The sequence below is a fragment of the Xyrauchen texanus genome, chromosome 22 (genome assembly GCF_025860055.1).
Source record: "Xyrauchen texanus isolate HMW12.3.18 chromosome 22, RBS_HiC_50CHRs, whole genome shotgun sequence".
In the NCBI taxonomy this organism is placed as follows: Eukaryota; Metazoa; Chordata; class Actinopteri; order Cypriniformes; family Catostomidae; genus Xyrauchen; species Xyrauchen texanus.
In genome coordinates this window covers 30,842,436-30,895,591 of record NC_068297.1, presented here as the reverse complement: position 1 = coordinate 30,895,591, position 53,156 = coordinate 30,842,436, and the positions used below count along the sequence as shown (strand labels likewise).

General features: G+C 43.2%; 2 protein-coding genes across 2 annotated transcripts in view; both read right to left on the bottom strand.

Moving 5' to 3' along the window:
- The window catches only part of LOC127662836 (transmembrane protein 179-like), an 8,469-nt gene extending 5,725 nt beyond the window's left edge, over window positions 1-2,744 (bottom strand). Inside the window, exons 1-2 of the mRNA XM_052154202.1 lie at window positions 2,410-2,744; window positions 586-723 (exon numbers count right to left, since the gene is read on the bottom strand). Coding sequence (XP_052010162.1) covers window positions 586-723; window positions 2,410-2,711 — 440 coding nt within the window. The 5' untranslated portion in view covers window positions 2,712-2,744. The remainder of the gene's footprint in view (window positions 1-585; window positions 724-2,409) is intronic.
- A 13,643-nt stretch (window positions 2,745-16,387) lies between these two features.
- On the bottom strand, window positions 16,388-38,670 carry si:ch211-202f3.4 (calpain-1 catalytic subunit). Its single transcript, XM_052153987.1, has 13 exons — window positions 38,621-38,670; window positions 38,070-38,314; window positions 37,840-37,912; window positions 31,263-31,381; window positions 24,774-24,907; window positions 24,515-24,689; window positions 23,954-24,025; window positions 23,624-23,709; window positions 23,368-23,442; window positions 23,006-23,148; window positions 18,175-18,326; window positions 17,631-17,833; window positions 16,388-17,467 (listed from the first exon to the last, which is right to left on the bottom strand). The coding sequence occupies exons 2-13, from the start codon at window positions 38,295-38,297 to the stop codon at window positions 17,446-17,448; spliced, it is 1,482 nt and encodes a 493-aa protein (XP_052009947.1). The 5' UTR covers window positions 38,298-38,314; window positions 38,621-38,670; the 3' UTR covers window positions 16,388-17,445.
- Between the last annotated feature and the right edge of the window lie 14,486 nt (window positions 38,671-53,156).

Sequence of the window (53,156 nt, the reverse complement as noted above, 5' to 3'; positions counted from 1 at the left end):
CACACATTAGGCCCCTTAGTGCCAATTGGGCATCGTTTAAATGCCACGGCCTACCTGAGCATTGTTTCTGACCATGTCCATCCCTTTATGGCCACCATGTACCCATCCTCTGATGGCTACTTCCAGCAGGATAATGCACCATGTCACAAAGCTCGAATCATTTCAAATTGGTTTCTTGAACATGACAATGAGTTCACTGTACTAAAATGGCCCCCACAGTCACCAGATCTCAACCCAATAGAGCATCTTTGGGATGTGGTGGAACAGGAGCTTCGTGCCCTGGATGTGCATCCCACAAATCTCCATCAACTGCAAGATGCTATCCTATCAATATGGGCCAACATTTCTAAAGAATGCTTTCAGCACCTTGTTGAATCAATGCCATGTAGAATTAAGGCAGTTCTGAAGGCGAAAGGGGGTCAAACACAGTATTAGTATGGTGTTCCTAATAATCCTTTTAGGTGAGTGTATAACCTACCCATAAAGCCAAAATGGAAATTCTATAAATATACAATGTTATAGCACCAAACATCCAAGCTAATCGTGAAGCATTCAGGGGATACAGTACGTGAAAGCCATGCTCACCTGCTGGGCATACTGCCTCCTTCTGTGATGGCATCACACCATAGATTGAAACCCACACTGACTATTGTGCTGGACAGGAACACCGCAAACACTACAAATGTGCTGATGAGTAGGTTCAGGAAGGCATTGAAGATAGAGCTACATAAATAAAGGAGATATTACATTTACACTGTTCAAAACACTTAAAAGAACTGTTCACCCAAAAAATATATATCTTCTGTGACTGTCATCATTTATCAGCCTAATGTCATTCCAAACCCAAGTTTATAAGTGAGTAGGAGGAATCCTGTACAGAATATTTGTTGGTTTTGGTTTAGATCTGTATTTATTTAGTCACAATTGTGTGTTTGTTTGCTTTTCCGGAATGTCTCAACAGAGAGAACGTGAGATTATGTCCGTAACACGGCAACGCAAATATGTCACAAGAGAGACTGTTTGATCTCCACACTCTAACCGGATGCGTTGGAATACAGTTCAAAACATATTTTGTCTAGATATTTTTATTTTTTTGCAATTTAGAAGACATTAACAGCTGGAGTCATATGGATGACGTTTATGCTGACTATCTGTGATTTTTGGAGCTTCAAAAGTCGGATCACCATCCACATTTTAAGGACCAACTGAGCTGAGATATTATTTCTATTTTTCTTCAAATGTGTTCTAGTTAAGAAATAAAGTCATACACACCTGAGACATTATGATAGTGAGTAAATAATAAGAGAATTTTCATTTTTGACCTAAACCTAACTGATAGTGTCATAAAAAGCATATGTGAGATGCAAAAAAAGAACTTGATGAAGCAACCACAACATTTTGTAGTGCTTCTATGACATTTTCGGCTGATGTGTGACTTGTGTGTTCTTTGGATTGGCAGTGCAACACTTACCAGTTGAGCCACAACTTGAGCACACTCAAACAAGCTTGTAATTGTTGTTCATTATCATTATGTAATTCAAACTTAAAATGTCTTGCACTAGAGTAAAAATGTGTAGATGCCATAAGACTGCATTGTGTGGGGAACAGGTCAAAATGAACTGATAATCTGCCATTTTACTCATGATTTTTGTAAAAGGGAATACATTACATCGTTGTTGCAGCACCTCCAGCATTAATTTTAATAGGAAACTTCTGCAAAATGTTGAACAAGTATTGTAACGTCATTCTATGAAAATAGGTTGAATTTAACGAATTTGGAAAGTATTTAAATGATGACAGAATTTTCATTCATAACTATTCCTTTAAAATCATGGTTTCTAAAATCCCATTACTATTACATTATTGTGTTTTTAATATTAATGAGAAAGCACAAAATAATATAGTTGCTCAAACTGTCTAATGGTTTAACCTGAGAATCAAGTGTAACTTTTTATTTCTATTCAAAGAATGGGTTGCCTAACAATCATTATTGAAAGGAAACATCTATGGCCTATGATGGGAGACTGGGTAGAAACAGAAAGCACGTGAGCTATAATCAATACAGTCAATTTCATCCAAGCAGTTGGCAAAATCTGTAACTCAGACTCTGCTAAACCATTAACATGTATGGCCATTACCATCTAAAAGACATTCTGATTTTAGGCAATAAACTAACTAATAACAAATTATATAATATGTTCTTATGTTATTTAATATAATTTCTATATACAAACAAGTCTTAAATGAACTGCTTAACAATATGCTACTATATGGAGCTGTATAACATAACTGCATCCATGCATCCTTTCCCCTGATGCTTTAGGCATCCCAATCACATCACTGGCACGGATTTAATACATGTGAGACATCAAAATCAAATGTAATGAAATTAAATAAACCTTCACCCACTCATCGTGGCCTTTGCAGACGAAGAACAGCAGTCTCCAGGCTTGTACGGCGGACAGGATGAGAGAAGCGATACCGACGGCCGTGATGAAGCTGCAGGATGACTGTGGTCCCCATTCCTCAATGATGAAGCGCTGCTTTGACACCGTGATGTTCTCATTCTGCCACATACCCCGCGTAAAAAGCAGACATTTCCCCCGAAAATCATCCGTGTTTTCCGAAAGCGGTACAACTGCTATAAAGCCAAACACGAAGGCTAAAAAATAAAGGATGCATTGCGCAAATATAAAATTATCCATTGCCATTTTGGTCTCAGCTGTGGTGTCAGTCCGCCTCGAGCTCTGGCGCTGCAGCTGCGCAGTTGGACTCTGCAGCAGAGGCGCACAGTAAAATACATCAAGGTTCTGATGGCCTTCGCATTTATTGTAGTGTTATGTAGTGTTATGACAGGCCAATTCATTAGGGCTGATACCACTGCTTTAATTTCTATCATTAGCAAGCAAGTCATTACATTTATAAGAGAGCAATGCAAAGATTGTTCCTTCTCAAGAAATTAAACAGTTTTAGTGTGAGTAAAAATATTCTTCAAATGGTGTATACATTTCTTGTGGAGAGAATTCTGTTACAACATTACATGCTGGTATGGAAATTTAGGGACTAGCAATAGGAGTAAATGAACAGAATAGTATGGCAAGTCAAATCGTTGGAAGACCTCAAGAGACAGATACACGAAATCTATACAACACACACACTAGAAGGAAAACAATATTGACTGTAAATGACCCATCACACCCTCCTTTTAATGAATTTGAAAGAAAAAAGAAAAACATATGCATAAGGCCCGTGTGCTATATTCCAAGTCTGAAGCCATATAATAGCTTTGTTTGATGAACAGACAAAAATTTAAGTTAATGTAATTGATATTCACTGAATTTGGCTCATCATGTTAAGTTACGAGATTGGCAAGAACTAACGGTGCTTTTTGTCATTAACATAAAACTTTTTGCACACCTGTTTTTTCTTTTTGTGCTGAAGAGTATTTTTGGGAATTCCCTAGATGTTCCCTTCCCTACAAAAACAATCAATTGCTTTGGTACATTGTTATATAACTCTTTTCAGGCAGTCTGTGGTTTCTCTATCCAAGTGATCTCACACAGTGTTGGTAATGTTGTGGTTAGGTCTCGGAGGTGGCCAGTCTGATATTGCAAATGTTTTACCTGTAGACTTACAGCCCAAGTAGCATCGTCTGCGCATCCACAGAGGTGCGGAGGTTGTATAGTCTACAGATATGGTATTTTTTGCGCTATTTGAAGCCTAGTCATTTAGTTGTATGGAAATGTATCCTTTAGTATTGCATGATGAAAGAAATCATGGGTTTGGAATGACATGAGGATGGGCGAAAGAGAGAATTTTCATTTTTGGTAAGAGTTTTTACCAATGGTAGCATTTGTTTTAGGTGGCCGAATATCTTTGTGCAGTAGTCTGTATACATACTGCGCCTTGCAAATGTATTCTCTCAAGTTATTGAACTGCAGACCCAATGACATTTTATTCTCAGTAATATTCTTAATTAAAAGTACAGAAATTCTAAATGATATTACAAAATATGGGAGTGAACTCCATGTTCATGAAAAAAACTTCACAAGAATTTCCTACAGTTTTTCCGTCTGTGTAAACTTGAGAGCTTCTGCAATACAGGAACATATGCAAATGTCTATGTTCATGTAATTTGTTTGCCCATCTTTCCTCGTCTGCCTCGATGAGGAGATGATCCGTGCACCATCCGATTAATCTCCGACCTGATAATTCATTTTTCACAGCCTGCAGTCACAAAGGAAAACACAAAAACGGATCAAACTTCCTTGAACATCATCAACGATTCAAACTTGATATTAAGGGGCCTAATGCTGCATTCACGCCATGTCGTAATTACCATAATTACAAAATTACAACTTGTAAAAACCATTGACATCCTCGTAGAACTCGTAATTTACAACTTGTAAATTCTGAATTTTCTGAGAGCTCTGACTTGTTCCAACTGACAGCTACAATGTCAACATCATGAAAAACTCACAATGGTGGCAGCTTCAGCAGTAGCAGTTAAGTAGTTATCTCGTAACATTTCTGTATAATAATTTTATAATTGACTATTATTAATGTCTTAATATGCTAAATCAATCTGAAAATAAACGAAAGATTTACAATACAGTTTATTGTAGCTAGCATAGATTTGGATAACCATCTAATGTCCTGCTAAATAAACTATTTATTTATTATGCTGCCTTCACGTGCTATCGGAATTATCGTAAATTCGAGTTTCCCACTCGGAAGTTGCACATGAATTACACCTCAAGTTGTAATTATGAGTGGGAAACTCTGTGATCATTTTGATACCCAAGTTTCCGAGATGGGAGGAGTCCTAAACTTTCAACATGGTGGAGGAGAGTACAGTGTAGTGAATGACAGGTTTTGTTCATTTTTCGAAATACAGATAATTGTAAGTGTTTGCCTTTTTGGTCAAATTCATTTATGTATATCAGCAACCATTCTATGCATGTTGTACATTTTTACACTGTGAAAATAGCTTGTGTTTGACCAGAATTGCATTATTGTCAGCAAGTTAAGTGAGTGGTAAGTATTATGGTTTCAAAATAAATGTTTCTCAAGAAATATGTATAACTGAACCTGGCGTTGTCCATGTTTCCATTCTTTCCAACAACAAAGAACATGGAAACAACATATTGGTAATTACCACTTCAGAAGTGGGAAGTAGGATATTTCCGATAGCACATGAAGGCAGCATTAATAAGGCATTTGCATAACGAGTATTACTTGTTGTAATACCAAAGAAACTCATAATTCCCTGTTTCCAGTGCGTGATCAGCTCTGAAAAGAAATTCAGAGTTGACAACTCATAATTACGAAAGGGCGTGAACACAGCTTAATATCTTAGATGTGTTGCTGTCACTTGATTGACTGAGCAGATGTACAGGCTTTAATAAAGTTGCCACTAAGTGTACAGTATATATGATGCAAATTATTATTATATACATTATTGTCGCTGTTGTTGTTTTGTTTTGTTTTCTCTGCAATCCTCCTTGCATGTGCAGGAATATTCTGAACAGGTTTACAAGTATTTAAACCTATATGGAGCATTCAGAACTGTTTGGGAATAAAGGCTAAACCATGCAATTACCTTAATTTTTTTATGTGGATATAAATGTGGTCAGCTTTAAGAGACAGACAGATGAGCTCCACTGTAAAATCTTCACTTCTCTGGTCAGGAATTCAACATTGTGCTCAGGTTGGTTTATGGATACTTACGAGTGAATTAACGTGCAGTCAAATCCGCGGCCATCCGATGAACTTGAAATCACACTGTGCGAATTGTCATTCATAAGGTTTACTCTGTAATAATATTCGCTTCACACACTTATCATTGCGTTGTAATTTTGGGTATTTTTTAAAATTATATTAAAAATATCGCTTAATACCTGTGGTCATTGGATGATCAGTCTTCTGAATATTTTTGGTATTATTCAGATGCATTCATGATTAATTTTTAAGTCATTATTCGTGCCTTTCCGAATAAGGTATTCGGCTTCAGGCACATCCCTAAAATATGCTGTAAAAAATGCATAATTTGTCTTGTTTACATTCTGATTTCATGGCATTAATGCTCTAACATGCTTTAAGCAGCCATAATTTGCACTGATTAAACTCTGATACTACTGCAAATATTGGTGTTAAAAGAGGGTTAGTGGGTAGAATAGCCTACAGACAAAAGAATGATGATAGGCATATCTTACTTTGGGCAGATGTGTAAAATGGCTTTTGGCTGCAGATGATACATAAGTGAATGTGCACTTAAGAATATTTGTGTAGGTTTCATTCCTTTTGTAGACTAATTAAGCCAAAAACTTGTCATGATCGTTGACTGATGGAAGAACGTAAAATTAATTAGCTGTCAGCCTCAAAGCAGGTGGAGCTCCAGGTCTGACCAATGGCAGTAAGAAGGCAAGCTGATACAAATCACCAAACGAATGCAGAAATATCTTGTTTTGGCCAGATTGTTTTCTAAACAACATCACATATGTTCATTCTTTGATTTCATAGGAGGTGTGCAGCTTTTAGCCACAATTACTGAAGGAATCATTGTAGACACTGGAATACAAATAAGTCATTTATTGCATAAGCCCATGTGGAGCAAAACTGCATAAAATAGAGCCACAAAACATAAAATATATATAAAAATCTATTTTTAAATGTTCTACATATTCCAAAGGGCAAATTGCATAAACACATAGAGTTAAAGCATTGAATATTAAGAATTATTACTGCTCTAGCAGTAATATTTGTGAGATCCATGGAAAGGCTTATTTGCAATTTAGATAATTTAGTAATAAAGGGTTTGTGTTGAAAATAAATTATCATGCAATGCACACTAGCCCTGCCAGATTCACTTTACTGATCCAATACTGCCACTTTCTGTCACTTGTGGCCAGAAGGCATTCTGGTATTCTTTACAGTCTCTTCAGTTAACTTGTTTCTCTCAAAATGTGATACTGATGCTATTTCTACGAATCAGAGATACATGAGCAAGGCATACATGTTTGACCTCTTGTTTTTCCACTCTTGAACATGTTGGAAGATCTAAAAATCTTATGAGCCCATGATGTTGGGGGCTTCTTGGGCCAGGAGATGTCTGTTTTTCTGTAGGTTATTAAGTCAGAGGTTAGAAATAGAAATGTATAAATATCACTGTATTAGATCACAAAATAACAAACCAAGTAGCATCTGCAAATCCAAACAAACATTTGCTCAGAGATAACTTTTCTTTACTATTTAGTAATTAACTTTAATTAACTGGTTTCACTCTCAAGAAAATATTTTGTGGATGTCTGAAGTCACTTACCCTCAAGTTCGCACAGGTGCGCTGTCAGAGTAACCACAGGTGTAGTTCACATTAACTATGAACATTCTCACCCGAGACGTGACATTTCAACGCTACACGCTCCACTTCAGGTTCTGGCGCTGGGGTTCTGAAACTGGGGTTCTGAAACTGGTGGTGCTGCGGGTCTGCAGCTGGATACTATTGTCCGGTTCAGAGATACATAGAAGTCTATCGGACTACCCTGCGCGTCGAAAAATGACGCCAAAGGTGGCCGGCGCGTCAATATGTGACGAAACTGCCCGAAGCGTCCGTATGTGACGAGTCGGGGTGAGAATGTGTTGGTTGTGACAAGTTTGACAAACAGAAAGTTCCCAAATACTTTTTGTCTTGATTTATGAATTAAAATTAAACTTCTTTTTGTGAACCTTCTTTCACTTGAAAAGTTTGCTTTTGCTTTCTTTAAATACACTACTTGGTTTGATATTTAGTTATATAAGCATGGCTTACACCTTGTGTAACAGGAGAGACCTGCTCTAATGCAGGGAGCAGCCCTGTAGAAGCCCGTCGAGTCTCCAGTGCCTGTTTCCACCTGCTGCCCAGTTTATTGCTTCGGAAACACACTGCTTCCTTTGTTGCCGTGACCCTCGACTCACTGGAGGACCTGTGCCTGGACTGCTGAGAGAGGTTTAGAGGCTGTGTGAGACCAGAGGAGGATAGGGAGGACCCAATAGGAGTCTGGAGTTTACGGAGAATGGTTGAGGAAAAGGGCTGGCAGGTTTCCCCTATATCTGATAACTGGTCAGCCTGGTGGAGATGTCCCAGGAGATCATGGTGTCAGTGAGGGCACAGGAAGTGAGAATTTCTGGCTGGTCTATGGCATCCTCAGAGTCATGACAGGGGCCTTCCAGAGATTCCTCCATCCGAGAAAGAGATAACGCTTGCTTGGCACAACAAAATACAAACTTAAAATAGAAATCAAAAATGAGATTTTTTGGCATATGTGCCTCACATTAATTCAGATTTTGTAGTCTGAAAAGCAAAATGGCACACAATCTGACTTTTGTATGTGTTTTGAAATTGATTTAAAATCAGATGTTTATAAATGTATTTTAGTCTAATAGCTCAACATTTAAGTAATTCTTACTATTAATTCTTCTCCCATGTAAAATGGCTTTTGGAGTTTGCGATGCCCACTGTGTTACACACATGTGTGCTGGTTAGAACATGATAGCATATGTTGTTCATGCATTGTGCAGGAGAGCTCCCAATTTTGTTAATCGTTTGATAATTCTATGGGTAAATATCACATGTTTACATCAAATTCTCATAGATTGCATTAAATTATGTGTTCAGGAGAACTGTATTGTAAAATTGAGTGTTTGTTTTAAGTTATTTTTGAAGGATGCATATGGAATGTATGTGTGAAGTTTGACCATGTTCTGTGCACACATGTGATGACTGGGTATGTAAATTTAGTATTAATCATATCTCATTTAATGATTTATAGCCCAGAGTGTTTTCCAGTTTAATGATTAACTGTAGTAGGTGTTATATGTGTTATAATGACATCTCGATGTTGGGCAGCCAAAGACTCTGAGTGAGGTAACTCTAATAAATCTACTAAAGGACGAATAAGTGGTACGCTTTTCCCCCAAAAGCAAATCGCAAATGAGAAAACGCCTGTTTTGTTTCTGCAAATTTGAATATGGAAATAAGCATTCTTCAAAATTATTGTCACAAACCTGTCCCCATGCTGTACTTGTGACATTATTTGTTTCTGTGTCAGAAATCTGAATTGACATTTCATTAGGGTGAAATTCAAATGTCTCAAATCCAGAATGGTACGCAAGCTGCCTTCTTATTTGGGGACAAGAACATATTGGTTCTAAAAGCCGCATTCTCTCTGAGAAGGGGGAATCTCCTCTATTGCCTCCTTTTCTAAGATAGAGTGAATTTCCAGAATAAAAACGGGGCTTCCCAAACAGAGACATCTGTCGGAACAACCCCACTGAATACTAGCGGATCCCGCCTGAATTGAATGATATAACCATGCTCTATCATTCAAAGTACCCAGTTCGAAATGCCCTGCAACTGCTGCCAAGTTGCTGGATGGGCAGACAGAGGATTTAATGCATGGCTCTCACCTGTAGTGTGATATTTAACCACTAGATGGTGCACTTTTCTTACTTTTGGCAACTGCCCCACAACCAGTGGCACAGTGGAGGGGGGGCCGTTGCGCCTACTACTGTGGCTGGTTGAATGGGATTTAATCATGTTTTTGCCTTTATAGTATTCAGGCATAAATGATGAGCACCTTGAAGTGCATTTGCAGCAGGGACGCTAACAGAATAGACCTTTTTCCTGGTATTTTGAATGGGGAAGAATGTGTGACCATTGTGGGGTAATGTTTATTTGAGAAAACTGGTTTGCCACAATGGCCCCAGCATTCTTTATGGGGGGACAATGTGTGGTGCTTATGTTCACTGTGTGTTTTGTGTACACTTGTGCTTGATGAACAGGGCCGGCCTGACCCAATAAACAAACAAAACATTTGTTTAGTGCCCCGCGATTCGTTCGGGGCCCCCCCAACACCCCCAATTATTTTATTTTATGCCCATCAATGACTCTAATCAACAAAACACACAACTGTATCAATGAAACGTAGTATGTTTAGTTTTGTATATTTTTCTAAATTTCTTAAACCTAATTTTGGAACTAGGATGGAGTCCAAGTGTGGGTGCCGAGAGGATGATGCGCGCAGCACTCTGCTATTTCTGTTTGTCAGCTGCCATGAGCAGTAGCTAGGTAACAGACATCCAGCCATCATGAAGTGAACGTTCCCACTTGGATCAGAGAAATGCTGTTTTCCCAAATCAGACAATAGTGCATGCCAGAAGCATGGCCTCTTTTAATATTGTTTGCTACTTTTTGTGTGCTGGATTTATTCATCATTACAGTGCAAACAACTTAAAATACTCCGTCATTTTTGGGCATACAGAACTGTAAGACATCATTAGAGACTCACAATAACAACAAAACCGTGTGCTTTTGTAAAATAAAGAAAATACAGCCGTCTCTGTCTCTGCAAGCAGATTTCTGAAACACGTCACAAAAATGAACTGAAACTCCGCAAATACTTATCACACAAACATGAAACATATGTCTAAAGAAAGCTTAAAATATCTACTTTTAAATAAAACAATTCAAATTTAAAACTATTTAAAATATGAAAATGTAAAATATTATCCTGCAATGTAATCTGTATGAAACAAAGCTATGTTAGTTGACATGCTATTTTATATAAACATGTACATATTTTACTAGTGGTATTGTTTCCAGAATTGCCAGCCAAGATTCAGAGTATTGAAATTTGAAATATGTCCTAATAAGCAAGTTTTAGTTACATTTAAAATGTTGTTTCGGCTCAAGCAGGTATTTAAATTGTATGCTGTGTGATATAAATATAATATGTAATATGATATAAAAAAATATGAATTTTTTGATTATATTTAGTCTTATAAAAGTTAAAGGACTATATTTTTTTGTATGAATGAGTGATCAGGATGGTTTTCACATCATTTTGTTGCAAAAACTCTAGAAGATCCAGTCCTCAAAAGTCTTGTGGACAAATGGTGAGTATGTGTTATATGGCCTTATTTTAATGACTTACGTTTTTTCAAAAACCAAGCATAAACTTTATTTTCTCAAAAATACAAACATGTACATACATTTTTTAATTTTTTTATTTAACCCTTATTTAACCAGGGAAATCCTTTGAGAACAAGTCTCTTTTACGAAGGAGCCCTGGCCAAGAAGGCCGCAATAAAAGTTTCACATAAAATACAAAATATACAATAAACATGCAAAACATAATACATTAACAATACAAAACAGCCATGCTTAAAAAAATTTGGGAAGCAGGGACAGGTGCCCATTGTGCCTGCTTCCCGATACTTTACTAGCCTCTTAAAGTGACCAAAGGAGACCAAGTTATCAAGTTTTAAGTCATTCTGTAATAGGTTCCACGCTGATGGAGCAGAAATTCTAAATGCTTGCTTCCCTAACTCTGTTCGAGCCCTAGGCACAATCATGTGGAGATTATCATTAGACCGCAGAGAGCGAATGCTTGGCTTGAAGGACATAAGCCTACATAAATAAGGGGGCAATGTCCCAATAATGGATTTATATATAAACAATCGCCACCGGGTTAGCCTGCGCTGAGCAAGGGAGGGCCACTGGACCAGATCATACAGAGTGCAACAATGTGTAAAGGATTTGCACCCTGTAATGAATCTCAGTGCACCATGATAAACTGAATCCAGTTGGTGCAAACATTTATTCGGGGCGTGCATATATAAAAAATCACCATAATCCATAAGAGACAGAAAAGTAGCCTCGACCAATTTCTTCCTTGTTAAAAGATAAAAGCAGGCCCTATTCCTAAAATAGAACCCAAGCTTTAACCTTAGTTCCCGGGCTAAATTTTGGATATGAGCCTTAAAAGTCAAATGTTCATCAAGTAAAAGCCCTAAGTACTTATACTCTGCCACACGCTCTATTAGATTTCCCTGCAGGGTTACAATGTTTGGAGGGATAGCTGTGGAGTTCCTATTATTTGAGAACAAGACCGTCTTTGTTTTATTTGCATTCAACACAAGCTTCGAGTCAAAAAGCCAAAATTGTACAACATCAAAGGCATCCTGCAGGTACTGAAAAGTCTGGTGAAGGGTTTCTCCACAACTGTAAATAATTGTGTCGTCAGCATAAAAATGAAACAGAGCATTATGGACATTTGAACCAAGATCATTTACATAAATGGTAAATAAAAATGGGCCCAGCACCGAACCCTGAGGTACCCCTGATACAACTTGTAAGAAACCTGAAGAAATACCGTCAAAAGTGACGCACTGAGTCCTATCTGAGAGATAATTTTCAAACCAGCCAACTGCCTTCTCAGAAAGACCAATGTTGAGCAGTCTCTGTTTTAAAATACAATGGTTCACCGTATCAAAAGCTTTAGAAAGATCGATGAAAAGAGCTGCACACATCTTTTTGCTGTCCAGTGCCTCAATGATGTCATTCACCACCTTCAATGAAGCAGAGATGGTACTATGTTCCTTTCGGAAACCCGACTGAAACTCTGATAGGATATTATTAACACTCAGGAATTCTTTCAGTTGTTCACTTACTAGTCGTTCTAAGACCTTTGACAGCACAGACAAGTTGGAGATAGGCCTATAGTTGTTTAGCAATGTAGGATCTCCCCCCTTTAACAAGGGGAGGACATAAGCAGATTTCCAAATTGATGGCATTACATTCTGAACCAAGGACAAATTAAAAATATATGTGAGCGGTTCAGCAATAAAATCTGCAGCAATTTTAAAAAAATATGGCTCTAAACAATCTGAGCCGGCAGGCTTTTTGATGTCCAATGACATTAGGGCTTTATGCACATCATCAATTGAAAACATGGCAAAGGTAAAAGAAAAAGGCTGGCCAAAACGACATCTTCCCGCAGCATTACCATCAGAAGTGGAGGTTTTTGTAGATAGAGATTGGTCAAACAAATCCATCATGAAAGTATTTCCAGGCTATTTCAACATCATCAATAAGCCTAATGCGGCCCCAATTAAAATAAAATAAATCATGTAAAAAACCTTGTAAGGAGAAATGTTTCATATCACGTTTCTCAATGCATCGAGGCCTGGATTTTGGAATTTTTGCATTTCTAACTGCAGCAATCGTACAATGATCACTAATGTCATTAACAAACACGCCAATTTCAGAAAATTTATGAGGTGCATTTGTCAATAACAAATCAATTAGAGTACATTTCTCTGGGTGTTTTGAATTTGGGCGAGTAGGAGACGCAATTAATTGTGTGAGATTTAATTCACTGCAATGTTTACATGTTTGTAGCACTCTTCTCCATGGAGGGAAGGAAGACACAGGGAAACAGACTTCAACCTCACCGGTAAGCTTTTAATTAGTGCTCTTTCAGCAGTTTACAGTTTCACAATTAGTTTTGCACAATAAATTACTCAGACAGGATTTGTCCGACTCTCTCTCTGTCTCTGGAGGTTCTGTGTCAGCTTTTTATGCCGCTCTCCCCATGCTCACTGAAATTAGAGACAGGTGTTAGACATAATTTAGCTCAGGTGCAAGCACCCTTACCGCTTCCTCTCCCGGACGGGCGCTTGACCACGCCCCCGCTGCCACAATGTTGCTCACATATTATTGTAGTCCTACAGTGTTATCAGACATTAGCCATTAATATGTTTTTGAACAACTGAAAAAAGCACAAATGTCATGGCATCTCAAAACTTCTCCAGGGCCCAAAACACCCTCAGACCCCATTCATTGTAATGCTCCTTCCATCCATTATTTGTATGTATAATTTCCTTCTTCTCCTCAGAAGCACTATTAAAGTATTTCGGGACAGGACCACAAACCACCTCCACCGATGACACTGCTAGTGAATGGCCCTTACTAACAGTTCTGGTAACTTATTGGTAAAATTCTCTCTCTGAAATAAGAGCTTTTTTATTTAGAAAATATCTAATTTCTCTTATTTTTGGCTGGTTCAGAAACCTGTAGGGCCCCATACACTATTTTTGTTTAGGGCCCCCAAAACCCTAGGGCCGGCTCTGCCACCGGGGGATGGAGTGGTCTGAATACCAGCTCCGTAGCAAACGTCTCGTTCCCTGGGTCATCCGTCTCAGGAATGCTTGAGAGACTTCCGGGTCCTCGAGGATGTCCGAGAGACGGGAGTGTGCGCTTCCTGCGGGGCACTCGACGCTCTGGGTGAGAGCTGGGCCCAGGTTGAGGTGGAGCTGCCTGATGTTTGGAGGCTGCAGGGGGACAGCCTTGGCAAGCAGACGGAGCATGTGGACCACGAGGGTGGCCATCACCTACCCAAGTGCCCGTGCTGTGACCTTCGTGGCCCGGAGGGCAAGGTCGGTTGAAGAGCGCAGTTCCTGCAGCAGGTCGGTTTCAGGACTACCCAAGTGCAGATCTTTAAGTGCCTTGGTCTGGTGGACTTGCAGGAGGGCCATGGTATGCAAGGCGGAAGTGGCCTGTCCAGTGGCGCTGTAGGCTTTGGTGGTGAGTGACGACATCATCCTACAGGCCTTGGAGGGGAGTGCTGGGCGATCCCACCAGGTGGCGAAGTTTTCCGGACACAGGTGGATCGCAACGGCTCTGTCCACCTGGGGTACCTCTGAGTACCCGTGGGCCGCCCCGCCGTCGAGGGTATTGAGAGCAGACGAGCGAGGAGGTCGGTTACGGGCAGAGAATGGTGCCCTCCACGACCTCGTCAGCATCGTGCACCTCCGGAAAGAAAGGAACCATCATCCAACTCGGTGGGTCAGAGGGAGTAGTCAGAATGGCCGTTAGTCGAGCCGCTCTCACCTCGAGCCCGGACGGAAGTCAACGAGCATGCTGGGGGGGTGGGTGGTTCGTGGGGATTTAGCTCAGCGAAACTGAGCCCACTGCATTCCCAAATTGCCTCCATCACCAGCTGGGTAGTCCTCAATCCTGTGGGAAGAAGGATCGACGTGGGGGGCGGCTGGAGTGGCGTTCCTTTTTAGGAAGGAAAGTCACGACCACAACGTTGTCATGGTTAAGTTCTCGCAATGAGAACCAAGAACCATTCACAAACGCCTTTTATACACATTATATTATTACATTATTGCATGTCCCTCCGACATATGCAAATTCTGTCTGCCAATTTCTCATTGGCCTTTTCTGAAGTTCAGAGGTAAACGAGGCCTTCAAGAAAGACCCCTAGTGTTGCTTCATTTGACACAACATTGAGTGAGCGACAGACGGGGAACCATGTTTCTGTCAGTGCAAGGATGCTGATGGTGGACTGTGTGGCAAAGCCTGGAATGAAGTCAACTTTGTTCACAGCTGACAGGCAGAAACAGAGTCCCACTGAGAAAGAGAGCTGAGCGGGCGCTGAAGTGCAAAGTGGTTTGCATTGTGTCTGTATTGTGTAAACTGTCTGTAACAGATAACAGGGTTTTAGGTTACAAACTGGTAAAGGGTATTATGCTATAAATGTGGTTTATGAGGACATTTCTAGTGTCCCCCTAATTGAAATCGCTTAAAAACATACTAAACTATGTTTTTTTTTTAAATAAAAAAATGCAGAAACTTTTTTGTGAGGGTTAGGGGATAGAACCTATAGTTCGTACATTATAAAAATCACTGTCTAAGGAGAGTCCTCATAAGGATAGCTGCAACAATGTGTGTGTGTGTGTGTGTGTGTGTGTGTGTGTGTGTGTGTGTGTGTGTGTGTGGGCTTGTTTATGTGGTTTATGAGAACATTTTTTTAGGTTACAAATTAGTAATTACAAGGGTATTATGCTATAAATGTGGTTTAGGAGGACATTTCTATTGTCCCCATAATTCAAATCGCTTAAAAATCATACTAAACAATGTTTTATTGAAAATGTAAAAATGCAGAAAGTTTTTTGTGAGGGTTAGGTTTAGGGGTAGGGTTAGGGTTAGGGTATAGAATCTATAGTTTGTACAGAATAAAAATCATTATGTCTATGGAGAGTCCTCATAAGGATAGCTGCACCAACATGTGTGTGTGTGGGCTTGTTTATGTGGTTTATGAGAACATTTTTTTAGGTTACAAATTAGTAATTACAAGGGTATTATGCTATAAATGTGGTTTATGAGGACATTTCTATTGTCCCCATAATTCAAATCGCTTAAAAATCATACTAAACAATGTTTTATTGAAAATGTAAAAATGCAGAAAGTTTTTTGTGAGGGTTAGGTTTAGGGGTTATGTTAGGTTTACGGGATAGAATCTATAGTTTGTACAGAATAAAAATCATTATGTCTATGGAGAGTCCTCATAAGGATAGCTGCACCAACATGAGTGTGTGTGTGTGTGTGTGTGTGTGTGTGTGTGTGTGTGTGTGTGTGTGTGTGTGTGTGTGTGTGTGTGTGTGTCATCAATCCATGCACTATTTCAGCCAATGCTGTGACTTTGTTGTGCCTTCATTGTCAAGTGTCAAAATTATTGCTATATTATTTATGACAAAGTTAATAAATGGCTTTTATTGACATTATTTTATTTTTTATTTTTCTTTCATCTAAGTACTTTAATCAGAATAGATCAGATACAATTCATAGAGGGGGAAGCTGTTTACAGTATGTTACAATGTGCCCCTCACCTGTTACAACATGCCCCTCCTATGGGACACATAGTAACATTTCACTTTCCTTCTATCCAGATAGATAGGAGAAGAGTACAGTGTTTTCATGAAACAAGACAACATATTTGTACCGAACATGTGAAGAATTATTGTGAAAAAAGAAAAATAATTTGAACCCCAAATTCATTTACACAAAAGAGTGATAGTTTGTACCACGCTCTCCCCTACACATCTATTCCAAAACTTTACATAAAAAGATTGGAAAACAGTGCTTCTTGTTTTATGTCACTCTTAAGTAAAACATTCATGATACTGGATTGATGTTTTAGCTTTTAAATTTAGAATTACCTTGCCCTTAACCCATCTTTAGAATTAAGTAAAATCTATTAATTAATGAAAGATTGTGAATTTGTTTAATTAAAGAACAACTTGAAAGGATTCATGAAAGAAATGTACAGAGTGAGGCAATGGTTACATTGCCTTAAAAGCAATATTACATTATCTTTATTAACATGAATAGTGAGTGATAGTGGAAAAAAACTAATATAATTGTATTTATTTTCACATATCATATTATTTATATTTCTACACCACTTTTATAAAAAGAAAAGTCTTTTTTCCTTTCTTGTATGACTTCTAAAAAGTTTATGCTGTATCTTGCAAAATTAACTCTAAAAACAATCCCAAATATAAAACAATTTCAAAAGTAATTACAATAGTACATCCCACCTAACAGGGGATACATTTACTTTAGAGAAAGGACTGCCAATGGTTGCAAATAAACAAAGAATAAACCGATTTCTTGAGAAAAAGGAGCCATTTCCCAAGAAAAACCTTCTAGATGTTGCATTAGCAAAGCATGAACGGGTGAAGAAAAAAGGTGATAACGTGCAGAAGATATTGACTCCCATTTGTGTGTTGGTCAGGTAGAAAAGGATCATCTCCATCTCTTCAAGGAATGTCTCTATTCTACTCAATGTCTTCAATGTATCTGTTGGAAAGATGCGTAGATCCTGTGAACTTTGTATTACAGAAGGTAATAGACAAACCCCAGAAAATGAATGTCTATAGATTCACAAAATTTTCTTTAAATAGACAATATTTTTTACTACAGGCACATACTGTACAATGCTAAGGACTCCATCTCAACTTACTCAAAATGGGGCTCATGCATAGAGAAAATAGAAAGGACGAATGACGCAGTTTCATTTGGTGTTAATATGCATGGTACAATCAGGTATTTCCCTGGCTCCAGCCTGAACAATTTCATCACCTCTCTCATTGCATCAAATGTCTCATGCAAAGGCTCTCTGTTACTGAAGAACTCTGCTGAGAACTTCCCACTTTGAGCGTCCATCTAAAAGAGAATACATTATTGTGGCTTTACTGTATTATAGTGTCGTTACTGTATTAATTTACTTTAGTGAAGAAAAAATTATAATAATTTAAACAGAACCTAAGGACCATAGTTTAAAAATCGAATATTTATGAGTTAATTTTCACTTGCCTCTGATGGTATCTGTTAAAATACACACACACACACACACACACACAAAAGATCAGTAAAACAGCATGAAAGGTATATTAAACAAAACTAATTAAATTACTTTTGTCACTATTTCTTGAGTTGCTAAAAAATTATAAAAAAGTGTAGAATCACACACTCAAACAAGCAAAGGTTTATATGTCAATACTGACCCCAAAAACAAAGAAGCCTATAGTATAGTCTTTTTTGGCATGTCTGTGTCTCATCTCATGGTTCTGCATGAGGGACACCAGGATGTTGTCAGCACCCTCCTCGTTACACTCATCAATTCTCACCCGAAATTGAGGGTTTTTCCAGAATCTCTCTGCAACACAGAGAAAAAATTGGACACTTTTCTCCTCAGTGAGTATTATATGTAACTTATTTAAAATAATATGTTTGCTACAGCCTTGGTTCTGGAATCAGGGCTCAACGACATGGATAGTCCACAGACCCAGGGCCAGTGATTGGGGCCAGTTGACGAAACTTACTGGGCCAGTGCTGCGTTGTCACTACAGTATATCTTGCATTCATTATTCAGGTATGTTCACATTCACATATGTGTTTATAGCTTCAAAACAAATATTTAGTTCCCTTTTGTAGTCACTCCACACTGCATAATGATGCATTGGGAACACCCTTACACAATCACGCCAATCCATTGGCTGATGGAGCTTAAATAGCTACATCATGGGCTCCTTATAAAGCTCGCCTTCAGCATCATTAGTCCAATTTTCTGTACTTCATTGCAAGAATTTTGTCTCAGCCAGGGTTGTTTCAAGCGCCGCACACCAAAGTGAAGATTATTTTCTCTCTTATAAGTGACAACATGTTAGGATGTCGTTGGAAATGAGCAGTTCCAACGATGTGCATGTGCAGTTTCCCACATTGTGACAGGGTGATAACGCTTCACCTAAAAAGATGGATTCAGGGTGGACACCGCACTTTTCCTTATGTTTATCTCCCTCGTTCCAGGTGGAAGCACCGTGGGGTGAGCTCCCACGTGGAATGGTGCTCCGGCCCGTGAGCGAGGATGCCCAAAAAGTGCATTTATGTCATAATACGCCTTTAAAAAGACTTAGCAATGTCTCCCCAGGTGGCTCACGCTAGGAGACAAGCATTAAGTGTTCAAAACGTAAGTCTTGCTAGTGTCCCCATGGCCAAGTGCCTTGGGGTATGATGCAATATGCAATTTAACATTGTCACAAGCACCATGTGTTGTCCCCATTAAACCTATATTTAACTCTGTCTCCCACCGTACTCTCGCTGGGGTGAGATTTAATTATCCACTACTTTCTTGCCTCTGCCCCCACAACTTAGTGTCTTGGGGCATGCGTACTCTATACAGTGTACAAATTCACATTGTAATAAGCAATGCACGATGTGCCCAATTTCACAAGCAGGGATGGATGTGCCCAATTATACATACAGGGTCCATTATATGGTTTACTCCGTTTCTCCCCGTGACTCACGCAAAGGCAGCAGAAAAGTTTCTAGGTGGGGAGCTGGACTCGATAGTGATGCTCATTGCGAGGACATGACCATGGCAACGTTGCGGTTGCTGCTCGCTTTCGTCAGAAAGCACGCCACCCCAGCGGCTCCCTGCCTCGGTTCCTTCTACCTACGGGTATGAGGCCAGTGCAGCGAACACTGGGGGTGATTCGGGGACCACTCCACTGGGTAAATCCCCATGGATCGCCCATTCCCCGGTATGCTCATTTGCTGCCGGCTCGTCCCAGGGCGAGTTTGACCTCTTGTTCGGTGCTCTCAAGCGCAGCTTCAGAGAGCGGGCTCATCCAGTCAGATGCGGAAACCTCCGCTGGGCTTCCCCCTTCGGGCGTGGTCGCCCAGTCACAGGCTGATGCTGAAATGACGGACATGCTTTCCTAGGCTGCCGCAAGAGTCGGGCTAGAGTGGAACCCTCCGCTCTCCCCTGAACCCTCACAGCTTGACGATTGGTATCTGGGATCCAATGCCTTTCTTTCCGGAGGTGCATGAGGAGCTAACAAGGTCGTGGGAGGCACCTTTCACTGCCCAGTCACGATATTTTGGCTCCCCCGCTTTCACTACCCTCGATGGAGTGGCGGCCAAGGGTTATTCGGCGATGCCCCCAGTGGATAAGTCGCCAGAAGCTCCCGTCCAGGGCCTGTAGGCTTACGGCGTCCCTCGATTCTATCTCGACACAGACCCTTCCTGTGGTTTGCATTTGAGGATTGGACGTACCAGTACAAAGTCCTCCCTTTCGGCCTGTCCTGGTCCACTCGCGTCTTCATGAAGGTTGCAGAGGCTGCCCTTGGCCCCGATAAGGAAAGTGGGTTTTTGCATTCTCAACTACCTCGATGACTGGCTAATCATAGCTCACTCTCGAGACATGTTGTGTGCGCACAGGGACCTGGTGCTCTTACACCTCAGCCAGCTAGGGCTTCGGATCAACTGGGAAAAGAGCAAGCTCCTCCCGGTTCAGAGCATTTCTTTTCTCGATGAAGGCACGCCTCAGGAACGAGCGTGCCCAGTCGGTGCTGGCCTGTTTTAAGGCATTCAGACAGAAGATGGCAGTTCCACTGAAACTATTTCAGAGGCTCATGGGGCATATGGCATCCTCGGCAGTGGCCACACCACTCGGGTTGATGCATCTGAGACCACTTCAGCACTGGCTCCCGCTTTTCAGCCCTTGGAATGACCTTGCATTTCTACGGGCAGATGTTCCCATAGAACAGGTCTCCAGGTGCGTTGTGGTTGAGACGATGCCTCCAAGATGGCTGGGGCACTCTATGCAACAGGCATGCAGCCACCGGCTCCTGGACGGGCCTATGGCTATGTTGGCACATCAACTGCCTTGAGTTGTTGGCAATACTGCTCTCCCTGTGGAGGTTCCGGCCGTTGATCCAGGGCAAGCATGTGCTGGCTCAAATAGACAACACGGCAATGGTAGCATATATCGTTAGGTTTATGCTCCCCTTGCATGTCACAACTTGCCCACTGTCTCCTCCTCTGGAGTCAGCAGCACCTCAAGTCGCTTCAAACCACTCACATCCCGGGCGACCTCAACAACACAGCAGATGCGCTGTCACGGCAGGTCACCCACAAGGAAGAGTGGGGACTCCACCCTCAGATGGTCCAGTGGATCTGGAGTTGATATGGGCAGGCACAGGTAGACCTGTTCGCCTCTCCAGAATCCTCCCACTGCCCACTTTGGTACGCCCTGACCGAGGCGTCCCTCGGTATAGATGCGTTGGCACACAGCTGCCGCCTGGACTACCTGAGTATGCATTTCCCTCAGTGAGCCTGCTTACACAGACCCTGTGCAAGGTCAGGTATGATGAGGAGCTGGCCCACACTCCTGGCATCAGCCCCCCACCCCAAGGCAAATTCCCCTGAGGAAGGACCTTTCTCAGGGATGGGGCACCATCTGGCACCCACGACCAGACCAGTGGAATCTCCATGTCTGGCCCCTGGATGGGACGCAGAAGACCTCAGTGCCCTACCACCTGCCATGTTAGATGCCATCACTCAGGCTAGGGCCCCCTCTATGAGGAGCCTGTATGCCTTGAAGTGACTTCTGTTCATTATGTGGTGTTCTTTCCAGCGCGAAGACCCCCAGAGATGCGCAGTCAGCTCAGTGCTTTCCTTTCTGCAGGAGAGGTTGGAGGGACAGCTGTCCCCCTCCATGTTGAAGGTGTATTTAGATGCTATAGCTGCACACCACGACGCAGTGGACGGTACGTATTTAGGAAAGCACAACCTAATCATCAGGTTCCTGAGAGGCGCCAGGAGGTTGAATCCCTACAGACCGCACCTCGTTCCCTCGTGGGACCTCACTGTAGTCCTGCAAGGCCTACGAGGGGCTCCCTTTGAGCCCTTAGAGTCAGCAGAGTTTAAGGCACTCTCTCTGAAGACTGCCCTCCTGATGGCACTCACCACCATCAAGAGGGTAGGGAACCTGAAGGCATTCTCTGTCAGCGAAACGTGCCTGGAGTTCGGTCCGTGCTACTCTCACGTGATCCTGAGACCCTGACTGGGCTATGTGCACAAGGTTCCCACAACCTCATTCAGGGATCAAGTGGTGAACCTGCAAGCACTGCCCCAGGAGGAGGCAGACCCAGCCTTAGTGTTGCTGTGTCCGGTGCATGCTTTACGCATCTATTTGTATCGCACGCAGAGTTTTAGGGTCTCTGAGCAGCTCTTTGTCTGCTTTGGTGGACAGCGGAAAGCAAGCGCTGTCTCCAAGCAGAGGACCGCCCACTGGATCATTGATGCCATAACTATCGTTTACCAAGCTCAGCACGTGCCGTTCCACCAGGAGTGTGGCGGCCTCCTGGGCTCTGACCAGTGGCGCCTCTCTAATATATATTTGCAGATCAGCGGGCTGGGCTACACCCAAAACCTTTGCGAGATTCTACAATCTCCGGGTTGAGCCAGTTTCGTCCCGTGTCTATATATATATATCGCTTGCACATAGCACCTTTCACCTCCCTTGAGCTGAAGATGTGCATTGTTGATTCCCAGTAGCGTTCACAAATGTGTTCCCTGGTTGACATCCTCCTAGCCCTGTGCCAGGTGAGTTTGCGGAGAAACTCACTGCTGGCTCAGTACATATGCTCCCGTAATAGGATGGGTGCTCCTCATGCGCTGGTTCCCTGTAGGTAACCCCTTGCAACGTATATCTCCACTGAAAACGTTTCCCTGTTGGTAAACTGCGTCTTCCTTGGGCAGAAGCCCCTCTGCCCCAGTCTCCATGTTCATAGAGCATCCTCCCCCATTGGGTAGGACCTACCATAGGACTTCTTCACATGACATACTTCTGACTAGACTCGGCAAGACCATATAATGTACCTCCACTCGAAATAACACTCCCCTTTTGCTAGGCGGGGTCTCCATGGTGTCTTCCCCTTACTTATATTTATATTTTATATACTTATATTTGTATTTTATAATTAACTGTGATTTAAATGTATAGGCTTGCGCTGTGAGCACTGTGAATACACATGCTGTTCATGTCACCACCTCCAACTGAAGTCCCAGCAACCCATCTGCCAAAATGATGTTGTGAGGTCCACTGAGACCCAGATGAAATGTCTAAGAAATCAGGAGAGAGACAGCAGATATCCAGATCTTCATAGATTTTGGTGAAATCTTCCATTGCCATCCTGCAGTGAAAAATGTTTTCTGAGTAATTAAGAGCCGAAATGTGATTTATACTTTGTACGTGTAACAGATGGCTAGACAACACATATGGTATACTTTACAATAAAATTCCCTGAAACATAGATACAGTGAACCCTAGTAGTCACAAAAAGAAACAGAATTCATAACACTATACTGAATTTCTACAAATTACATTGTAAATTAATCTAGTACACACTCACCAGAACTCTCCATTATCAAACACTTGAAGGCACTTTTTGCGGTCCTCCACACTGACTGTTTTCCACAAAGGTGATCTGAAATGATAACACTGTTTATACACAATATATGGTGTTTGAAGAGCCAAACAATTATAAAAGAGGCCCTGGACTATTGTGCAGCAAATGCAAACAAAAAACATTTAGTGCCTTTGGTATATGAAGTGATTAAGATGTGCACAAGGACAAAATGCAGCCAACGCACAAAAACAACTCTTACTTGTCACTCCAGTCTCCATTCCACTCTCCATGTCCCCACGGGTTTAACAATCTCACCAGATGAACTTTATTTTCTTTACTCTTTACCTGTTGAATACAACCAGGAATCACATTATTACAATCAAAAGCCACTAATAGAGTATGAGGAACTTATTTAGAGGTAGTTTTATAATGAATTATTGGCAGGCAGGATAGATAAACAGATAGATAGATAGATAGATAGATAGATAGATAGATAGATAGATAGATAGATAGATAGATAGATAGATAGACAGACAGACAGACAGACAGACAGACAGACAGACAGACAGACAGACATGCACTGTCTTACTTGATAAACCCCTGTCACACTGTAAACATGACCTCCAACTATACCATTGGATAACACAACTTCAGGTATTTTCTGAAAGTATATAAAGTACAAAAAAGTCAGTAATATTTCTAATGTTAACATTATATAGCAGTACACACCAGGTGTTTAAGGAGTGAAACATATAATTTAACTGATTATATAACTCTCAGTCCTTAGAAATACTTTTGTAAAGCTGCATTTTTAGACTTTTTCCAGATTTCTTTTTTAAGACATTAAACTACACCCGGCCCCCAATCAGGCTAATCAGCCGAGGAGAGGGATAAATGCAGTGGGACATGGCAGTTTGGGAGAGAGAGAGCCACATGCAGCAGCAGGGTGTGCATTTGTGTTTAAGTTTTCTCTTTATTTTAATTTCTCATTACATTTTATTTTGATGCTTCGTCCAGTTCCCGCCTCCTCCATTCCATTTTAACCTTGTTACACACATCTTTAAAGCCTAAGTAAATATACAGTATTTTTGACAGAACTTTATGTCAAAATTAATTCAATAAAGAAATATTCAATTCAGTGAATTCTTACCATAGCATAAGTGCCACAGACCATAAGGGTTTTTGAGTTGGATGCATTACTCATAATGTTCCATAAATAATGAGGAGCTTTTCTCAGTTCATAATACAAGTGCGCCCCACCAGTGAAGTCCATCACAGCCTCAGATATGGCTCCACCATTTAGGTCGCCATAAGAGCCACAGACCCTGTAAAAGCACTTTATTCTCAGGCACATTTTGCAGCAGTGTAAATGGTATAATTTTGTATAAAGGTGGATAAATTTAACCTACTTTGCATAAGCTTTCTCCAGTAAGGCAGGCCAAAACTCATTAGAAGTTTTTGAACACACAAAAATGAGTTGGCCATCAATTGTTGGAAGTTGGTCATCAATGACAACATCAATCCATTTCCCAAACCTCCAAAACTGTAAAATAGATCACACACACACACACACACACACACACACACAGAGAGATAAAGGTAATGGTTCAAGGCCTTAACAGGGAAATATGTCTTCCTAATCTTCAAGAAATTATATATTGTGAAATAGATACATTGAAATATTCAATAGATGTAGTAATGGATTTCCCTATGCAAAATGCTGCTTGGTGGGGATGGGGAGTGAGGACAGTGGGAAATGTGTCATAGGTTGAAATGAGTGACTTCACTAATGACTAATTATGCACAAAATAGTAAACTTGTGCTATTTTAGGTCCAGTTCAAATGCTCCCCCTGACCGGGCTGAGCGTGCATAGCGGTCTTTGACAGTAGCATGGGGGCTGGACCCTGTTTTGCGAACCCGCCAGCAGTGGTAGGGCATGGGGAGATTGGTGGCCCCACAGTTGAGTATTCTGAAGCAATGTTACCATTACCAGCATGCCATGTATATGCCTCGCCTTAACACATATTTCCCTTGTGTCACAAATGACTATTTTAAGTCCCTCCCCTGTTTGCCTGGTAGCATTGTGTCCAAAGATTCACAGTCCAGCCAACATTTTGTTTTACAAGGCACAACCGATATTAGATGCATGCCCTGTAACCCTCTGGAATGAGTGACTCAAGTCTCTGGCCAGAACAAAGTCATTCTTGCCCCTTTGTCATGATCAGAATGCCATTAAAATTCTGACCAGTGTGCACTGCACCTCAGCTGTCACCTATTTGAATCGCCAGGAGGAGTGAGCTCTCAGATGATGTTGAATCTGGCACGACACATTTTCCTTTGGTTGCATTGTTACCTGCCCTCTATTAAAGCAGTGCACATTCCAGGCTGTCTGAATTGTGGAGCCGACTTGCTCTTACATCAAGGGGTCATGCCCAGAGTATGGCGACAACATCTCTGAAGCCGCAGTTATAGGAGAGCTTGCTCTCAGCCAATGGACCTTATTTGCAGCAGCACCATCTTTAGATTTTTGGCACAAATTTGGGACAAAAATAAAAAAATAAAACTATATATATATATATATATATATATATATATATATATATATATATATATATTATTATTTTTTTTTTTGTGCAATTAGTAAGTCCAAAGTGTCTGTGTATAGTGAGATTTTTTAATATGAGTGTGATGACAGGTAACAGACCAGAAATGCACCAGATTTTAACGAGTTTAAGTTTTGGCTCTCAAGTTCAAGAGACAGTCTGGCATCCACAGCTAAAGAGGTAGAGGCTCCATGTTTTTACCCCTGAACAGCACCTGTTAGAGGGCCAGGGTCTAACACCTTCTATTATTGATACCATTATGCATTTTCAAGCTCCCTCTACGAGTTGGCTTCTATTTGCCTCATGCTGTGCTTCTCACAATGAGGACCAATTAGCTGCTAGGTGCAAAGTATTTAGTACTTTCTGAAGGAGCGTCTGGATGCTTTTGCTGTTAGTGCTCGCTCCAGTGAAGCATATTGGAGACTTACAGGCCCTGTCTGTGAACAAAACTCTGTTTTGGGCACAGGCCGTTTTTGTGCCTCTCTTCAGTCTCAGGTGATTGCCTTGCAGCATAGCCCTTCAACTTTTCGGCCATCTTCATTGCCATCTTCATTGAGTCTTTAGAATTTATTTTTATTGTACGCATCATGTGCATAAGTCTGTTCAACTGTTTGTCTCTTTTGGTCAATGTACAAAAGGTCTAGCCATTTCTAAACAGAGAGTGACCCATAAGACCACTGAGACAATCAAGCAGGCCTATGTGGCATGGGTGTAATCATTGGATGCACCAGCAGCAGGGCTATAAATAGACGCGTCACTGGCGCGTCGTCAGGTATTTTGTATGAAGAGCAGTCCTGGGGCAACCCAGTGCGGCAATAAAGCGCAGCATCTCGTTCAGCTTTTTTCAGGGAACAAGGGTTACACTTAAGTAACCCGAGACGTTCCCTTTTCAAAAAGCTACACTTCTGATGCTGCGCTGAGAGTGCTCTGGGAACGAGAATACCCACGCCGGCTGTCCGGACCCCCTACGGTTGTGTAGTGCCCTCACAAGAGCGTGAGATCCCAGACTTGAGCTTGAGATGTCGACTCAAGGACATCAGAGCCCGGAGTCACAGGAACATCTAAATTATAAGACTGATGAATGTGTGCGGAGAGGACCAACCAGCCGCATCACAAACATGCTGCAGAGGGAGACCTCTAGCCAAGGCTTTAGAGGAGGCGAGCCCTCTGGTAGAGTGAGCCCTGATACCTACTGGCGAAGCTTGACCGCACGCCTCGTAGGCCAGGGCAATAGCGTCCCTTACCCAATGTGACATATTCTGCTTGGTGGCGGCCGCCCCTGTTGCGGCCCCCATGGCAAAGAATTGTTGCCCTGACTTACTCCACTGGCTAGTGCGGTGGACATAAGTCTGAAGGGCACGGACTGGACAAAGTCTGTGAAGACTTTCCTGCTCCGGCATTGTAAACGGCGGGGAGTAGCAGGCTTCGAGATTGACCGGGTTTAAGGTCGAGAAAGGCCGGTTTAAGGCCGGTCACTCTCGAAGCCTGCTGCCCCCCAGGATGAGGGTGCAAAATTGCTTTGGTCATTCCTGGGGCAAACTCTAAACAGGCTGGCAAAACAGACAGAGCCTGTAGGTCCCCAATTCTCTTTAGAGAGGTAATCGCCATAAGAAACCATCTTGAGAGTCAGAAGTCTGCCAGACGCTGACTCTAGATGTTCGAAGGTGGTCTCAACCAGACCCTCAAGGACTATTGCTAAGTCCCATGAAGAGGTCCTGTTCCTAGCAGGAGGCACAGTCGCATGGCTCCACGAATGAAGCGAGCGAGTAGAGGATGCCTCCCAAAGGTCACCCCATCCATCAAGGCGTGGCAAGCCGCAATGGCAGCCACATAGACCCTGAGAGTTGCGGGGCATATGCCTGCTGACAGTCTTTCAGGCAGAAAGTCCAGAACTGAAGCAATCTGGCAGTTAACTGGATCTGCATTACGTGCACTGCACCATCTTTCAGAGACACCCCATTTATTGCCGTAACTTCTAGTAGAGGGAAACGCATACAGGTGCATTCTGGGCCATGCATGTGCCAGGGTGGTGGGGCTTGGTGACTCAGAGAGAAGTAGGGGAGACATTGCGCTGTTTGTTGAGGCAAAGAAGTCCACTTCTGCCCTGTAAAATCTCACTGAGATTTGTTCCAAGTAGAGGGAGCCTCAGCACTTAAAATGGTCTCGATAACCTCAGGAGAAAACCCTGTGTCCCTCAGTTGGTACCCCTCAGGGGCCAAACATGAAGGTTCCACAATTCGGGCCGGGGATCCAATATTGTCCCATGTGCCTGAGCCGGGCATTGGCAGCGATGTCCGCAGGTGGTGTGCGGCATGCCGGGAATGTCAGCTGGTGAATCCGCCGGCCACACCAAAAGCGCCATTGCGCCCTCTTCCGCTATTCGAGGTCCCCTTCGAGAGAATTGGCATGGACCTTGTCGGGCCATTAGAGCGGTCAGTATGCGGTTATCGCTTTGTGTTAGTCCTAGTGGATTATGCAACGCGATACCCAGAAGCAGTGCCTCTGAGCAACATCTCAGCACGTAGTGTTGCAGACGCACTCTTCAAAATAATCTCCCGGGTGGGGATTCCGAAGGAAATCCTCACCGATCAAGGCACAACTTTTATGTCACGAACACTACACAAGCTTTACGGACTATTGGGTATTAAATCGATTCGCACCAGCGTTTACCATCCGCAGACAGATGGCCTGGTGGAGCGATTTAACAAAACTCTTAAGAATATGATTCGTAAGTTCATGCACGAAGACGCTATGAATTGGGATAAGTGGCTCGACCCCCTGTTATTCGCAGTACGAGAGGTCCCGCAAGCCTCCACGGGGTTTTCCCCGTTTGAGCTGCTGTATGGGCGGTGCCCATGTGGGGTGCTTGACGTCATCCTTGAAGCTTGGGAGGAGGGAATTTCTAATAGTAAAAATGAAATTCAGTACGGTCTTGATCTTCAAGCAAAACTCCACACACTGGGGCAATTAACACAGGAGAATTTGCTCCAAGCCCAAGAACGCCAATGCCGGCTGTATGACAGGGGTGCGCTGCTAAGGGAATTTACACCGGGAGATAAGGTACTCGTATTGCTCCCAACATCGAGTTCTAAATTACTCGCCAAGTGGCAAGGACCCTTTGAGGTCACACGACGAGTGGGGGATCTCGATTATGAGGTGAAACGAACCGATAGAAGGGGCGCACGTCAGATATATCATCTCAACCTCCTGAAATTGTGGAGGGAGGTGGTCCCTGTGACGTTGGCTACGGTAGTTCCGGAGAGGGCGGAGCTTGGACCGGAGGTAAACAAAAAACACAATCTTAACACCCCGGTCACTTGCGGAGATCACCTCTCACCGTACCAGCTCACAGAGGTTACCGAGTTGCAAAAGGAGTTTGCGGATGTGTTTTCCCCTCTACCGGGTCGTACAAACCTCATCCAGCACCACATCGAGACCGCGCCAGGAGTGGTGGTACGTAGCCGCCCCTATCGCCTGCCTGAACACAAAAAGAAAATAGTTCGGGAAGAATTGGATGCGATGCTTGATATGGGCGTAATAGAGGAATCCCACAGTGATTGGGCCAGCCCGGTTGTTCTTGTTCCCAAGAGTGATGGGGCTGTACGGTTCTGTGTGGATTATAGAAAAGTTAACGCGGTGTCTAAATTTGAGGCGTACCCAATGCCCCGTGTTGATGAGTTGCTCGATCGGTTAGGTACTGCTCGATTTTATTCGACATTGGATTTGACAAAGGGTTATTGGCAGATCCCCTTGACACCAATTTCCTGTGAGAAAACAGCCTTCTCCACGCCGTTTGGATTACACCAATTCATGACTCTTCCGTTCGGTTTGTTTGGGGCTCCAGCCACGTTTCAACGCCTCATGGATTGGATCCTCAGACCTCACGCCGCTTACGGCATATTTTTAGTAATGACTGGCAGCGGCACATGCAACATCTGAGGGCCGTTCTGAGATCGCTGCGGCGGGCAGGGCTCATGGCAAACCCTAAGAAGTGCGCGATTGGGCGTGTGGCGGTACGGTATCTGGGGTTCCACTTGGGTCATGGCCGGGTGCGTCCCCAAATTGACAAGACCGCGGCAATTGTGACTTGCCCAAGACCTAAGACCAAAAAGGGGTTGAGGCAGTTCCTGGGGCTGGCTGGCTATTATAGGAGGTTTGTACCTAATTATTCGGACGTCACCAGCCCGCTGACTGACCTCACTAAAAAGGGGGCTCCAGACCCAGTCCAATGGTCAGGGCAGTGCCAACAGGCGTTCACGCGGGTTAAAGCCGCACTTTTACATGCACCTGACTTCTCTCTCCCTTTTGTATTGCAGACGGACGCTTCAGACAGAGGGCTGGGGGCCGTACTCTCGCAGGTGGTGGAGGGGGAGGAGCGCCCAGTGCTGTACATCAGCCGGAAGCTCTCCTTGAGGGAGACCAAGTACAGCACGGTAGAGAAGGAGTGTCTAGCCATCAAATGGTCGGTCCTCATGCTCCGATATTACCTGCTGGGGCGGGCCTTCACTCTCTGCTCGGATCACGCCCCACTCCAATGGCTCCACCGCATGAAGGATACTAATGCGCGGATCACCCGTTGGTATCTGGCGCTCCAGCCCTTTAAATTCAAGGTGATCCACAGACCGGGGTGCAGATGGCTGCCGCTGACTTCCTTTGTCTTTGGATGGCGCCCCAGCCTGAGTTGGGCGGTGGGGGTATGTGGCAGCGGGGGCGTGGTCAAGCGCCCGTCCGGGAGAGAAAGCGGTAAGGGCGCTTGCACCTGAGCTAAATTATGTCTAACACCTGTCTCTAATTTCAGTGAGCATGGGGAGAGCGGCATAAAGTTGGCCACAGAACCTCCAGTTAGGGAGAAGAGAAACATGCGCCAGTCTAGTGTTGGCATGATATGAGAGAGTCTGTTCATATAAAACTATTATGTTATTGTGAAGCTGTAAAGTACTGGAGATCATTAATTAAAGGCTGTACCTGTGAAACGAAGGAGCCAGTTTCCTGTGTTCTCCTTACCCTCCTGGCCTTAAGTTTGTTACAGTGTAAATTGACATTACCCGATTTAAGGGTTCTCCTCTGAAATCTCAATTTAACCCGTGTATGTACGATTACTGAAGCCCTTATAAAGTCATGCCAGTTCATTGGCAGATGGCACTTAAGCTTCACCTTTTTAGGTGAGCAGTCTGATATCAGACCAAACAGGGTTACCAAAGGTGGTGGCAGCTTTTCACATTTAAAATCTTATTTATTGAAATAAAAGTTATGTTGATCTTAAAACCAAAAGAAAGGTACAGTATATTACTCACCCTGAAGTGAAATATTCCTGCATAATCTTTGCTGAATGACTGTCCAGCTGGAATGACATTGAACAGGATGTCTTGTTCAAAGGTTAGAGCCCCAATTGAAGCCAAAAACCAGCAGTTTCCTGGGCACAAACAAGAGCTTGCTTATTTTCATGGAGTATTTATTTATCTGTACATTGTGTATATATTATTATATGAATATAATATAGTATTATATACAGACAGGGCAGGGGCTATTGTCAGGATAAACAGAGGACCCAGATGCAGGTAACAGTTCAAATAATTATTAATGAATAATTGAGCTGTAAACACAGCAGGCGAAAAACAGCAAGAGCAATGGTGTAGATGATGATGATGATGATGAAGCTTGGCAGGCAATGACTGCAGTGAGTTGGGATGGTGAAGGCAGAGAAGACCAAATGCAGAGAGTGTTGAGAGAGATATTAGACTGGAGCACAGGAAAACAGGTAAAGGTAAATCCAACTAAAAACAATAAATAAACGTGAGCATGAGAGAGAACAAAATAGCGCAGCATACGAGAACGATCCGACAAACACAACGCACAGAAAGCGTTGCTCGGAGGATAGAATCCAGAGGTAAGACTGACAGTATCCCCCAGTAATCTACAAAACTCCTTCCAAAATCTGGAAACAAATTGGGGCCCCCTGACGGAGACCACGTCTGTCGGGAGGCCATGAATTCGAAAGACGTGGTCAATGACAGCAGTCGCTCTAGCAGAAGGTAATTTGGGTAGAGGAATTAAATGTACTGTCTTCGAGAACCAGTCAAACAACTAGATCAAAAGACCTTGAAAACCAAAGGTGATCGGGCGTTTGTGGTTGCTGCCCCCAGGTGTGGAATGCACTCCCATTTGTCGTTAGGTCTTCTTCCTCATTGCCTATATTTAAATCTAGATTGAAGACGTATTTTTTCTCTTTAGCCTATAATGTTGGTTGAGAATAATAACAGTTTTTTGTGTAGGTTTTATAATGTTTTATTTATTTGTTCTTTTTAACATTTTAATAGTTCTATTTAATTCTGTTATTAATGTTTGTAAAAAATTGTACAGCACTTTGGTTAAAACACTTGTTGTTTTTAAGTGTGCTTTATAAATAAACTTGAACGTGAACCTTTTAAAGTAGAATAATTCTATGATGTTAAATGTTAAATATACTTATTAAAAATGAATTGTTGAGAAAAGTTTAAAAATCAATTAAAGATTTAAATCTACAACTGTTTTAATACTTTCAGTAACTTTGAATTTGTTTGTTGAACAAATGCAAAATCCTCCATTCAGCCAATAAATCCTTGTCAAGGCAACTACTGATTTCTTGTTTATGAAATAAGCAATTAGCAATATAATAATTTGTCATCATTTAATTCTTATACATATATTTTTATTAAATTAAGTAAACTGTTATGTATACCTTGTCTTGTTTCACTGTTGCCCTTTTGTTTGCCATTTTTGTCACTTTTGCATTCCTTAGTTTTCACTTTTGTCCCTTGTGTAACTCCATAGTCTCTTTGTTAGCTTTCGTGTTCACCGTTCATTGTTTGCACCTGCCCTCGTTAATTTGCCATTTTGCTTCTGTTAATCACCTTGTTATCTTGTTTGAGTTCTGTTTGTTCATTGGCCCCTTTGTCCCATGTTTATGTATTTATACCCTGGTTCTTTGTTCAGTCCTTGTCTATCGTTGTTTGGTGTTAGCCTGGTATGTGTTCCCTGCCTGAGTTCTCTGTTTGTTTTCATCGTGTTTAGTTTTCAGTTTTATGTTTTATTTACCCATTGAGGGTTGTTCCTTTGTGCTTACTTGTTTGTTTATTTAATAAAGTCTAAACTGCATTTGGATCCGCATCTCCTCGTCTGCCTCGTTGCTCAAGCGTTACAGAACGATAGACCACCATGGATCCAGCGGTTTTACGTGCCAGATACCACCTGCTCTGCCTGAGGCAAGAGGACCATCCGATTGAGGCCCACGTCCGCGACTTCCTTGGTCTTGCGGCTGTTGCGGACTTCCCGGACACCTCCCTTGTGGTCTTCTTCAGGGACAACCTGAGTGGCTGGCTGAAGGAGCGGCTGCCGCCGGCATCACGCGGCTGGACTCTCCGCGACTTCCTGGAGATGACCTTACTGTTGTGCGGCTCCCCGTTCACTGTGGGCCATGCTGGGAAGGACCCTACCTCCCCACCTACTGTGGAGACTCTTCAGCCGTCCCAGGCTCTCCCTGTCACGCCTGCCCCAGAGCCCACGCCTGCCCCGGTCTGCGAGCCAGCGCCCACGCCTGCCCCGGTCTGCGAGCCAGCGCCCACGCCTGCCCCGGTCTGCGAGCCAGCGCCCACGCCTGCCCCGGTGAGCGAGCCCATGCCTGTCACGGTGAGCGAGCCAGCGCCCACGCATGTCACTGTGAGCGAGCCTGCACCTGCGGCCTCTACCGTCAGTGAGCCGGAGCCCTTGCCAGCCACGGCCAGCGAGCCTGAAGCCACGCTGACCAGGAACAGCGTCCCAGCTTCGCCAGTCGAATCAGCCCGGAGGAAGAGGAGAAGGGGAAAGGTCTCTGCTCTCCAGCCTCCGCCTGCCGCAGCCCCGTGCCCTAAACCCCTCTTGGCTCTGCCCTCTGCTCAGCTGAACCCAAGCCGGGCGATACCACGGTAACCCAGCCAGAGCCTGTCAGCCTCAGAGGTCAGTGAGCCAGTGCCTGTCAGCCTCAGAGGTCAGTGAGCCAGTGCCTGTCGCCTCAGAGGTCAGTGAGCCAGCCTGTCGCCTCGACCGTCCCTGAGCCAGCGCCTGTAGCCTCGACCGTCCCTGAGCCAGCCTGTAGCCTCGACCGTCCCTGAGCCAGCGCCTGTAGCCTCGACCGTCCCTGAGCCAGCGCCTGTAGCCTCGACCGTCCCTGAGCCAGCGCCTGTAGCCTCGACCGTCCCTGAGCCAGCGCCAGTAGCCTCGACCGTCCCTGAGCCAGCGCCAGTAGCCTCGACCGTCCCTGAGCCAGCGCCAGTAGCCGTGACCGTCCAAAGGCCAGCGCCTATGGTCGCGCCCGTCCAAGAGTCAGCTCCTCTCGAGCATCCCAGTGCTCCGCCTTCCGAGCTTTCCAGAGCTCCGCCTTCCGAACTTCCCAGTGCCCCGCCTTCCGAGCTTCCTAGTACTCTGCCTTCCGAGCCTTCCGAGCTTCCTAGAGCTCCACCTCCCGAGCTTCCTAGAGCTCTGTCCTCCGAGCTTCCCGAGTTTTCCAGAGCTCCGCCTCCCGAGCCTCCTAGGGCTCTGCCTCTCAAGTCTCTCGAGTCTTCCAGGGCTCCTCCTCCCGAGCCTCCCAGGGCTCCGTCTCAAGTCTCTCGAGTCTTCCAGGGCTCCTCCTCCCAAGCCTCCCAGGGCTCCGCCTCTCAAGTCTCTCGAGCCTTCCAGTGCTCCGCCTCTCAAGTCTCTTGAGCCTCTCGAGCCTTCCAGGGCTCCGCCTCTCAAGCCTCTCGAGCCTTCCTGGGCTCCTCCTCCCGAGCCTCCTAGGGCTCCGTCTCTCAAGTCTCTCGAGTCTTCCAGGGCTCCTCCTCCCGAGCCTCCTAGGGCTCCGCCTCTCAAGTCTCTTGAGTCTTCCAGGGCTCCGTCTCTCGCCTCTCGAGCCTTCCAGTGCTCCGCCTCTCGAGCCTTCCAGGGCTCCGCCTCCTATGGCTCCGCCTACTATGGCTCAGCCTCCTACGGCTCCGCCTCCTGCGGCTCCGCCTCCCGAGCCTCCTACGGCTCAGCCTCCTACGGCTCCGCCTCCCGAGCCTCCTGCGGCTCCGCCACCCGAGCCTCCTACGGCTCCGCCTCCCACGGCTCTGCCTCTCGAGCCTCCTGCGGCTCAACCTTCCTTGGCTCCACCTCCGAAGCCTTCCAGCTCACTGCCTGAAGAACCTCCTACGGCGCCACCTCCCTCGGCCCCGCCGCAAGAGCCACCCTCGGCTCCACCTCCTGGGCCACCCTCGGCTCCGCCTCCTAAGCCCCCCACGGTCATGCCTACGCCTCCTTCGACATCGCCTCCCAAGTCTTCTACGGCTCCGCCTCCGAAGTCCTCCTTGGCTCCGCCTCACGCGGCTCCGCCGGTCCCTATCCGGCGGCCACCACCCAGGTCCCCCAAACCTACCCACATCCCGTGGTCAACTCCCAGGCCTCCTGAGCCCGTCCTTGCCCTGTGGCCAGCTCCCAGGCCTCCTGAGCCCGTCCTTGCCCTGAGGTCAGCTCCCAGACCTCCTGCACCTGTCCTTGCCCTGCGGCCAGGTCCCAAGCCTCCTGAACCTGTCCTTGCCCAGTGGCCAGCTCCCAGACCTCCTGAACCGGTCCTTGCCCCATGGCCATCTCCTAGGCCACCAAAACCGGCCTCTGTCCTGTGGCCACGTCCCAGGTCCCCTGAACCGGCCTCTGTCCTGAGGCCTCCTCCTAGGCCCCCTGAGCCGGCCCTTGCCTTATGGCCAGCCCCCGGGCCATCCAAACCTGTCCCTGCCCGGTCGATACCTCCCTGGCCCCCTAAACCTGTCCCTTTGTGCCCCCAGGGACTGCCTAATTGGCACCGTGGACTGTCTCATTACCCTTTGTGCCCTTGGACTGCCTGTCTGCCCCTCGTTGCCCCCTTGGACTTCCTGCCTGCCCTCTGTGCCCCTTGGACTGCCTTCTTGTTCTTGTACCCCCTTGGTCTGCCTGTCTGCTCCTGGTGCCCTCATTTTGTTTTTTGTGAGTTTTTTTTTGTCCTTGGTTTTTTGTTCTGTAGGATCGTCTGGAATCCGATCCTTTGAGGGGGGGCTCTGTTATGTATACCTTGTCTTGTTTCACTGTTGCCCTTTTGTTTGCCATTTTTGTCACTTTTGCATTCCTTAGTTTTCACTTTTGTCCCTTGTGTAACTCCATAGTCTCTTTGTTAGCTTTCGTGTTCACCGTTCATTGTTTGCACCTGCCCTCGTTAATTTGCCATTTTGCTTCTGTTAATCACCTTGTTATCTTGTTTGAGTTCTGTTTGTTCATTGGCCCCTTTGTCCCATGTTTATGTATTTATACCCTGGTTCTTTGTTCAGTCCTTGTCTATCGTTGTTTGGTGTTAGCCTGGTATGTGTTCCCTGCCCGAGTTCTCTGTTTGTTTTCATCGTGTTTAGTTTTCAGTTTTGTTTTATTTCCCGATTGAGGGTTGTTCCTTTGTGTTTACTTGTTTGTTTATTTAATAAAGTCTAAACTGCATTTGGATCCGCATCTCCTCGTCTGCCTCGTTGCTCAAGCGTTACAACAACCTTTTCTTTTGAAGAACAGAACTTCTTGCAAACCAAAGGTATTAATTACGTGCAACAGATTTAAAAGTATTTTAAAGTATTATTACTGGTATATAAATCACTCAATGGGCTAGGACCTCAATATATTGCAGATATGCTCACTGAATAGAAACCCAACAGATCACTCAGATCATTAGGATCACATCAGCTAGAAATACCAACGGTTCATTCTAAGCAAGGAGAGTCTGCTTTTAGCTATTATGCCAGCCTCAGCTGGAACCAGCTTCCAGAAGAGATCAGATGTGCTCCTACACTAGTCACATTCAAATCCAGACTCAAAACACATCTGTTTAGCTGTGCATTTACTGAATGAGCACTGTGTGTCCGACTGTTTGTACTGTATTTTATTTTATTCTAAACTGTTTCAATTCTTCTTATTTTTTTTTTATTCTTATTTTAATCTCTTCTATGTAAAGCACTTTGAATTACCATTGTGGATGAAATGTGCTATATCAATAAACTTGCCTTGCCTTGCCTTGCCTTGTCTTGCCTTAAAAAGACACAAATTGACCACAACCCTTACCACGCAAACCACATCTTAACATCCCAGCAAACAGAACATTTACTTTAGTGTATGATTGTGAAAGTGTAAAGCTCTGATTGTGGGTTTGGGTCCCTTGATGTCTTGCAAACCTCAGCATGTTAAAAGATTACGGAGGCTGGTCAGGCCAATGCAAGATCATGAAAATATAAAAACATTTTCAGGATAAATTAAACCATGAAGAGGGTTAGATCCGGCTTGCAGGATTTATAGTGCATTACAAAAAATGTTTATATGTTTTTTGTTTATATTGCTGTTGAGCCTGTGTTCATGTAGTAAACAGTGTGAAAAACCTTCCTTGATTATTTTTAATTGGATTTTTATTGTTTACTTCTTTCATTAAACAATTTTAATCCACATTACAACAATGATTGTTTGATCAAAATGATACTTCCTCTGACAAAATAAATAAATAAATAAATCATAATATATACTATATATTAGTGACAGTTTTATATATACGTACATATATTGAATGGCTAAAAAGCACTGAGATCCATTCTGGTATGTAAAACCTACTTCTCACAAAACAATCCTGTTTCTCTAAGAAATATGACAGATTTTAGAAGTAAAATGGTTTGCGAGTGGTATATAACTTTGACTTTAGCATCAAACATGCTGTTATTTTTATTGATTTGTGACTCTGCAGTTGATTTGTTGACTCTTAAAGACAACTGGTCTCATATTTTATTGTTAACTTAGTGTCTACTGAGCAATATTTTATCTCCAGTCTCCAAATTAATGCAAACTTACCTAACTTGGACCCTTGTTTATAGTCAAACCTGGATATTCCCTCTACAATGAAACAGGGATTTGACACCAAGTCCTAATAAGACAGAATGAATAATAAATGAATACATAGAATTCACTTTTAACCAAGCAGTATGCAGTGGACATGTGGTTGAAACTGAACTGGACAGTTGTAATGATAGAAAGGATATAAATACAAAAGAGAGGAGAGAAATAGAGTACAGTTTACATACTGATGGCCTCTTCCACTGAACTTGATTGTTGGCCATTTCAATATCTTTGTCTAGAGTGCCAATAGAGCTTCTGTTTGGTGGGAACAGTTCATCAATATACAGATTGTTTTTAGTGAGACATTGTTTATGCAGCTCCTGGTAGTCCTGATTCAGGAAGTTCAAAGGATTGTTAGCAGAACCCATTTCATCTTCATTTGCTTGATAATGGTGAACACCAGGTGGAGGCATTTTTTACTCTGAATATGCTTTTTCAGGTACACAAACACACAGGTATCAAATTTGAGTCAACCAAGTGCTTAAGACATATGACTAAAATGATAAAATTTTTCAACAAAGAGTGAACAGTTGTTACACAAAATTGATTGTATCAAAATATTAAATAATTTAGCATCTACGTGAATTTTGATTTTCCACTTTCTTTTGTAAGATTAAAGCCAATCCTTTCCATTCCCTCCCTTATGTAACACAATTACAGTTTAAAGCATTGTAACTTCTATGCCAGTAAAATGAAACTAAAAATCATCATGTTAAAGATTCAAGAAGTACTTTACCTGCAAGGATCTGATAAATGAACTGCTCAGTTAGTGTGTCTGGTTTTAAACGTTCTTGTCCTTGACTTAGGATATTTATGCAATTCCCTTTGTTGTTCAGTACACCCCACCCTCTAATTTGCTTATTTAGAGAGATCATTTTTTCTATCCATAATATGCAAATGATGGATTGAAAATGTCACTTTTGTTTTGCTTTCACTCAGTGCACAATGGGCATAACAAACTGTGAGCTGTTACATAAATAACACCTAACATGACTGTCACACCACGTCAGAGTTCTTGTGTGGAAATGAGGAGACGAGGAGCTGTCACATGCTTCAGGTAGGCTTGTAGTTCCTTTGTCTCTGTGCACAGTGTGCACTCTTTCTGTGCTTTTACTCAGTCCAATAACACACTCAAAATAAACAACTTCTTCACAACACTCAGTAGAATAAACACTCAATATCGCCAAAGCTGTACACTCGACTTGTTCTCTCTCTCCCCTTCTCTCCTCTTCTCAGATGTTTTAAGGAGTCTCTCCGCTATCACTGTAATGAGAAACATCTGTTAGATATCATGTCAAACAGCTTGACAAGCCACACCACTCCCTCTCTCCCGCAGACAGACACACAACCATGCCCCCATAACCACAATGTCAAAATGTATTAACATAAAGCACCCAGCTGTAATTGCTCAGCTTTTACTGGTTACTGGTCTTAAAGTCGCCATGAAATGAAAATGGACAATTCTTATTTTCTAATTGGATGTTGCCATTTTTATTATAAACAATTTATCAGTGCAGGTTATATAAAAATATTTTTGCCCTCTTTTTTAGGGGTCCAAGCACTGAAGGTGCAGGAACCCTATTGTATTTGTTCAGATTTTTGAATAACTTGATATGAAGGTAAGTGGGGAATGACCATGCGCAAAGCAAAGTGCTGCACTATTGTGGTACTCAAAATATTTTCCTAAGGTTGGCAGGTCTGTAATTGTAAGGATTTTTATTTTTATTATAAAGCTTTTCGTGCAGACCAAACTGTAAGTTGTAGAGAGCTGAAACTTTGAGGGAAGTTAGCCCCCCAGAGTACTACAGCATATCAAAGTTTCGGCCCGATTGGCCTCTAGATGGCGCTATTGTGATCATGTTTACGTTTGTCACACACTCAAGAATAATTGGATTATTTGGCTCTAGACGAAAAAAATGTATATTTAATTGACATCTGGCCCTCACCCACCTAGATAAAAAGGACTCACACAATAATTCCTCAGCACCTGATAGGAAAGCTGAACCTGCTGGGCCTGGACACCTCCCTCTGCAACTGGATCCTGGACTTCCTGAATGGAAGACCTCAGTCAGTCCGGATCGGGAACAGCATCTCCACCACCACTACACTGAGCACTGGGGCCCCCAAGGGCTGTGTGCTCAGTCCACTGCTCTACACTCTGCTGACTCACGACTGTGTAGCATTGCACAGCTCGAACCACATCATCAAGTTCGCCGATGACACAACCATGGTGGGTCTCATCAGCAAGAACTATGAGTCAGCATACAGAGAGGAGGTGCAGCAGCTAACGGACTGAATGTGGACAAAAAAAAAGAGATGGTTGTTGACATTAGGAGAGGATTCTCCACTGAACATCGAAGGCTCCTCTGTGGAGATCGTCAAGAGCACCAAATTCCTTGGTGTTCACCTGGTGGAGAACCTCAACTGGTCCCTCAACACCAGCTTATGAAATCTGTAATATAATTTTTTGTTCACTAGAGGGAGCCACCAGATAAGAAATCCTTTTAAGTCTAAGGCTTAATTGAGTATATGAATTCAAATACATTTATTTGAAGAAATGTTTTATTTTGTCAATGTCTTCTGAATTTAAAAAAATTAGCTTGGAAATGTTATTCCAGGTGGCTCATTTTAATCCGATGGTGGGACACTTGGGGCAGAATAAAATACTGAACCATACAATGGCCCATTTCTATTGGCCAAGCCAGGGCCAGCCCAAGCCTTTATGGGGAATTTGCAGAATTTGATTTGGGGGCCCCTCGGTGCCGCCAATATGATTGAATATTGTCAATGCTTGATTACTCGCACACTATAAATCTAACATACCCCTTATCAATTGTATTAGTTGTAGCTGTGTTGCTTACAACATACCAATGTCTGCCTGGCATGATGTTACCCTACCCTGATGTAGAATTGCATGTTTAAAACTACTTGGAACAACTCCACTTGCTAATGAACTGTAATTTATAGCTGTCACACTGAAACTAATAGTCATGAAAACTTCTGTAATAGTTACGTTACTTTCCATGTCACTTTACGTGGATAAAAACCAACAAAATTGGGATTCTTTATTGTCTTGTGTGATGATGGCCTACCATAGTAGTGTTCATGCTTCAACCGGTTTTACCCCTTATAGAGTGTTGTTTGGGAGGGAAATGGTACTGCCTGTGGATGTTATTTTGAATGTGAACTTGGAACAGACATTTCACTCTCCAAGTGAATACGTGGAGCGTACAGCTGAGACCTTATCTACTGTGGTAGATGCGGTAAGGCAACATCAGTCACATGCATCCAAGCAACAGAAGAAGTGTTTTGATTTTCGAGCTCAGGTACAGTACTATTCATTGGGTGAACTGGTGTGGCTTAGAAACAAGGCTCGGAAAAAGGAGTTTGTTTTAAGCTGCAGAGAAATTACAAGGGGCCTTATAAGATTTTAGAACGATTATCTGATGTGTTGTATCAACTGGGACCAGTAAGGGGTGGGACTACGGTGGTGGTTCATTGTAATCGTTTAAAACCATATGTCTCTCGATTTTTTTCAGAGAGACTTGATGGAAATAAAGAGCATGGACAACCACCATTACTGGAACAGTCGGATCTTCCATCTCAGCCAATTGTCCAGACTGAACTAGATTAATCCTGCCAGTTGGAGGAACAACCCGCCAAGGAAATGGATCCCAATTGTGTTTCCAGTCCATTAGCACCTTCAGAGCAGCAGGCAGGGCCTACAGTGGGACACAGTAACTGTGCTGGGCCCTCAGGAACACAGGATGGTATGGGGGATAACGTAGAGAGTGTAATGGCATCTGGCACGAAGTCTGCATGACCAAAAAGGTTGCCAGTATGGGCCAAGGATTATCAACTGGACTTGGGGACAAGTCCTTTTAAGTAGAGGAGGTAGTGTGACGTGTGGAATGTTGTCTCTAATTGCAAGAAGTTGCGGAAAGGAAGTGTTTAAGAAGGAACATGGGAAAAGGAGAGAGTGAGAGGAGCTGGTGACTTATGTGGGGAATGTTACCTGAGTGCTCTCTGAATGAATTGAGTGGGACTAGAATTCACTTGTGTGCTTATATAACGTGTGCTGTGCATCGCAGACTTTCTGCTGCTACCATCCCAGTATGTGTATTGCAGCCTGGATTTATTAATCTTGTAATGGTTCAGTTTAAGTGTAAAGACAGATTGATTTGGTTATATGTCAACCTTTAAGCGCCCTCTTGTGGCGAGGATTGTGTATGGTAACTTCCGTATGACTTGTGTATGACTTGCGTTGAGTTGAGTTCATTGTAATGTGTCATGGCTGAAGAGCTGCTTGTACGGTGAAGTTGTGGCTCGCATAAGGCTGTAAGTTGCTATTATTTGTCATATAAATATGATGTTTAGTAAGTTTGTCAGTAAATTCATTAATCTAGAGATGCAAATGTACTATAACCGTGATGTAAGTGATTGTGCAATATGTGAGCAATAGTTAGCGCCGTATGTTAGCGATCTTTTGTTATGATAATTAGGCTAATTTGGCTTCCGTGATTAAAAGCTATTTCCTAAAACAAGGAATATAATTATCAAATGTACATGACAATGTAACGTTTAATGCTTATGTTGATTTAATGTTTCAATTAAGTGCTTTATTTAGGCAGTATTAGGCCTACTGTCCAGTCAGCTATGCACTTTGAATATGTACAATTCTAATTGCTGTATTTTCTATGTTTGTTTACAGTTTTACAATGTTAAAGTTTAACGAGAAAGATTAAAAGCCATGAATCAACATCTCGCCTGTTCACTGTCTGTCTAGCTGGATAGAGAAGTGACACGTCTAGTGAGGACAGAACAGTAAAAAGCCTTATTATCAGCAGACAACGCCTTTAACGCTAACTTCAGTCATCAAGTCATCATGTGGCAGCCATCGGACCCGCATCGCCAACAACAGCCAGGAAGCCACATGCTGAAAATTCAAGAGGAGGTACTGGAAACGAGATCCCGGTGCTCTGCTTCTTCAGCGCGGTCTACCAGGTCATCTGCAAGCGTAGCAGCTCTCAAAGCGCGAGCCAAAGCTGAGGCTGTACAAGCGCAGGTGATCTATGCAGAAGAGGAAGCTGAAGTAATGAAACAACAAGCTGAAATGCAGGCTCAGCTACATATTTTAAAGATAAAGAAAGAAGCGGCAGCTGCAGATGCAGAAGCAGAGATACTAGAAGCAGCCGCACAGTTTGAAGAACAACAGCCTTACAGCCAAGAATATCTGTGCGACAACCCCGTGGACTCCAAGGAAAAGGTTCAAAATTTAATTGACAGTCAAGTAGTCTTGCAAAACAACCAAGTGTCGTCACAGCCTCAAATCTCAATCACAAACCCCTCCTACCAACATGATAACACAGGCGCAGAACCATCACCAATCACCTACAATACTCCTGTAACCAAACAAGGAACCCTGGAGCACAGACAACAACAGCCATCCATATACACGTCAACACCGCATCCTAACATATTGCATCCAGTTCTGAACCACCATCACCAGTCATTCAGCTCAACGCCCCCAAATCCTCAACAGACATCTATGGTAAATTATATGGCTAAATATCTAATGAGACGTGAACTGGTGTCAGCCACTTTGCAAACCTTTGACGATTATCCACAAAACTATCGAAGCTGGAAATCCTCATTTCTGAACGTTACTAAAGACTTATCCTTGTCCCCTAAAGAAGAATTAGATCTACTTGTAAAATGGCTTGGACCAAAGTCAAACCAACAAGCTAAAAGAATCAGTGCGGCTCAAATCAATGATGCCTCTGAAGCCCTAAAAATGAACTGGCAGCGCTTGGAAGAAACCTACGGAGCACCTGAGGTAATTGAACATGCACTCTTTCAAAAGGTTGAAAACTTCCCTAAGATTACAGCTAGAGACTCAAGTAGACTAAGAGAGCTAGGAGACCTCTTACTTGAACTACAACTAGCTAAAGCAGATGGTTATTCACCTGGGTTAGCCTTTCTGGATACAGCTCGTGGTGTTAATCCCATAGTGGAAAAGCTGCCTTACTCCCTGCAAAAAAGATGGATCTCACATGCATCCAAATACAAGGTAGATTACAATGCCACATTTCCACCATTTTCTACCTTTTCTAACTTTGTACGGGAGCAAGCACGCATAAGAAATGATCCTAGCTTCTCATTTCTGTCAGCAGCTCAGTCCAAGTTTGACAGACCTGTTAAAAACAGTACTCGCCCTATGATTTCAGTGAAAAAGACAGAAATAGCACATGAAACAGCAGATGTTAGTGAGGATCCTGACAAACAATGTCCTTTGCATAAAAAGCCACATCCCCTCAGAAAATGGCGCAGTTTCCGTAGTAAGTCCCTAGAAGAGAGAAAAACATATCTGAAGGATAACAACATATGCTTCAAGTGTTGCGCGTCAACCAAACACCAAGCCAGAAGCTGTCAGATCAAAGCCACCTGCAAAGAATGTGGGAGTGAAAGACACAATACAGTGCTACATCCAGGCCCACCTCCTCCTAACAGCATCACACCGCCGACAGAGGTGAAACAGCATGGCGGGGAGCCTGAGCTCAGCACACCATCAGTCTCAGCTAAAGCAATGTGCACAGAGGTATGTGGCGAACAGCGTGGCTCAAGGTCTTGTGCTAAAATATGCCTAGCCAAAGTGTATCCATTAGGTCAGAGGAACAAGGCAATAAACCTGTATGCTGTTATGGATGAACAAAGTAATCAGTCTCTTGCACGCTCTGACTTTTTCGACCTCTTTAGTGTTAAAGGAGGCACGGAGGTGTATACTTTAAAGACATGTTCAGGTATCATGGAAGTGAGAGGGAGAAAGGCTAAAGACTTTATTGTGGAGTCTATGGATGGTCACATAAAGGTGCCACTGCCTGCGATGCTAGAATGTGACATGATCCCGGAGGATCACTCAGAGATCCCCTCGCCTGAAGTCGCCCGATACCACCCACACTTAAAGGCGCTCGCACACAAGATACATCCCATAGACTTAAATGCACAAATCCTGTTGCTCTTGGGTAGAGACATCCTGAGTTTGCACAAAGTGAGACAGCAGTGCAATGGCCCCCATGATGCTCCATTCGCCCAGTGCCTTGACCTCGGCTGGGTTATTGTGGGAGATGTCTGTTTGAATGGCGCACACAAACCAAGGTCTGTCGCAACGTACAAAACTAACACGTTGCTCAACGGCCGTCCATCGTACCTCAGGCCATGTACCAATGTCCTGCAAATAAAAGATAAATCTGTAAGTCAACCAAAAGACATTCAGAGCTGTACAGATACTTACCAGGCAAGGCAAACAGACAGTCTCCGGGACACTGTCTTCATCAGGAAGGAGGATGATGAAAAGTTAGCACCTTCACAACAGGATGCGCAATTTCTCACAATAATGCAGAACGAAATGTATCAGGATGAGACAAACAGCTGGGTTGCACCCCTTCCCTTTGTTACACCCAGACAACGTCTACCAAATAACCGACACCAGGCTTTAAAAAGACTCAACACACTAAAACGAAGCCTCGACAGAAAACCCGAGATGAGAGAGCACTTTGTACATTTCATGCAAAAAGTCATTGACAACAAGCAAGCAGAAGTCGCCCCCTTTACAGCTGAATGAGGAGTGTTGGTATCTCCCCATGTTTGGGGTGTACCACCCGCAGAAACCCAAGCAAATCCATATAGTTTTTGACTCGAGCGCCAAACATGAGGGCGTAGCGCTCAACGATGTCCTCTTAAGCGGCCCAGATCTCAACAATGCCTTGCTTGGGGTTCTAATCAGATTCCGCAGAGAGCCCATCGCAATAACAGCAGATGTGGAACAAATGTTCTACTGTTTCACAGTAAGAGAAGACCATCGCAATTACCTACGATTTCTCTGGTTTAAAGACAACAACGTCACAAAAGAAATTATCGAGTATCGCATGAAAGTTCATGTTTTTGGAAATCGTCCGTCTCCCTCTGTTGCAATCTATGGGCTCCGCAAGGCAGCTGAAGCCAGTTTGAAGGAATATGGCAAGGACGCAGATCATTTTGTCACCAGGAACTTTTACGTAGACGACGGTCTAACCTCACTCCCAACTGAATTGGAAGCAATCACTCTCCTGCAAAAAACACAGAAAATGTTAGCGGAGTCGAATCTGCGTTTACACAAAATTGCCTCAAACAGCAGCAAGGTCATGGAAGCGTTCCCAGCCAATGACTTAGCAAAAGACATCAAAAGCCTTGACTTAGACACTGACCCATTTCCTGTGCAAAGAATTTTAGGCATCAGCTGGAGTCTCGAATCGGATACTTTCACATTTCAAGTCTCTAAAGAACAAAAACCATTCACCAAAAGAGGCGTGCTATCCACTGTTAATAGTTTGTATGACCCCTTATGTTTTGTTGCGCCTATAACTGTACAAGGAAAAGCACTCATAAGAGAACTAACCTCCGAACCATGCGACTGGTACGACCCCCTATCGCCAGCCAAAGAAAGACTATGGTCTGTATGGAGAGACTCTCTTCTCGAGTTAGAGCACCTACACATACCCAGACCGTACATACCATTGTCTCTATCCTTAACACAACACAGAGAGCTTTGTGTTTTCAGTGACGCCTCATCCACAGCAATAGCAGCTGTCGCCTACTTGCGAGTTGTCAATGAGCAGGGACAGCACCTCACTGGATTTGTCATGGGCAAAGCCAAAATAGCACCAAAACCAGCTCACACAATTCCATGGCTGGAGCTATGCGCCGCTGTCCTTGCTACAGAAATGGCAGAGCTTATATGCCAAGAAATTGAGCTGGAGCTTAATGCTGTAAAGTACTACACGGATAGTAAGATTGTACTAGGTTACATCTACAACACGTCAAGAAGATTTTATGTCTATGTATCGAACAGAGTTTCTAGAATCAGATAATCTTCAGTACCAACACAGTGGCAGCATGTCTCACCAGAAAACAACTCGGCAGACATTGCTACTCGCCCAATAGCAACACTTTTACTGCCACAAACATACTGGTTCACCGGACCCCCATTCTTGTCGAAGGAACTGCCCCAGTGTTCATCTACAGCAAATACAAACGAGTTTGAGCTAATAGAACCTGAGCATGATTCAGAGATTCGATCAGAAGTGAATGTCTGTGCAACTAAAGCCAGCATCGAACCCCTCAGACCACACCGGTTCGAACGATTCTCAACGTGGAAACATCTCATACGAGGTATGGCAAAACTCATTACTCTAGCTATAAACAAGTCCAAAGCTTCAGATCAAAACACAACAAATCCTCAAACTCAAGCTAAGCTTACAGTCATCTCATGCGTGAAACAATGTGCATTCAAAGAGGACATTATGAAACTGCATAAAGGGGAATGAATCCCCAAAACAAGCCCTTTGTGGACTCTAGACCCCTTCATAGACTCAGATGGACTGTTAAGGGTGGGGGGTCGGACTTCTCTAGCCAACCTTCCATATGACGAAAAGCACCCTCTGATACTCCCTAAAAGAATTTGTCAACTCTGCTTGTGAGACATTATCACCAAGGCGTCGCTCACCAAGGTCGTCACCTCACTGAGGGAGCGTTGCGATCCGCTGGTGTTTGGATAATTGGAGGCAGGAAACTAGTCTCAAGTGTAATCTACCAGTGTGTCACTTGTCGTAGGCTTAGAGGAAAACCAGTTGAACAAAAAATGGCCAACCTCCCAGAAGATCGACTCACCATGGAGCCCCCGTTCACTAGGGTTGGCTTAGATGTTTTTGGGCCCTGGAGTGTAGTCACTCGCAAGACTAGGGGTGGGGCCGCAGAAAGCAAATGCTGGGCAGTTTTATTTAGTTGCTTAGGGACTCGTGCAGTTCACATAGAAGTAATTGAATCTATGTCCACCTCATGCTTTATTAATGCACTGAGAAGGTTTTTCGCTGTCAGAGGACCTTCCAAAGTTCTCAGATCAGACCGCGGCACCAACTTTATTGGAGACTGTAAGGAGCTAAAAATCAGTACCGATCATCCTGAGATCCAAGACTACCTCAGCAACGAAGGCTGCACATGGACATTCAACACACCTCACTCATCACATATGGGTGGCTCATGGGAAAGAATGATTGGCATCGCTCGCCGCATTCTAGATGCCATGTTACTGCAGTCAGGTCCAACTCGCCTTACCCATGAGGTCCTCACTACACTAATGGCAGAAGTCATGGCAATCATTAATGCTCGTCCATTGGTTCCCATAAGTACTGATTCAGATTCACCAACTATTCTGACACCGTCTATGCTTTTAACTCCAAAGGCAGGAGCTGCTCCCGCTCCTGAAGGGACATTTGACATAAAAGACATGTATAAAAAGCAATGGCAACACGTTCAAGGTCTTGCGAACACCTTTTGGAAGCGCTGGAGACAAGAATATCTGTCAGTGCTTCAGCCAAGGAGGAAATGGGCTCATGACAAAGATAACATTCAAGTGGGGGATGTAGTCTTGTTGAAAGATGACCAAGTTAAACGTAATGAATGGCCCATAGGACTCATTACTAAAAGCATCCCAAGCGAAGACAAGAGGATCAGAAAGGTGGAAGTCAATGTTGTGAAGCAAGGGATTTCTCGTGTCTACTTGCACCCAGTGACTCAACTTATTCTCCTGCTTCCCCAAAGTAGTGGTACAAAGACTGATTAGTATTCAATAGTGGTATAAAAGCATTTATACCAGGCGAGGAGTGTAATGGTTCAGTTTAAGTGTAAAGACAGGTTGATTTGGTTATATGTCAACCTTTAAGCGCCCTCTTGTGGTGAGGATTGTGTATGGTAACTTCCGTATGACTTGTGTATGACTTGCGTCGAGTTGAGTTCATTGTAATGTGTCATGGCTGAAGAGCTGCTTGTACGGTGAAGTTGTGGCTCGCATAAGGCTGAAAGTTGCTATTATTTGTCATATAAATATGATGTTTAGTAAGTTTGTCAGTAAATTCATTAATCTAGAGATGCAAATGTACTATAACCGTGATGTAAGTGATTGTGCAATATGTGAGCATTAGTTAACGCCGTATGTTAGCGATCTTTTGTTATGATAATTAGGCTAATTTGGCTTCCGTGATTACAAGCTATTACCTAAAACAAGGAATATAATTATCAAATGTACATGACAATGTAACGTTTAATGCTTATGTTGATTTAATGTTTAAATTAAGTGCTTTATTTAGGCAGTATTAGGCCTACTGTCCAGTCAGCTATGCACTTTGAATATGTACAATTCTAATTGCTGTATTTTCTATGTTTGTTTACAGTTTTACAATGTTAAAGTTTAACGAGAAAGATTAAAAGCCATCAACATCTCGCCTGTTCACTGTCTGTCTAGCTGGATAGAGAAGTGACACGTCTAGTGAGGACAGAACAAATCTGATTATGTTTAATAAAGTAAACTGTCTTTTGAAATAGTCTGGGTGGATGTGTGATTTATCTTCTGACAATTGCAAGTAACTAAATAAAATAACTATTACACTGGTGGCAGCGGTGGGATCATAATTAATTTAAGATAGATTAATAGATATTAAAACTTGCAAAATGTCAGAACCACAGTCTGAAACTCAGAGGAGGCTGAATCTTGATATGGGGCATGCATCAAGGGAAATGGCCATCAGTGGACCGTTAAATGCTGCGCCCCGTCCGGTATTTATGCCTGAAACATTTACCGATACTGGCCGTGAGTGGTCAGACTGGTCAGAACTGTTTGAAATGGCAGCAGAAATAAATGGCTGGGATGAGGGACTAAAATTAAAGTTCATGTCGTTGTTATTTTCTGTCCATGCACGTGATACTTATTGTGGTTTGCCTGATGAAGCTAGACAGAATTTTGGACAATTAAAAATGGCAATGGGCAAATGTCTGTGGGCAAATGTGAAAGATGGCAATGGGCAAATGTGAAAGCACTGATTGGAATCGTGTCAACTTCACATCACGTAAGAGGCGACCCAATGAATCTGTGCGTGAGTTTGGTAATGCATTAAGGCGCTTAATTGTGCGAGCTTATCCATCTGTTGATAATGCAACCAGAGATTTACTTGCCCGAGACCATTTTGTTCCACACATAGGTTGCGCTGATACACGCATTAATCTTCGTAGTGCCAAACCAGCAACGTTAGAAGGTGCAATAAATCTGGCTTCAGAACTTGAATTAATTAGAGACTTGGAGCGTAATAATATAAATTCTAGTACAAGAGTGTGTGGTGTTGTTAGTGAAAATGCGAGCACTGTTAGTAGTTGTGGAAGGGCTTCGTGAAGAAGTCAAGACCCTGCAAGGGTCTGTAAAAAATTTACAGGAACTGACATTAAGTGCATTGCCCCCCTCAGGCCAGAAGGTGTATCAACCCTCCAATCGACGAGAGATAAGGCCGTATCGACTGGAGGGGAATCAAGAGCGAGGGGAGGCATGTTGGGAGTGCGGCTGTACTCGTCATTTTAAGAAAGATTGCCCATATGTTCCAGGAAATGTGAAGGGGCGGGCACGGTAGGCCAGGTGTCCGCCCCTCTTACAGTTGATTCAACGTTTAGATTGGCCTGCCCCCTTCAGGATGGTGGTGCTGGAGTATATATGTTTGGTAAAGTGGGAGGGGTGGAAACGTGTTTATTAGTAGACACTGGAGCACAGGTATCTGTTGTTCCTAAGCAGTTTTGGTTAAAAGCTACCGACGGGGGGTGTGATTTATCAAGTTATCATGGCGATGTCTCTGTGGCTAATGGAGGGAAAATGGAGGTAATTGGCCAGTGGAGGACCACTGCCACCAGTGTAATAGTTATTTTATTTAGTTACTTGCAATTGTCAGAAGATAAATCACATAACCACCCAGACTATTTCAAAAGACAGTTTACTTTATTAAACGTAATCAGATTAATAAATCCAGGCTGCAATACAAATACTGAGATGGTAGCAGCAGAAAGTCTGCGATGCACAGCACACGTTATACAAGCACACCAGTGAATTCTAGTCCCACTCAATTCATTCAGGATTTACCCGATTCACCACAACACTATAATCACTGCACACCCATAGGACGCAAGCCCCTCTCCCCTGCTCCCTTTCCCAATACAGCTACCGCACTGGGGACAGGGACAGACAATACCCATACAACATTACATACAATAATTTAAAACACTTCCCTTGTCCCAGATCGGCAAGACCCCTCCCTGGGGTATGAAGTGCAGGAGAGGGTGATTCTCAGCGGTCACGAAGTCACACCAGGATAATATTCAGTCCATGTCCTTTGGCTGTGTCTGATACCAAAAAAGGCCACGGTCATGCACAATAGCCCGATTACAACAGGTAACGTAATGACATTGGTCTGATGTTTTCTTTTCGGAGATACCGTTGACACTAAAATAACGATGTCCCTAACTCAGCTTCCTCACTCACTTCCCACGCCTAACTAACTTTCTATCTTCGGGGAGAGCACTCAGGTAACGTTCCCCACATAAGTCACCAGCTCCTCTCACTCTCTCCTTTTCCCGTGTTCCTTCTTAAACACTTGCTTTCCGCAACAACACCCAGGTGGAGGCAATCAAATCCTCTACTCTCTCATAGCCAATCTTGCATTCACTCATTTCTTGCAATTAGAGACAAAATTCCACACGTCACACTTCTTTAAGAAGATGTGAAGAAAGAATATCCAGCTTGTAACTGGAACACTTCATCTTGGAGCTTACATCTGCTAACTGTGCTGACGTAACTGGTTGAATGTGAGTCAGGGAGATGGACGGGGAAGGAATTATTTGTTGATCAAATTGTGAAGGTAAAATCACACCTTTAATCTGCTCAATTTTGTGATTAAAGAAGTTTAAGAATGTTTCAGAGATCTCTTGGGTGGCATCCAGAATAGCATTTCTAGTTGGGTTTAAAACAGAATCAATTGTTTTGAACAATAGTTTTGGTTGATTTACACTATCAGAGATTAATATAGAGAAAAGTTTACTTTACAGCTCTCTGATAGTTAGTTAAACACTCCTTTAAAATATCATAAGAGAACTGAAGCTTAGTCTCTTTTCCAATTACACTCTTGTCTGAGAGCACCGGTGACATCATTTAGCCAAGGCTGTGAAACACACTTAATTCTCCTTGGCTTAAGTGGAGTGACATTATCAAGTGTAAAAGTACAATATTTATTAAAAACTTCAACCAATGATTAAGTGTTGAGTCCAGCTAAGACATCATCAGTGAAATGCATAAGAAAACATTCTGATAACAGATTGGCACTAGATTGGCATAAGGGCTGAGAAAAAGTAGGATGAGTACAAGTAGAGACAGACTCAAACATTATTGAATAATGGTCAGAAATGCCAATATCTAAGACCTCTACGTTGGATAAAGAAAGACCATAAGACAAAACAAGATCTAATGTACATCCCATATTGTGTGTAGGACCAGTGACATGTCATACAAAAGTTTACCCGATGTTTTGATTGACATTATACATGAATATTAAAATCCCCAAGAATCAGGAGTTTAAAAAAGTCACAGCCTGGAGGTGTAAGATCCCCCAGGGCCATTTGTTCGCCAGGATTCAGCCAGATCTCAGTGATGAATAAAAATTCCATACTGAACATGCATGATGAGGGCCATCTTAGTAGTGGTGACATCTGTGTTTGTGGTTAAATAAATGATGTGCGCGCTTCAGCAAACTGAGATGATCAAAATTGACACCCTGCTTCACATCACTTTCACCAATTGCCACCAGGTGACAGCGTGAAGACCATATGGCCGGTTTGTGGTGGTTGTCAGGAGAATCAGCTGGTAATCTGCAGGGATGTTGGCGTGATCATTGATGGACATACCGGGAGCAGGGAGCTCTACACTGAAATTGGCGAGGGCCAACATCAAACTCAGAATTCAGATGGGCAACAGAATTCAGAACATCCTCAAGGAATCCACCAACACGACTCGAATTCAAAGTCCATGCGCTCCAGCCTCACTGGACATCGACAGTGGACAGGGAATCAAGCAGCCTATTTACGGAATGGTGGAAAACAATTCTCGCTGTCTTATGTATGTGGCAAGAGGTTTCCCTGCTTTGTCCCTTTACTCAAAATATATCTGTCTTGCCCTGATTAACCAAAATTCTAAATTCTGTGACAAAATAGTATTGTACATATACTTTAGCTGAGTCAACTCTCTAAGACCAGTGGATGACATTCGGCACTGTAGGGTGCTACTGGTTGTTTAGATCAATTTTACTATCAGAAATTATTAATAACTATCAATTATTAATTAATAATTAAATTAAATAAGATAATTTAATTTAATA

Coding starts and splice junctions, on each gene's coding strand:
- si:ch211-202f3.4 (XM_052153987.1), bottom strand. CDS start 38,297: ATGCCTCCACCTGGTGTTCACCATTATCAAGCAAATGAAGATGAAATG. Junction 37,913..38,069: donor TTCAGTGGAAGAGGCCATCA/GTATGTAAACTG, acceptor CTGTCTTATTAG/GACTTGGTGTCAAATCCCTG. Junction 18,327..23,005: donor TGCTGGGACTTCAGTTGGAG/GTGGTGACATGA, acceptor TCTGTGTTGCAG/AGAGATTCTGGAAAAACCCT.